The sequence below is a fragment of the Arachis hypogaea genome, chromosome 13 (assembly GCF_003086295.3).
Source record: "Arachis hypogaea cultivar Tifrunner chromosome 13, arahy.Tifrunner.gnm2.J5K5, whole genome shotgun sequence".
NCBI classification, from domain to species: Eukaryota; Viridiplantae; Streptophyta; class Magnoliopsida; order Fabales; family Fabaceae; genus Arachis; species Arachis hypogaea.
Window position 1 is genome coordinate 117,528,443 of NC_092048.1, and position 72,089 is coordinate 117,600,531.

The 72,089-nt window shown below is 33.5% G+C and overlaps 5 protein-coding genes and 2 long non-coding RNA genes across 10 annotated transcripts; 4 read left to right on the top strand and 3 right to left on the bottom strand.

Moving 5' to 3' along the window:
- Nucleotides 1-4,610: 4,610 nt before the first annotated feature.
- Nucleotides 4,611-11,449, top strand: LOC112732878 (uncharacterized). Of its 2 annotated transcripts, XR_003168140.3 has the most exons (10): nucleotides 4,611-5,140; nucleotides 5,274-5,499; nucleotides 5,597-5,637; nucleotides 5,961-6,105; nucleotides 6,271-6,327; nucleotides 6,516-6,601; nucleotides 8,147-8,374; nucleotides 9,381-9,476; nucleotides 9,889-9,985; nucleotides 11,171-11,449. It is a non-coding gene; the product is annotated as an uncharacterized lncRNA (long non-coding RNA). The 2 variants fall into 2 exon arrangements; XR_003168141.3 differs by lacking the exon at nucleotides 9,381-9,476.
- Nucleotides 11,450-16,627: 5,178 nt separating this feature from the next.
- Nucleotides 16,628-17,798, bottom strand: LOC112732879 (mitochondrial import inner membrane translocase subunit TIM8). The gene is made up of 2 exons (XM_025781688.3): nucleotides 17,614-17,798; nucleotides 16,628-17,076 (listed from the first exon to the last, which is right to left on the bottom strand). The coding sequence occupies exons 1-2, from the start codon at nucleotides 17,659-17,661 to the stop codon at nucleotides 16,888-16,890; spliced, it is 237 nt and encodes a 78-aa protein (XP_025637473.1). The 5' UTR covers nucleotides 17,662-17,798; the 3' UTR covers nucleotides 16,628-16,887.
- A 9,565-nt stretch (nucleotides 17,799-27,363) lies between these two features.
- Nucleotides 27,364-28,639, top strand: LOC112732881 (NAC domain-containing protein 41). The gene is made up of 2 exons (XM_025781690.3): nucleotides 27,364-27,713; nucleotides 27,802-28,639. The coding sequence occupies exons 1-2, from the start codon at nucleotides 27,530-27,532 to the stop codon at nucleotides 28,251-28,253; spliced, it is 636 nt and encodes a 211-aa protein (XP_025637475.1). The 5' UTR covers nucleotides 27,364-27,529; the 3' UTR covers nucleotides 28,254-28,639.
- On the bottom strand, nucleotides 27,430-31,090 carry LOC140177987 (uncharacterized). The gene is made up of 2 exons (XR_011869887.1): nucleotides 30,537-31,090; nucleotides 27,430-28,360 (listed from the first exon to the last, which is right to left on the bottom strand). It is a non-coding gene; the product is annotated as an uncharacterized lncRNA (long non-coding RNA).
- Nucleotides 31,091-32,041: 951 nt separating this feature from the next.
- On the top strand, nucleotides 32,042-34,349 carry LOC112735285 (uncharacterized). The gene is made up of 3 exons (XM_025784842.3): nucleotides 32,042-33,493; nucleotides 33,596-33,717; nucleotides 33,835-34,349. Exons 1-3 carry the CDS (start codon nucleotides 32,665-32,667, stop codon nucleotides 34,018-34,020), a joined length of 1,137 nt encoding a protein of 378 aa, XP_025640627.1. The 5' UTR covers nucleotides 32,042-32,664; the 3' UTR covers nucleotides 34,021-34,349.
- LOC112732883 (uncharacterized) lies at nucleotides 34,266-41,001 on the bottom strand. The gene is made up of 4 exons (XM_025781691.3): nucleotides 40,539-41,001; nucleotides 39,999-40,209; nucleotides 34,756-39,497; nucleotides 34,266-34,659 (listed from the first exon to the last, which is right to left on the bottom strand). Exons 1-3 carry the CDS (start codon nucleotides 40,695-40,697, stop codon nucleotides 34,756-34,758), a joined length of 5,112 nt encoding a protein of 1,703 aa, XP_025637476.1. The 5' UTR covers nucleotides 40,698-41,001; the 3' UTR covers nucleotides 34,266-34,659.
- Nucleotides 41,002-63,620: 22,619 nt separating this feature from the next.
- On the top strand, nucleotides 63,621-66,453 carry LOC112732884 (probable serine/threonine-protein kinase At1g54610). Of its 3 annotated transcripts, none has more exons than XM_025781697.2 (7): nucleotides 63,621-64,192; nucleotides 64,264-64,548; nucleotides 64,618-64,935; nucleotides 65,002-65,229; nucleotides 65,310-65,410; nucleotides 65,500-65,602; nucleotides 65,699-66,453. In XM_025781697.2, the coding sequence occupies exons 1-7, from the start codon at nucleotides 64,010-64,012 to the stop codon at nucleotides 65,726-65,728; spliced, it is 1,248 nt and encodes a 415-aa protein (XP_025637482.1). In that variant the 5' UTR covers nucleotides 63,621-64,009; the 3' UTR covers nucleotides 65,729-66,453. The 3 variants fall into 3 exon arrangements, with proteins under 3 accessions (XP_025637482.1, XP_025637481.1, XP_025637477.1); XM_025781696.3 differs by having other exon boundaries at nucleotides 65,729-66,453; XM_025781692.3 differs by having other exon boundaries at nucleotides 65,876-66,453.
- Nucleotides 66,454-72,089: the final 5,636 nt, after the last annotated feature.

Here is a 72,089-nt window from a genome sequence, read left to right on the forward strand (position 1 = left end):
ATCTTTTTGTAAATATGCACATCTAACTTTGTTTCTGTCATTTGAATGATAACTTAAAATCTTTAGTCGTTGTCCTGGATCTGCTATAAGAATCTCTACTATGAATTCTAAAAACTTTCTTTTGTTAGAATAGATCGATGAATTATTTTGGGATCCAATCTCCAACGAAGATGTTATTTTGAAATATTTTTTCATTACTAAACGGATAAATTTATAAACATAAGTTAATTGATTAATAAAAATAATTCACAATTTCATACAAATTCAAGAGTACAATATAAAATTATAAATACAAAACATAAATCAAACAATAAGAAAAAATACACAATAATATAATATCAAATTAAGAATGTGGATAGTAAAGAAAAAAATTCAAGAATGTAGATGCTGCACAACAGAGCTGCAATGACCGTGAGACACCAAGGTGGAAGCCACTAATTGATTATAGCAAATCTCAAAAATGACTACCCCACAATATTGTTCCTCATCTTATAATACCTTCCAATAAGAAGATCCACTATAAAAATCATTCAAATTAATTTTCAGCAGCAACAAAATGCATCATTCTAATTCAATTATACGTTAGTATGCACAAAGATAAATCATTCAATTATTCAAACATTAGCAACAAAGAACAATATCACAATTCACACAATCTTTGTCAAAATCAAATTCTTATTATTAAATAAGATAAAATCAAATTTTACTAAATAAAATACCAAATCAAAAAAATGAAAAAAGCATATTAGTGAATCTGTGAATGTACCAACTTATAACTACCAAGAGTCCAAGACTCCAATCTCTAGGAGGTAGCAGCCAGCAACGGTGCAGTGCCCAACAGGTAACATGGATAAAAATAATCGAGAAGCTGAAGACAGAAGAGGTTGGTGCGGCCAGTTCTTGGAGTGGCTAGAAACTGAGGAGGCAAGACTCAAGACTCGAGAGACGATGACGGAGTGGCAAGAGAGTCAGAGACGATGACAGAGTGGTGAGAGACGACGATGGAGTGGGTGAGTGGGCGAGTGGTGAAAGACAATGACGTAATGGCAAGAGAGTCAGAGGCTCACAGATGATGACGGAGTGGCAACTGGCGAGAGACAAAGAGGAACACAGAACAAACAATTCACTGCGAATAATGGAGTAGCCGAGCAGCGACGCAAGGAGAAAAGCTACATGACAGCGAGCCAGCAATGTCAGCAACATCATGATAGTAACGCGGGGCAGGTGGGCGGCAACAGTGACACGGCGATTCAGAGTAGAGAAAGAAAATTGAAAAGTGGGAGAAGAAGAAAGAGAAGCGTTAGAGATTTGAGGAGTTGGGTCAAAATTAATGCTGCAGTGAGGAAAAATAACCTTTCAAATTGAGAACTACTTAGTAATTTTTAAAATTTCACTGGGGGCACTTGCCCCCATTACCTACTGAATACATATGTTCCTGCCTGGGGTGATTATATGTGGTGGCATGATGTGCACCGTAACTGGTATGACTTGTGGAGGGCACCTGGCCAGTCATAGTACATGGTGATTATTGATGGGGTTCCTGATCCTTGACCCACACAAGAGTATTGGACATGGTGGCAACAAGCATGTTGAGTTAGGTTTCTATCTGAGAAGGACGTGCTGGCTAATCCAAGGGGCTATGACACCGCCTGAAAACATCCTCCCAGTTGCCCTGGGACAAAGGGATGTCTTAGACCTTCCAGCAGATGCTCTAGATCGTAGACGATGGACAAGGAGGTGTGTTAAAGATGTTGTTCGGAGACCAGCATGGAAGGTCCGGGATTAGCGAGTGAGGCATTCAAGTGCAGATGATCAGTTGTAGGATGAGGATGCTAAGTATGCACTCCTAGAGGACGTTGGTGAGGATCCCACTGGAGTGACACAGGGTGATATTCCATCGCGCAGATTCTTTGCTGGGCATGAGGTGGAAATTGCAAGGGAGTTCATGCTATGGTCCTTATTAGGGGCACAACAGCACGATGACACCTTTACTTGGGATCAGGCTGATTTCGACATCAAAATACGCCAGCTTATATAGTTCGGTGAGATGTACTAACTTATGACTACACCGAGGGATGTCATGGATTATCTGGAAGATTTTTATCGTGATAGAAGAGACCATGATGAGCAACAGGGAGATCAGCCAGCTACTTCTTGGGTCCCCATGTACACTTTGCCGATGGTACCATATAGACTTGGGCTATCTACAACTCCTGGTTTTCAGCAATAAACTCCTCCGATGGGGGACTATACACAAGCTTACCCCACATATGAGGCTGATGCAAATTGAGCGGATAACTCGATAGGAATTATGGCTCCACCCTTCTAGAGGCTCCACCTCCTCTACACTAAATACCGATGCTTGACGATCATAGTGGGTGACTCTCATCATCGGCAGACTCTCTCTGTTCTTCTCTATAGTTGCTAACAATCACTATCAGAATACCTTACCACCTTGTAGTTGAACATGCACTCCATGACCTTTGTACACAAATAGTTGTTGCAACCTCTCATAAGTTGCCCTAATAATGGCCACCACAGGAAGGTTTTCCATTCCCCTTAATATAATATTGGTATACTCTAAGAGATTCGTCGTCATGTGACCATACTGACGACCTTCATCACAATGCTAGAGCCATACATCCTTCTTATTAAACCTTAGAGCTAACTATAATATATCCCTTGATAACCCCCTAAGGTGTCCAAGTACCAGTCACAACCCTCTTTACTTGGGCTATACACTGCAGTAATAAGATATCTCTTGCCCCCAGTCGATTTAAACCGAAAATTGAAGTTGGAACTCATATGACGCATGCAATAAGTATGGTGTGCTGTTGGAGGATATCAACCATAGTTGGGTGTATTCAGGGCAGCACATATGGCTTACGATCTATTAGATATGAGAAGAAGTCCATATTGCGGAGTAAGGTGCTGCCTCAAATTTGTTAGAAAAAATAACCATCACTCAGTGCACTCAGACTCCACTACTACAAAAGCTATGGGTAGAATGTTTGTTATTACCATATTGGGCCACAAAAATTAACAGCACACCCTCATACTTGTGGTATAAATGTGTCCCGTCAACCAATACAAAAGGCTTGTAGTACTTAAACTCCTCAATACACTGAAGGAATGCTTAGAAGACCTTATCATGGCTATAACCATTGCTAACAATGTTGCTGTTGTAATAAGGAACAGCAACACAATCATGTATGGTACTAGGGAGGTATTCTTGCAAAGCTTGTAATATGATGGGAAACTTGTTATACGACTCTTCCTAATCACTATAAATCTGAGTAATCACCTTTTGCTTCGCCATTCACACCTTTCAATAGGATGGCTTGAAATGATAACTCTGTTGCGTTGCACTTTTTATTACTAGGATAGAAACAAATGGTTCAACATGTATTATTAGCAGGATGACAATGCAAATTAGACTATTATCCAACTGAGTATGGTCTTGAGACATGATTAGTTCCAAACAGGTATGTGGCCTTCCAAACTTACGTACCTCCCTACAAAATTACTCATAGATCTCAGCATCTAATATATAACACAATCAACATTACTTGTCAATTTCATAAAAGGCAAAAGACAACATTTACTAGTAGTTCAAATTCTATCAAAGTGCTACAGTAAACTCTATGGATACCCAGTAGAGAATTGCTTGTACCGACAATGGTATTTCAGGCTATCCGACCCCAAAATTCTATATTCAGTGTTCCTTCGAATGTTGTAGTTCTTTACTACCATCAGAACAACATCACTACTCTTGAACCTATGACCCACCTGAAATTTGACACTTTTCCATCGCCAAGGTTGAAAGGATCATCCAGCTACATTGCGTTCAAATTCAAAATGTGATAACGACTTGGAACTTTTGATAATTGTGAAATGATCAAAGCGGGAGGAAGAAGAGACCAAACACCCCCACTTGTTGGAGTCTCCGGCACATACTTCTTAGAGAAATCACTCTCGTTGGATGACTTAGTTTCGGCAACATAATTCGAATCAGAGTCACCCTCGTTCTCTTCGACACTATCTCGATGTTGGGTGAAGTGAATTGATCATGCCTCTAACGGGACTACCTGCGAGATCGAAGAGGACGGCCCATAACATGTTGCGGCATACCACTCCATCACATATTGTGGCATTAGCCTAGCATGTACGTCTAACATTACCCTCACATGCTGATCAGTTTCGAGCCAAAATATCTTGTTAATAAACCCTCCACTCAACAGCACTGATAAAAAGCTATATGCAACTCTCCCAACCTCTTTGAAACCTATTGTCCCATGTCGTTCAATATGACATTCTTTAATGTATCTAGAGAATCAACACATCAAGTTTGAATTATACTCAAATATCACATATTCTTCACCATTTCTTGTTATCCCGTTGGGATAAATTACTATAAAAAAGAACTGATTATAATAGAGAGTAGAGAGATGGATATAGTATGACTAATGGTTGAGTCAAAAAACTCTTTATATATAGTTTTCTTTTGGATGTAATTATACATTTAGATAATTAGACACATATCTTGAGTATTATAATTCCATTTCTTTTACACATGTATCTCGGGTATTGAATACTCATTTTTTGCTTTGTATTATATCTCATCCAAGATACATAAAGGTAAAGCTTATTCTCTCTGTCTCTGCACTGCTCCTTCTCTCTCGCTTCTAAGTTTCTCACTCTCTCTCTCTCTCTCTCTCTCTCTCTCTCTCCTCCTTCCTTCATCGTGTCAGTGTCTTAATCTCTCTATGGATCTCCTTCTTCCTAGTAAAAGCCAACAGAACCGTCTGATTCAAAACCATCACCAATCCCTACGAACCCCACCTAAAACACTAACCTTAGCAACTGGAATTCATTGTCTGAAAGCACAAAGGAGGAGGACGTGGTGGAGGCAGCAGACCTCTCTGAAATCCTCAACCCATGGAGACACAACAGGCGAGATGGACTATAATGGGGCGGAGGACGGCTCGAGACTTCTCCTTCTGAGGCAGTGACTCTCCCTCCGAAACGCAACAGCGTTGGATTGATCACACCAAGAGGGCGATGAGGAGTCAAAGAGGTGAGGTGGAGTATAACGGGGTGCAGGAGGGCTCGACGGGAACGGAGTTCTTCCTCTGATGCGGTGAGTGTGACCTCTGGCCGATGTGTTCTCTCTCTCCGTGGCCAACTTCCTCTTAAGGGTTTTTTGAATTAGTTCACCTCTCTTTCATCTCTGATTCTCCATTCCATTCCCCCTTTTCCATTCTCACTCTCAGGCACACAACACATCTAAAGCCCAAACCCAACCCGCAAAATTCTAGGGTTTGTGTTTGCGGTTCCATAATGTCTCAGAATGGGAAGCTCATGCCCAATCTCGACCAGCACAGCACCAAGCTCCTCAACCTCACTGTTCTTCAGCGCATCGACCCCTTCGTCGAGGAAATCCTCATCACCACTGCACACGTCACCTTCTACGAGTTCAACATCGACCTCTCCCAATAGGTTCATTCCGTTATCCACTCCTTTCTTTCATCGATTCCATTCTCTATCTCTCTCTCTAACGCTTTCTCTGTCTTCTTTCTGCGATTACCATTTGCAGAGCCGCAAGGACGTCGAGGGATCCCTCTTCGTTGTCAAAAGGTCTACTTTTTGTTCCTTTTCCTTCACCATTTTTTTCATATGCTTCCTGATCTGAGGTAGAGCACTATTTTAGTTATTAGTTGTGATCTTGCCCCTAATATTGTAGGATTTGGGCTTGGGTATTGGCTATTGAAATTCCACTGTAGTTGTTATGTTGCATTCAATATTGTGAGTACAGTGAAATTAGTAATTATGCAAGCTGTAAATATAAGCGTTGTAGACATTATCTTGTGGGTGAGGTATATACTTTGCTGCTACTGTACATGGTGGTTGAGAACTTCTAAATATCCCTATATTTAACCCTGGTCTGTCTGCATAAGCAGAAAATTTGGTGGAAAATCTTTTGGGGGATTTCGAGTATGAAGTTCAGGTTCCTTATCTATTGTATAGAAATGCTGCCTAAGAAGTGAATGGCATCTGGTTCTATAATGCACGTGAATATTGAGAGGTTGCAAATCTTTTTAACAGGTAATGAAACATGGAAATGCGGAGTTACACATAGATAGTTTACAATTTTTTTAATTATTATAATCGATATTGTGACTTATGCCTTAGTCTTACAGCAAAATTTTTTTTCAATTTGTATTATTTTCATGCAATTGTTTTATTCACCTAAAATTGGCTGGTTTTCAGGATCCTTAATGCATATGCTGAGGTGCCTCCAAAGTCAAAGGTGTCTTCTACAAAGAGGTAATAATACTATGTTTCTATCTGGCGCCATTACCTTATCCTGTTCCCATGGATTGTGGGGATCGTATGCCCCTAATTTTTAAGTCAATTTGAGTTGTTAATGCAAATAGTATGCCCCCAATTTTTAAGTCAATTTGAGTTGTTAATGGTTTTAAAATTATCCACTCATGTCTATCCGGTAAATGTAGGTTTTCTCATTTTTGGATCCTCCCAATCTATGCAAAGCTGCGCCAGTGTTTGTACGCAGTGGAACTCCCGATGAACATAATCACGGGTATTCCATTTAGATTTCTTGCATGATTTTATAAGTAAGGATATCTTGTGTGTAAAAATTTCTTTATGTATCCCTTACAATTATTATCCACATGGAAATTTTTAAAATTGGGTCTTATCTTCTGCCTGCTTATATTATGTCTTAGTTGATATAAAAAGCCATTTCTTCGGTAATAAAGGGGTTAGTTTCTTTCCCTACTATTCTAACTTTTAAGGCCTTAATTATTTTTCATCTGAATCTAGCTATTTGTGTCTCATATTCGAATCCAATGATTGGTAACTTGATTGGCATGGAAGATCAATATTATTTGAGTTTTGCAGAAAGAAAAAGTTTTGTCTTGCCAATCCATGAATATATCATGAAAGTAGGTATGTGAGGGTTTTGGGTTCATTTAATTTAAGTTTATTTTGGAATTTGTTATTGTTGTTTTTTCTTTTATTTCTGAGCATGATGTTCGATATGGTTCAATTTCAACTGTTGGCTTCCTCATTTGCTTCAGATTGGAGCTATTTATCTCTTATATTTCTAATCATTGAATGATACCTTTTTATGCATTCAATTTTAAAAAATTATTATGGTAAAAAAAGTGTAAAATTCTTTAAAAATCCATCTGGTGTAATTTCAGCCGCTGGGTTCTTTTATTTTATTCTTTGTTGTTTCTCTGATCCTTTGGTCTTTATTTTCTAGGGTACCTATTTTATGAATCCATATTTTGTTTTCCTCTTTTCTGACGAGTTATGAGTGATTGGCATGATGGATGACGATTTGCTTTTGTTGGTCCGCTTTAGTGTTTGCTTTTGTTGATTTGATTGATGATGGTAAATTAGATTAATCTTTGAATTATTGATTCCCGATTTTTTTTTGGGTATTTAACTAAATAAATAATTAGCATTGTTGTTCTGCCTTTTTTTTTCACCATTTGATTCGCACTGGAACTCTTAACTTTTATTTTTTTAACTCTTAAATGATTAATTTTTATGAATTTATATTTAAAAAACTTCTGTACTAAAAATTAGAAAATTCTATAAAAATCAATCCAATGCACTTTCTTTCTATTGAATCTGTAACACCAAATATCTTTTCTTTGCCTTTTCATATTCTCCTTTTATATTAGTTACTTTTTTATTATTTCATTCGTTATTATTATTACTAAATGCCGTTTAACAAGTTCGGATCTTCTTTTGCCACAGTCATTGACTAATCATTGGCATGTTTGTGCATTTACTAGATGTCATTTGTTTAGTGTTCTCTTTTTAGGGATAAAAAAAAAGAAAAATAAAAAATAAGCATCATCTTATGGCATATGTAAATTTTTATGTATACTGTGATCTGTTGATATATGAAAATATATAAGAGATTAATTGAGTTTTTTGGAAGAAAAAATAAAGAATAAGACTTGATTTCCTTGATGTTCCGTATAATCACATTCACACACACACACACACTCTCTCTCTCTCTCTCTCTCTCTCTCTCTCTCTCTCTCTCTCTCTCTCTCTCTCTGAAACCCTAATGTCTCAAAGTTCTTTCTATCCATCCCAAACACAGCAGCAACAAAATGAGCAGAGAAAGAGGGCGATGAAGACTCACAGCCGAGATGGGCTATAATGGGGCGGAGGACAGGTCGAGACTTCTCCTGAAGCTATGACTATCCCTCTCAAACACAGCAGCGGTGGAATGATCAGAAAGAGAGGGCGATGAGGAGTCAAAGAGGCAAGATGGACTATAACGGGGTCGAGGAGGGCTCGACGGAAAGGGAGTTCTCCCTCTGAGGCGGTGAGTGTGATCTCTTTGTAAGGGGATAAGTTATATTGGTTAGTGTAATTTGAACTTACTATTCTTATTAATTCATATGTTTCTTTGCTAATCTTTTTTTATCTAATTTTTTCATTCTGTTTGAATTTAATTTTTTATTCTTTTTTTTTTCTATTTTTCTCAGGTGTTTAAAGTATTTTTTGATATAAAATTTATTTGATTTCTTTGCTTAGAAGATTTTTCAGGCTATTTCTTGCATGTATGTTAGTAGTAATTATTTAATAACCCTTCTTGATGTCCAAAATCAAAGAATTTAGGTAATTTATACACTATCTTCTATAAATTTTGATTCTAACTGGTTTAATGTTCTTTGGCTATTAAATTTATAGTCTCTCACTTTTTTAATCTGAGATGAAATTTATTTTATTACTTTATTTTTTGGTCTCTCTAGCAAAAAGGAACAATAGGGGGAGTTAGATGAATTTTTGTAGTTTCAAAGCCTGAGATCAGGATTTTTCTTATTTACCTCTGAATTCTTTTTATCGTCTCTAATTTGGTTCAATAGTTAGTCTTATGCAATGTGGTCTTCGTTTCTTTTTTCTTGAATGAAAATGAAAAATTGGTTGGTGATTGAATATTATGGAACTCCCATTTGTATTGGTACAAAAATATTCATGATTTGTTTAATTAAATTTGACAATCAGTTACTATCTGATTAAAATTCGGCTAAATATTTGTGCAAGTGATATATATTAGATACACACGTGAAAGAAAAGAACAAAAAGCAAAATTGATACTGATATTATTGGGTATGTGCGATGGGCCTTTTGTATTGGAATAATTTAGCAATGACATTATTTCCTCTCGAAAACATGGAATATTATGGAAGAAATTATTTACTTTGTATTTTTAATGCATATTTGCTTTACAAATAGATGTCTTATCTATTTTTATTGAAACAATTATGCAGAAGAAGTTGGAAAGAAAATTTATTTTTTGTGGCTCTATTATCCAAATGCTTTTGCAGAATCTAATGAAAAAGAAATGCTTGATAGAGGATAAACATGGTTTCTGAGATTGCATAAGGATATTCCTTGCTTGCACCTTATAATTAACAAAAAAGGTATCTTGCATAATTTATGATTTGAAATCATGTCCTCATTTTATTACATGTAATTTTTGTAAATTAAATTACTACTAAAACTTGAAAGGTAGATACAATGATGAAAGTTATCCTTTTATGTCATTTCAAGACATGATCTAAACATATGGTGCTAACCTTTGCTCTTTTATTTATATATATATATATATATTTTGCAACGATGAAACAGTTATTTTCAGTAGCTGAAGAATTTGGTTACTCTAAATGGATTCAATTTGATACTCAAGTTGTTAAAATAAAAGTAACAAAGAACATCCTGTGTTTTGGCTTTCTTTTGATTTTAATGCATTTTCTTTTATTAAAATGCCTATTGCTACTCAAGAAAATGAGAATTTATGTTGAAAAATTTTTCAATCACCGGACAAATATACAGGTTTTAAAATTATGAAGTGTAGAGTATGGAGGAGGACAGCAACTTGAGGGTTATTTGTTTTACGGAGAAGGATTTTAGTGTGGATCACTTTCTATAGGTAAGTTTAAGTTTCGCCCGTTCTGTTTATTTTTTAAAGGTTAGCTTTTAGGATTTGCTTTCTGGCTTCGCTCATTTTGATTTTTTCTGGTGTTATTTTGTTCCAATATTAAAGGATTAGTTTGTGTGTATAGAATGTTCACTGTTTTTTATTCAAATTTCCTAAAAGAATTTAGTATGTTATTTTTCACAATTTAGGAATTAGGTTGAATAAGTTCTGTAGGTCTGGGATTCAGAGTTATGCATGTGTCGGATGTAGATTAGATGAAATGCTGTCGTGTTTCTTTTTTATTTCACCTTTTGTTTATGTATTTTTGCCATCTGAAACATGTATTGTGGAAGCATTTTTATGAGGTAACATTTTGCATGATATCGATTTTTATTGGTTTAAAGTTGATTAAGTTATTGTGGCATATTAAGCATTGGCAATTGATCTATAAATTTATTAATATTTGATGTCTATGACCAATTTGAGTTTAAGAAAATAATCTCACTTCATATTATAAGCATTAGAACTAATAAAAATGAGATAGATAATTGGGTATTAGGTAAGAGAGATATTATATTTTTGCTCCATTTACGTTTAATTTTGAGATTGGGTTACTATCTTTCATTGGTTGATGCAGAATTTTTTCACTTTTATCTGGCCCATTGTATTTTCTATTAGAGTTTTTTTTTCATCTTTTTCATCCCATTTCAAAATGAGAACTCCTATGGATATGATAAATAAGATTAATCTTGAGAAGGAACCATTGAGTCTTAAGGTTAGGGTGATTAGGCTTTGGATTATTTCCAATTTCAGTGGTCAGCTCTTTCCAAATTCTACGATGTTGATTTTAATTGATGAATCTGTGAGTTTTTGTGTTCCAAGCATGCCTCAATTAATACATTATGGTCTAATCTTTTGTTTTAAATGCATTATTCTTGGGTTGATTTGGGGTGTTTTCTTTGTTGTGTTTGTAACTCTTAAACATGTGAAATTTAGCATGTTGTGTCCTTATCTCATTCTCACTTTAATCTACTCCTGAATTTTTTTGTATTTAGTGTTTGGTTCTTTGTAGTTTGTCTTATATTTTGTCCTTTTTATTTTTCGAACTATTATTTTATTTAATATGTGCCAATTATACATTTTCTTTTCTTGGACATTGATGCTAAATTTGATATAAATTATCTTGTGTATTGACAGAGGTGCAAAATATAAGTTACTGTTCGGAAGCCTATGATTTTGTCGGAGAGTCAAGTCTATGTGATGAAGCACTTTTCTTATATTTTGATTTTGTGTCATTTTTGAAAATGATTCATTATGCCATAAGCTTATCCACTGGGATTGATGATTTAATTATGGTTGAAAATTGAGAAAGAGAAAAAAGAAGGAGTATGAGGCTATTAGAAATTTGCATTTCCTACACATGCATTTTTTATTTTTTGCAATTGTTGTTTGAGTTGACCTCTTTTTTATTGTTATTTTACAACTCTATACTTCTTCAATTTTATGTCTTTGTTGGTTGGATAGATATTTTTAGTAGTAGTATAAGTCACATGATTTGTTGAATTCGATAGGTTGAAAAAAATTTAGAGACACATTAAGAAGTATTTTTGGAATACTACTCAATTTTTCAAATGGTATATTAAAAGTAGATTATATTTTTGCTTTACCTTTCAAATAAAAGGTAAAGCAAAAAGCAACGTCCGAAAACAAAAAGTAACATCCTCTACGGTGCTTTCTTTAAACTAAGTTAGGATTCAAATTAAAAGGTAGTAGTTAAGAGATTTGAAGGATAGTTCAAATTGAAAAAAAGCTTTGTTTTTATTTCTGTATTTCTTTTTTTAATCTTGAAAAATAAGTTTGATGAGAGATTTTGGACATTTATTCTCTCTTTTTTTTCAATCAACAAATAAATAAAATCAAAAGTCAAAATAGTAATTTTTTCAAATCTTTAAGTTCATCTTTTTATGCATGGGATCTTTTAAATTTTATAGACTTTCATTAGCATTGAAAAATGATAATTTATATTTTTGTAAAATAATTTTTTTATCTAAGAAATAAATTATTTTAACACAATAAATCAAAGAATTTTTACATAAATGATATTGGTTATGATTTTTATTCATGTTTTATTTTTTAAACTGTGTTCTTTATATGTTTAAATTGTATTTGTTGTCGCATAATTTATGAAGTTGAATATGATATAATACACTGTGAGGCAGAATTTTTTTAGCCAATTCTAAGTGCTCATCAAATAGTAGGCAAGATTTTTTTAGTCAATTCTAAGTGCTCATCAAATAGTATGCTGACAGTCAAATGCATGTTTTGAAAAATAAAAATTGCATGTTTTAAAAAATAAAAATAGAAAGAATGAGTATAAATTTGATCTTAATTAAAAAAAATTTACAAATTATGATGGATTAAGAAATAATACTTATGTATTTTGAGTAATGATAAAATAAATAAATCTTTTATCTTTAAATAAAAAATTGAGCAACAAAAATACTTTTATTAATGTAAAAAATGACAATCTAAAAGAACTGAAAAAAGAAATAGAAATTTTCAATCTGTGCGATGCACGGGTGTTCTGCTAGTATTCTTCACCATTTCTTGTTATCCCGTTGGGATAAATTACTATAAAAAAGAACTGATTATAATAGAGAGTAGAGAGATGGATATAATATGACTAATGGTTGAATAAAAAAACTCTTTATATATAGTTTTCTTTTGGATGTAGTTATACATTTAGATAATTAGACACATATCTTAGGTATTATAATTCCATTTCTTTTACACATGTATCTCGGGTATTGAATATTCGTTTTTTGCTTTGTATTATATCTCATCCAAAATACATAAAGTTTTTGTTGTATCATATTCTAATGACCGAGTACTTAAAATATGTGTATAATGAAAATAGGGTCACAGTATTCAAGATGTATAAAATTATGTATATCAATAAATTTTTTTTATTATAAATTTTGATAAATAATATATTTAATTAATTTAAATAAAAAATCCCACGAATGGTAGGATAGCAAAAGAAATTACTCGATAATAAAAAAGGCTCTTTTTTGCACAAATTTATTATTAAATCAATTATCAATATATTGTACAGGAATATTGTATTACTTTGCAACTTTTTTATTTTTAATTTTGAATTAAAAAAAATTCACTCAAAAAATTCTAGGTGCAGCACATCAATATCGTCACTCCTTTAATGAATGGCAGCCAGCCGCATCCAAAACACCAAATGAGGCTTCTTATTTATATCTCTATAGAATTCGACGAGTTAATAACATTATATTTGCTTGCTTGAAACTTTAAGAGTGTTTTAACATGAGTAATTAAAAGAGAGAAAAATAGTTTTAAAGAAGAAAAATTTTTAAAGGCTAGTAATTTTTAGTATTTTTAATTATTATTTAACTAATATAAATATTAAATTATTTTTAATAAATAAATTTTATTAATTTATATATATAAATTTTAAAAAATTTAGGTATAATCTGTATTAGTTTATTTTATATGTGTAAATTTTATTAAATATAGGTGCAAAATTCTATATTTCTTGTGTGATTAAGTATAACATCCGAATTTTTAAAATTAAATTTTACACTTTAAATTTAAAAATAAAATTTAATTTAATTATGACTTATTCTATTATTTTAAATTATCTATCAGAAACTATATTGATAGTTATCGTCTAAATTGATTTTTATAAATATTATTATTATTATTATTTAGTTATATTTATTTGGCCGAAGCCTTTAAGAAATGAAGAAAAAAAATTTAAAGCTGATCTCATATGCATTATATATATAAAACGTGGATTCATTCACAATATGAAAGCAAAATAAAGATGTGAAACGTGGAGGCATGCAAACATATATATGTATGGTAATGACATATATATATATATATATATATATATATATATATATATATATATATATATATATATCCATCTTCTTATGACACCTAACCTACCTTATAAAAGCTAATCATCACCATCAGTCTTAATCTTTTTCATTTTCTCTTCCCTCATCACCGAATCATACAAGAAAAAGAAAAGAAAGGACCGAGATAGAGAGCAACCAAGAAACTTCCATGGAACCGTGACTTTCAACTTCAATTTTCTTATAATCTGTAACTCTAATAAAAAATCTAATTCGGTAAAAGTATTTTTATCTTCCTTCTCTACACGTTGGCATTATTTTTGTTCGATGGAGGCTGACAGTGACGTAGCTCCTCTTCCCCTTGAGTTCGGCCAACTGAATTTTTAGGAAGCACAGATGATTTCTGACGCTTTCCTCTCCAGCAGCTCGGTCAAAAAGTTTTTCCAGAACTTTCATTGATTTTAATTTCATACGGAGGTAGGGAGTTTGTTTTTAAAGTTAAGTTTTTAATTTAGAATGCCTACAAAGTTAATTGGATAATTACAAATATATATATATATATAATAGTAATGATATTGAATATGGATTATTGCTGTGAATGTGACTGATTTGGTTGTTATGAGAGTTTAATTGGTCAAATTAAGTTTGGATTGAGGTTGTGAAAATGTGATTGTTGAGGAATAGGGAACCCGTAAGGGTGGTTTAGTCCGAATTTTAGAGAAAATGTTGCCGAAATTTTATAAAATCTGAGGTTTTATTTGAAAAGTTATTTTAAAAGATTTGGTTTTGGAAAATTAAATTATTTAAAATATATTTAGTTAAGAAAAGATTTATTCTATTTTAAAGTTTAATTTATTAAGAAAAGTATAATGTTTTAAACTCAATCTTTTAAGGAGAGATTTTGTTTTAAGTAAAGATTTGAGCTCGGTTTATTAAGAAAAGGAATCTCTGCCACAGGAGAGTAGAGAACAAGGATTTAAAGAATATATTAATTAATGAAGTTTCTGCCACAGGAGAGCAGATGTGACATTGTTTGGGCCTTAGTACCAAATGTAAAGTGGGGACGCCCACACACTGAGAACTGTTTTTCAGATGTACGCTTATTGATTTGGAAAGTCACACTGATGCGGCCTAGCCGTACGACTTAAAGTCACACTGATGCGGCCTGGCCGTACGACTTATAAGCACACTGATGCATCTGGAAAACCATATCTGGGACTTGTGCCCGGGTAATGTCGGGAGCGGGTAGGCAACCGACACATGAGCTCATGGCCTGCGTTAGGGATAGACATGCATCATATTGATTGCGCATTTGCATTTGATTGCGCTTGCCTGTTTTATTACTTTGTGATTGTATTGTTTGTCTTGTTGTGACTTGTTTGTACATTGAATAGAATCTCTTGCTTGCACTATTTGTTTGTGAGTGTATTAAAGTGATTACGAGTTGACATTTGACTGAGGATTAACTATGTGGCTGAGAGACAGAAAATGTGACTAGTTTTATATTTAAAATTTGTTTTGAGTTTAGAAATTTAAAGAAAAGTAATTATTTATCTAAAGTAGAAATAAAAGTATTTCCAAAGGGTTAACAAAATAGTTTTATTGAGTAAAGTTAATTATTTGCATTAAATTCATTACTTTTACGGCATTCCCATTCCCTACTGAGAACGTGTGGTTTGTTCTCACCCCAAAATCTTCCACCCTTTCAGTGACACAGGTTCGGAGATTCAGTTAGAAGATGCAGACGACTAGTAGTTTTACTTGTGATTCCTGTTATTTTTATAGAGTTCCCTCGCCCTTGTTGCTTTAAGTTTTATTTTATCCAGAGGGATAGGTATTGTATTTGAGTTTTATATTAAATTCATTTGTATAGCATTTATTATTATTAATAATTGTGTGATTTTAATTACTACAAATAATTTTCTGGTATTTTCTTATAAACTGAAACGCGATATCGACCTAAAGCCTCAATATTAAATAGTAAATAAGGAGAACAGGTTAATAACTCCTTACTTTTAGTACGATCATGACGTGCTAAAGGTTAGGGTGTTACATTAAGTATGGACCAAAAATGATAATATTTGTTGATCATATATTCATATAACATTGCTCTTTAAAAAATACTTAAATTCTTTTAATGGAAAATAATGTATTTAAATTTTTTTAAATATAATTTCAAAATTCAAAAAATTTTAATTGAAGATTGAGTAATAAAAATGAAGAATTTTAATTTCTTCAAAAAAGAAAAAAGAAATTCAATTTTCTCTCTTTTTTCTAATCTCATTTTAAAATATATTTATTCGCATAAATTAACAGTCAAAGATAATCTAACCATCTATGTTAAACAAAACTTTTGAAAATATAACTAATATAATTATCTCAACCAAACAAAAAATTTAATTCTCTAACATTTAAAATGACTCTTATAAAAAAAGTTGAAATTACAACCATGGAAAAAAAATTAAAAATATAAAACCTTTAGCAATTTTTTAAGTATTTGTGTAAGAATATCCCTTCTCCCTATTACTAAACAAACACTTGTAATTTTTTTTTTTTTTTACCAAAGATAGGAGACTCGAACCCGCAACTTCTTAATTGAGTATGAGGAGACTATGCCATTTGAGCTATTACTCATTGGCCAAACACTTGTAAATTTAAATTAGGCTTATGATGGCATTTACATTTTTTTTATTTTTATTAACAAGAACAAATACTTAAAAAGTTTCACTCATTTCACTGCATATAAAGACGAATTTTATCGTTGGACTGCAAAGGCAACATGGATTATGAGCCATTGTAATGATCAAAGTTAAACTATTAAAATAGTAGTACAAAAACCGCACCGAAAGGTACTAAACTTCTTATAGATTCACATGGGAACCAACGCTATAGTACTTTCCAGTGTGTCACAAATTCGCAGAGATAAAAACTAACAATGCCCAAACAATTTGGATGTAATCTAAGACAGACATGAGTGACCAACCGAAAAACCAAATTGCAGATTAATTAAGTTGATGATCTTCACTGCAAGCTTTGAAACTTTTTCATGATAAGTAGGCTCATCTCAATATAGCGATGTGCACAGTTAGAAAGACAAGTAGATTCACTCGAACTGAACTTATTCCCAGGTGTACCCGTGATGCATTTGTCCCAGCATGCATCTGTCAGCTTTGACACCATTTCATTAACCATTGCTAGTTGCTGCTCTTGCTGCAATTACTTAACTAAGTTAAACTTTAAATCTTTTATTTCAATGTTAACTCATTTTTATCACATGAATTTAAAAAGAATGCTGCGAAAAACCCCAATGTTAGTAATAAATAAATAAATAAAACCAAACAAATGCCCTCAAAATCCTATCACATTTGATATGATTTTTGTTTGAATGAATTTTTTTTATCCCTGTAAAATACCTGTGTGCTAATTGAATCTTCTTACTCTATATTAATTCTCCTTTTTTTTATTTGACCAGATAAGATTAAGTGAAACAAAACAGATATTTACAAAATGAAGTAGTAAAAATTGAAAAAGCAACGGAAAATTCATTGCTTTCCACTCATTTTGAAGCGATAAACACGAAAGGGCAAAAAAAATTCACCAAAAGCACACTAAGAATAAAGAACAATAATAAGTAAATATAAAGAAACAGAACTCTTGCAAACTAGAAGTTCGTACGATTCTACGACAACAAATTCGAAACAAACCTCAATCGAATGGAAAAAAGAAAGAGCAACGTCTGAAACTTACAGAGTAGAATTGCTGCATGTCAGATGAATCAAGCTTTGAAAAATCCATGGATAATGGAGAGAGGATTAGGCTGTAGAAACTTCAATCAAAATTTCTCAGAAAAACCCTAATCGATAAGAACTAGGAAGACGACTATCAGAAAAACTGTAAAATTGTGTGTCCAATTTCAATGGACATAAGCCAACTCTGTATTGGGCTTTAGAGGATCATTTAGGCTTTATATTGTTTTTGGGCTTACGATTTTATTTGTCAGCGTGTAGAAAACAACCAAAAATCAGGCAAATTTACTCTTATCGGATAGATTTCTATTTTTTTATATATTTTTATTTTAAAAAATACAGATTAATATTTTTTTTATCAATATTAACTAATATTTTGGACTAATATTTCATTTTATACTATTATAATTTAGAATTTAAAATTTATAATTTAGTATAAAACTATTTTTATTAGCAAAAAATAACTAAGAATAATAAATTTTATTGGTCATATAACATTATTCTTGATATTAACAGTGATTGAAGATAAAAAATACACAAATAAAATATATATAAAAAATTATGAAATATAATTTTTAGTTAGTCAATATTTGCTAATTTTTTTAAATTCTAAATAATTTTCATTTTTTGAAGAATTTAAGATAGGTTTAGTATTTATAATTCAAACTAATATTTAAAATTAAGAATTTATCATGTAAAATATAAAATTAAAAAAATTAAAAACTGACTCCCTAATCTTACTCATATAAGAAATAGTGCAAGCATTATTTTTCCAAAATGTTGAAGAAATACTTTTCTATGAATGTATATGTAATTATTATGTGTCATCTCTAGTCACTTCACCACAAAGATAGATCTAGGTGAGAAGAAGGAAGGAGGCACTCCCCCCAACTCCACAACTAGAAATTTGGAAACAAATTAATAAGTATATATGGATTAATATATTTTGCTCTTATTATTATATTATCTTTGTCCTATTGAAATTCATGTTAAAAAAATTTTTAATATTATTAAACTTAACATGAAATAATATTTATCTTATTATAAGTATCAAAACTAAAAATAAATAAATAAATAAATTTAACATTGATAAATATTTATAATATATATTTTAAAACTAACCAAGTAATTAATTATTAAGCTAAAATTTAATTTTCTAAACATAAGTGAAATTATTAGTTTTTTGTTTTCAAAAGTTAGTTAAGATAAGAAAAAAAATTATTTATCTATTAATTAATATTCTTTAAATTGACAATATATCGAAATTAACATTTGATATGTACTTCAAATATTCGTGATATGTGTAAGACTTCAGATTTTGAAAATTAAATAATAAATTATTTATGATTTATTTTATTTATTTGAGAACATATTTTCAAAGATTTTTATATTAATTGAGTACTTTCTTATTATTGATTTAAAACTTTAATGATTGAAAAAAATGAATGAGAATTTTATCTGCTTTAATTTGATTAATTAAATTTTAAATTTTATTTTATAATTTAAAAAAAATTAATTTAATTATTTCTAGTTATGGAATTAGATTAATTATTTGAAAATAAATTTTGTAAATTAATAATTAAATAGTATTTTTATAGATATTATTATTGGATTAAAATTGATTTTCAATTACTCTATTACTCCTAATTTTATTAAAAATTATTTAAACTACCCAAATATTTTCAAATTGAAACACTAAAAACCAAACACTAACCCTAATCCCTTCTAACCTAACCCTAACTGCCAATGTTTCTCTTAGGGCTGGCAATAGATAGGGTAGGGTAGTGTTTAGACTCTACCCTAACTCTACCCGCGGGTTGAAAACTTTCTTAAAACTCTACCCTACCCTACCTGCGAGTTGAAAATCTCTCAACCTTAACCCTAGCCACACCCTAAAGTTCTAAACCCTATCCTACTCGCAGAAACAAAAAAAATCAAATAAATATAAAATTCAACCATTCCAAATTTCATACATATTAATAAAATAAAAAATAAAAAACTACGTTCAAATAAAAATGAAAAACAATAAAATCTTAAAGAAATCTAACATAAAATTACAAATAATATGATCATCAACTAGTTTAGTGATTATTTCAAGTTTTTATAAGAAGAAGATTGTGAGTACAAGACTCACTTTCTTCACTACATACATAACTTTTACATATATATTATATAATATATTAAGGGTGCGGGTAGGGTAGGGTAGGGTATACCCTAAACCCGTACCCTACCCTACCCGCAGACAAATTTGCACCTTACCCTACCCTACTCGCAGCGGGTAGGGTAGACAACCCTACATGAACGGGTTGATCTGAGTTGGGTACCTGCGGGTATGGTATATATTGCCAACCCTAGTTTCTCCCCTTCCTTACCAAACTCAACGGCAGCAGCAAGAAAAACCAAGAAGTTAAAGAAAGAAAGGGAAATGGGGAAAGAGAGGAACCAGCAGAAGAGAAGGGGGAAGGGTGAGCCGAGAGGAAAGAGAGCTGTCCACGCTGCTGTTGTCCAACTCGCGTTGCCGCCATTCAGCCTCATTCTACCACGCCTGCCAGGTTGCCGTCGCATAGTCGCCGCCTAGCGCCGTTGAGTAGAGCCGCGAAGAAAAGAGAGTTTTCGAGTGATGGAGAAGACGACGTGGAGAGAGGAGGTCGTGGGCTTAGAACCGCCGCGCCTTCGCCGTAGACTGTGCCACGGTTGTGGTTCGTCGCCACCATCAGCTGGGTCACCGGGAGAAGGAAAACTTAACGCGAAGAGGGTGAAGAGCCGCTGCCGTTCGTCGCTCCTAGCTTGCCCTCACCACTGCCTGTGAGTTGTTCATGCTATCGCCGATCTGGACTGAGGGAGAGGAAGATGCCGGGAAGAAAGAGAAGGTGACGGTAAGGATGGGTTTTGTCATGGTCTCTGTTGTTGTGGGTGAAGGTTGCCCCTAAGCTGCATGTGGTTGTTGGAGCTGCTCTGCTGCCGTTCTGGTCACTGGGTATGGCACGGGTGTCGCTGGAATCAACTGATGGAGCTACCGCTACCCAGTTCTTGGTTCTTGCTCGGTACAGTAAGCTGTTCTTGCCTTAAAACCCTTGCCGTTAGCATTTTGTTATAATCTGTTGAAGTTTTTGCGACGTTAATGTCTCAGGGTCGAAGTTACTGTGACTGCATGTGGTGTTTGATGGCTGCCACTGCGGCGGGCCAGAAGGAAAAAGAGATTTTTTTTCGCGTTTCATAGCTTTCGGGTTTCGACAATCAAGGTAGGGGATTTTATTTTGAAATTAACTATTGCCATGGAAGTCTAGTGGGTATTTATAAATAATTTATAATTATTTGGAATGGCTGAGTTTAAGTTATATTTGTGACTGAATTTGATGAATATGTGTTTGATTTCTTGATTGTTTAGGAATACTGAAATTCTTATTATTGGATGGTTATAATGAATATTTGTTGAGTTGTGGTTGTGAATAGTGATAGATTTGGTATTGCTTGTTGAATTGGAAATATGAATTGAGTTTGAATTGAGGCTGTGATTGATGCTGGAAACTCTGATTATGTCAATGTCTTGGTTGGGTTGTTGATTTGAGAAATTATAAAAGTAAGGGAGCCTATAAGGGTGGTGAAGACGAATTTTAAGAGGAGGTTCTGTCCAAATTTTTATAAAAACATATGAAAAAAAAAGTGATTTTTGTTTTGAAAACCTCTTTTAAATATGTATTTACATTAAGAAGCAAACTTTGTATTAAAAATCAGATTTATAGGCTTATTTTGAGAAATAATTTTGAAATTGAACCTAGTTAGCTTTTAGATTTGTAAAATAATTTGGCATTGAATTTGGAATGTCTGATTTATCAAGGATGATCTTTCAGAATCGAAAATGATTTGGTTGGGACCCTAAAAGGGTGGCATAGTCCGAATTTTAGAGGAAATGCTGGCGAAATTTTTATAAACTCTAAGAGTTTATTTAAAGTGTTATTTAAAAGTAAATATGATTTAAGAATATTATTTGATTTCGATTTATTACGAAAAGAATTTTGTTTTCAATTCGATTTATTAAGAAAAGTTTAATGTTTTAAACTCAATATTTTGAGAAGGAATTTCGCTTTAAAGTTATATTTTGAGTTCTGTTTGATAAGAAAGAAAAGAAGAAGAACGAAAAGTAAAGGAAAGAGAGATAATTAAAGGAATCTCTGTCACAGGAGAGCAGAGAACAAAGATTAAAGGAATATATTAATTAAAGGAATGTCTGCCACAGGAGAGCAGATGCGACTTTGTTTGGACCTTAGTGCCAAATGTATAGTGGGGACGCCCACACACTGAGAACTATTTTTCAGATGTAAGCTCATTGATTTGAAAGTCACACTGTATGCGGCTTAGCCGTAAGACTTATAAGCACACTGTATGCATCTGGAAAGCCATATCTGGGACTCGTGCCCGGTAATGTTGGGAGCGGGTAGGCAACCGACACATGAGCTCATGGCTTGCGTTAGGAATAGACATGCATCATGTTGTTTGCACATTAGCATTTGATTGTGTTTGCTTATCTAGTTTCTCTGTGATTATGCTGTTTGTCTTATTGCAATTTGTTTGTGTGTTGATCTGTTTCTTATGCTATTAGTTGGTGTATTGAGGTGACTGAGAATTGAGGTTGCGATTGAGATTTGTTTTAAGTTCTGAAATTTAAAGAAGGTAATTAATTATTTAAAGTAAAAGTAAAAGTAAAAAGTATTTCCAAAGGTTTAACAAAATAGTTTTACTGAGTAAGTTAAATTATTTGCATTAAAGTCATTACTTTTACGGCATTTGCATTTCCTACTAAGAACGTGTGGTTTGTTCTCACTCCAAAATCTTCCACCCTTTTAGTGACAGGTTCGAAGATTCAGTATGAAGTTGCAGACGATTAGTAGATTTACTTGTGATGCCCGTTGTTTTTATAGAGTCCCCTCACCCTTGTTGCTTTAGCTTTTATTTTATCCAGAGGAATATGTATTGTATTCAAGTTTCATATTGAATTCATTTGTATAGCATTTATTATTATTAATAATTATGTGATTATTATTATTTGAATATCTTTTATATGTGATTTTAATTACTAAAGATAATTTTATGAAATTTTCTATAAAACTGAAATGCGAACTAAAGACTCAATATTAAATAGCTAATAAAAAAAGTAGAGTAGTAACACTTTATTTTTAGTACGATCATGACGTGCTAAAGATTAGGGTGTTACAATATGGAGTTCAAGTGTTATTTAGAAGATATTAGTTTACATTTTTAGAATGTTTTAATTTAATTTGATGTATTTTGATTTTGTTTATTTAATTATTAGATTGGCCTTATATTTGTGGGCTTAGGGTTTTCTACATTTTAACCTAATAAGAGGTTATAAATATCTTATAAAATAGGGTAGTCATAGTATAGAATGATTTAGAGGTATAAAAACTCCTTTTTGGTTTCGTGATGAAACCATGATATGGACAATTGAGGTTGAGGATTTCCTCTCTTGTTGCATCGAAAAATTGAGTAAAAGGTTGATGACTCCCTTTGATTTAATTTCCAAATTATGGCGTTGACAAGTTAGGTTGAGGAGTTCATTTTTTGTTGCGTCAAGAAATTGGGTAGAAAGTAGAGTGATTCTCTTTGTACTCAATTTCAATATATCATTTTTGCTTCTATTTCAATTTCAATGTATCTATTTTTATTCAGTTTGAATCCTTATCTTCTTATTTATCCTTTTATTTCTTTCTATTTTTGCTTCTACATCCGACAGTTAACAACAATTTTTAACCGCTGCAGAACGGATAGCAACGGTTGTCAACCCGCTCAAAGATAGGATTCTACAAATAAAACCCGCTTTTTTTTTTTTTGCATAAATTTATATATATATATATAAAATACAATATTTAATTATTTTAAAATAAAAAAGAATCTATTTCAATTAATTTTTATTATTTTAAATTAATATACTTTTTTGTTTTTGTATATCGGTGTAGTTTTTTGGGTACTTATATATATGATTTTAATTTTAAAATATAAATATATCAATGCTTAGTAAAATTTATTTTAATATATTTTTATGCTGATAACTAAAATTTTTTGAATCTGTCACTGTGTCACCATAGTACTATTTAACTTGCTAGTTAATATCTTTCTATTTTGAATACTAGATTAGTTTTTAGTTTTTACTAAAGTTTTCCAGAAGATTGACATTTATCATACTGTTTTTATTTGAATAGTTTGATAAACAATGTGTTGTATGTCGTTTCTAATACTTATTCTGCGTAATTGAATAAGATACCATATTAGCTAGTAAAAATTAATTAAAAGAAGAACTAAGGAAAAACTAAGACCTCAATCATAATTAAACACTACTACCTTACTCTATAGTCTATTCTTAAAGCTATATGCTTTTGAATGCTACTAATTAATTGCCTATGATCCAGATAAAAACTAGTAGTGAGGCATGACAAAGTTTCTTATGCGTTAAGCATAGTTTGCCTTTTCTACTGTTTTTCTTCGCTTTGGCATAGAATTAGTGAAATTAGTGCATGAAAGAAAGAACAGAAAAGAGAGTGAGAGAGAGATTGCAACACATGATTATTAGGGGAGGCTCCACAAACAGAAACGCAGTTAAATTTTATTGGAAAAGGACACCTTAGTGCATCATAAATCATAAACTATAAAAAAAGAGCCTTAACCAAAAAAAAAAAAAAAAAAAAAAAAAGAAAGGAAAAAAAAGACAGAAATTAAAGCTAAGAGAAGTGACTAAGTGAGTCCCATGTGTAATAGAACTAAGCAAGACACTTATTTAAATAATAGTATTGTATTTTACTTACACCTACAGGAACCAACTACTTCTTTTGCCGCGGTCTTAAGCAAGGATTCAAACATGCAAATACGTAATATTGACTTCTTATTTTCTTTTTAATTTTTTTAGTAAGCGCTAGTGAATCTTTCAAAATCTGATTGTAGTGGGAAAAATAAAGCTCTTTAAATCAACATCTTCCTAGTGAAGAAAAGTACCAATACTTTCTTTTAAATCCTTTTCTGATCTTAATCTAGATTTAACAATGGTCATAATATATTTTAGTAAGTAGTGATAACTGATAAGATAACGTATCTTTTTATATGTTTATTTAGAACCGCAATTTTTAACTTAAAATATGATTTACATTATATGTATATAGTTTACAATAATAAAATAATATGATTTAGTGATTTACATTATATAATGTAATAATTACTCTGTTCTAATTAGTTGACTCTATGTGCATGTTTAATAATGTGATGGTGGTTTTGCTTTTTATCGAAAGTATATATGGGCCTGTTCATTTTTTCCCCTTTATATATTTTTCGTACATCCATTTTTTTAATTGAATTCTTTGGAAACTTTAATTTTACAAACAAACAAACTAAAATTAAACAGAGCCGAAGCAAATCGTTGTAAAGAAAACTACTAAAGGAAAAAGAAGCTTCGTCTTTAGAAACACTTGCAGGCAACATAAAGTGAGTCTGAGTCATCTATCCATCAATAATAATTATTCAAATTCATTTTTTTTTTCTTTGAAAAGAGTAGGCAAATAGACAATAATTATATCATGATCAATTTACATGGCAAATATAGGAGAACTTTAAGCACGAAAATTGAATAGAAAAATTATATTAGAAAAGGTCAATAAATATGTAAAACGATAATGCGGCAGACATGAATCACATGCAAGACTTTGGTATATGAAAGTAATAACAAGGTCAGGGTCTTTGATCAGAAGTAGAATTTAATATGAAATTTCTTACGTGACAGGCTCTGATTGATGTGTGTGAGTATACTACTCTTAATAGGGGGATCGGAGAGAAGTTTAATTTTCTGATTTGAAATAATATCTAGTGTAATTTTCATGTTATACATATATATATAGCAAAAGTTAAAAAAAAAATGATGAATAATAGATTATTATTATCTATTATATATTTTTTAATTTATTTTATTTGATTCATTTAAATGTGTTAATTAATTATTTATTTATTTGATTTGATTTTATTGAGATAAATATCAAATAATTTGATATTTTATTTAATTATATTAATTATAACTAATTAATTATATTTTAATTTTATTAATTTTTTGTCTTATATATTTTAATTAATAATTTTTAAGAATGTTGTAATTAATTATTTATTTAATTTAATTAAAATAAATATTAAATTATTTAATATTTTGTTTGGATACATTAACTATGACTAATTAATTACATAAATTATTTAATTTGATTGAAATAAATAAATTAATTTTATTTTAATTTATATTAATTTTTTATTTTATATATTTTGATTAATAATTTTTAAGAATGTCATAATTATTTATTTGATTTGATTGAGATGAATATTAAATTATTTAATATTTTATTTGATCACACTAGCAATAACTAACCAATTGCTCTTTTATTCGTTAATACTTTTTTTTTTTTACTTTTTATGATGCATTATTTTTACTTTTTATTTTTTTAATAAACTATGAAACATTATTATTCGTTATATTATCCTCTATCTCTTTTATATTTTTTATTTTGTTCCTATTTATTTATTAAGTTTTTGTATTTTTATTAAAAATTTTATTTATTCTATACAAGTTAATTTATCATAACTTTTCACATGTTAAATTTTTTTAATGTTTAAATTATATTTTTCACGTGCTTAATTTCATTTTTAATTTAGAAGATTGAGTGATAAAATAACATCTATAAAAACTATTGTGCGTTGTCTTTTTTTTCTTCTTCGTCTTTTTTGCTTTTCTCTCTTTTTGTGGGGATTATGATTAAATGTAATGGTGCTTATACATAAATGATAAGTATAAATTGTATTATATCTTTTTTCAGTAATTTTTTTTATTTATCTTGAAATAAGAAAAAAAATATTGTAAATTACTTTGTACTAATAAACCCATCATCGTTATAATAAGATATTGTGCATTTATCTTATCTTTAGCAGTTTTAGTAGGTGTTTACGTTAACAAAAAATATGAAACTATTTTTAAGTACATATACAGCTAATTCAACTCAAGAATAGATAAAATATGTTAGTAAATTTTAACAAGTAGTAATATTGGTCATATTACTTTGATTTCAAGAGTAATTAGGATATATAGTAGAATATAAAATATTTCTAAGTAGATTTTAACGAAAATAGTTCTCCCTAATAGATTTTTTTACTATGACAATAAAAAAGTAATTCAAAAAAATTTTTATGTCATGTTAAATTATATTTAATCAAATCGATTTTAACGTAAGAGTGAAAGAATTTAAAAATTTTATTCATAAATCATGAAAAATATTTATAAATTTAACTACTAATATTATTTAAAAAAATTCTTGAAAAAAGATAAGATTCTAACATAAATATTTTAATTTAATAACAAATTATATATTACTATTAATGAGTAATTATTATACTTTAAAAATAAGTAAATTTATTATTCATTGATTTTATTATTTTTAATATTAAAAATAATAAAATTTTAAATTTAATTAACTTTATAAATTTTTTATAATAAAATTGAATATACGTGTTTCTATTTAAAAAATAATTATTTTTTATATATTTTTATATATTATGACGGACACAACTACATATATATAACACATAATAGTAATATATAATAATATTCTTTCCAACAACGACTATGACGACTTTATTACGATATAAAGGTTAGGCATCATGTCAAAAGGGAAAGAAAAAGATCTTTAAGAGCACGATAAGAGAAGAAGATTTGTTTAATTAATTTGTCAATAGAACAAATTAAAGTGGATGCATGCTATCATATATACTATATATGTGTCGCTTTTCTCTTGTATAAATATAGTTCCATGTTAGCTTAACTGAATTTCATCGATGTGCATGTATAGTATCAGAGAGTAGAGAGAATATAATACAATCAAATAATGGAAAAGTTAAATTTTGTGAAGAAGAATGGGGTAAGTAGAATGCCTCCTGGATTCAGATTCCAGCCAACGGATGAAGAGCTTGTGTTTCAGTATTTGAAATGTAAGGTCTTCTCATTCCCCTTGCCCGCTTCCATGATTCCTGACATCAATCTCTCCAACTATGATCCTTGGGATTTGCCAGGTACCTACATATGTACCCGTATACGTATGTATATTAAATAGTCACATACATAACATGATGGTTAATATATTGTTATTTTGATACATAGGAAATTGTGATGAACATCAAGAGATGTATTTCTTCAGCAGCAAGGAACCCAAGTATAGAAATGGAAGCCGCATGAACCGAACAACCACCTCTGGCTATTGGAAGGCAACAGGATCCGACAAAAGAATCATTTCATCTTCTAATAATAGTGACGATAATAGCATTCTTGGCATTAGAAAAACCCTAGTGTTTTACCAAGGGAAATCTCCCAATGGCACTAGAACTCACTGGGTCTTGCATGAATATCGCCTGGTTAGTACTACTCTACATGCTAATAACAATGCTTGCGATATAGGAGATTGGGTTCTGTGTCGCTTATCGGTGAAGAAAAGGAGTGTTGGGAGTGGTAGTATCATCATAAGCAAGAAAGCACGTTCTTCACCATCTTCATCCTCATCTTCTTCCACTTCAAGTAATAACGTCATGGAAGTATCTTCTTCATATGCTTCTTAATATCAACAATGCACTTCCTCCTCATGGTCTTGCTGACTATTGATTAAAACCACCATACATATTCTCACTCACAACCCGTCGTTTCTGCAACTAAATGGGTTCAGACCCTTTAAAATTAACAAGAGAAATATTAGTGCGCTATTAAAATTTATTATTTTTGGTCATCACTTTTAGCCATTAACTCAATTTCTTTAGTTTAATAATTCAATGACATGTTTTTAGACCACACTTTTAAATATTGATGGCTAACGAATGATCAATAATAATAAATTTTAATGGTCTTCTAGTATTTTTCGATTAACAACACTAAATATGCTAATTAAGACTTTTTTATGTATCTTATATATTGTTGTTTCTTATTATAATATTGTAATGTACTTATCTCATCTTTCTTTCTGTTTTTAGGAGTAATTTAAATGAGTTTGATGATATTATTAATATAAGAATATGTTAGGTCCACATTAAAATTAACTAATAAAATTAATTATTAATATAAAATATATATTAAATATAAAATATATATTAAAAATAAATTAAATTATATATATATATATATATATTTATTTATTTATATGTACATAAATACATGATAATTAAATTTGATAATTAATTTTAATATATAAATAGTATTTTTTTTATTGATATATATCTAGCAGAGTAATTCTTTTAAATATTTTCATATTTTATTCATTTATTATTTTATAGTTTTCAAAAAAAAAAAAAAAAAACTCAAACCACACTGTAAAGTTAATCAAGTCGCTAGTAAATTAGAAATGACAACAGCAAAAGTAACTTTATAATTGTATAATAACTAAATATACAAAATTTCCAAAATTAAAATGCAAGTTCTATCTCCTTCAAATATTCTGTTCTCTGTTACTACATTAACATCATTCTATTTTTTAAAAATTTTATTGGTGTGAAATACTCTTTTTAATAGGTATTTCTCTTCCTATCAAGGTTCAGAAAACCGGACCGATCATCAAACCGCTCTAACTACTGGTTCACTGGTTCACTGGTCTAACCGGTCTAACCGGTGGTTCAACCGAAAAAATCGTTTTAAAATAAAATAATAAAATTATAAATAAGCATCCTAAAATATAATTATAGTATAACATAAAGATTAAAATAGTTTTCAAATTTAAAAAACTACATTAAATGTCATCAATTAGGAGCCCTCAGCAAAACTAGCAATTAGAAAACAAAGCCAGCAATTACAAAACACTAAACCTTCACCCAGCAATTACAAACAAAGCTAACAAAACCAACACAACCAGCAACTACAAATCAAAGCAAAACCAACAACTACAACACAATGAAAACAGAGTAGCATTCAGCAACAACCATTACAAAACAGCAGCATAGTGCCATAGCAAAACAGCACCTTAACAACAACATCACCTTAACAAGTCATAATCAGAAATTCCAAATTTAATTAGCAATCCTATTCTTGTTTTGTGCATTTAATTACTCATAAACAAAACTCAACTCCACCTGAATTGTTAATTTAACCTTGGTCTTATGGAATCATAAATAGGAATACATTACATTGCTCTTTCTCCTAAAATTCAAGCAACAACACATGATTTCACAGTTTAAAACCTTATTCACAGCAGCATAGTGCCATAGCAAAACAGCACCTTAACAACAACAGCACCTTAACAAGTCACTAATAAGAAATTCCAAGTTTAATTAGCAATCCTATTCTTGTTTTGTGCATTTAATTACTCATAAACAAAACTCTCCACCTGAATTGTTAATTTAACCTTGGTCTTATGGAATCATAAATAGGAATACATTACATTGCTCTTTCTCCTAAAATTCAAGCAACAACACATGATTTCACAGTTTAAAACCTTATTCACCAACTTCTCTTCTGATGCTGTGACTGGGAAGCAACAAATTCAGCAACAAGCAACAAATTTAACAGATCCTAGTAAAGTCTAGTAAAGTCCTGATTTACAGTAAAAAGGCAAATTTATTGATTACCAATTCAGCAACATACAGAAATACAGGAGAAGGGAAATCTGGAAAAGAGAGAACACCAAACCAAAACATTAACCAATAATCACAATAACACTAAACTTTCATCAATTACAAACAAAGCCATCAATTACAAACATTAGCACATTATAAAACATTCCAAAACACTAAACCTTCACCCAGCAAAACCAGCAACTACAAACAAAGCCATCAGTAAATTTGAACAAAACCATAATCAGAATTCAGAAAAATCAATGTCTAATCTTATTATTTATAAACATATTCAAAAAGGACGGATACCCATAAATTTAGCATGATTTTGAAGCAACAGAGGCAGATGAAATCAGTGGTAACATGATGGCAAGGCACGACAGAGGCAGCAACAGAGGTAGCAGCACTGGCGGCTGTCTTCGAGCTCAAACACGGCGGAAGCAGCAAAGGCTTCACCCTTCACGCGCCTCCTCCCGCGACCTCCACCCCTTCTTTTCCCTTTGCAGCACGACGCGACGGCAGAGGAGAGTGGAGCAAATGCAACGCGACGGCAGAGACGAGCTGCGACAACGCTGAAACAGTAGGGACGACAGTTGGACCAGATTCGACGGCGGAGGTAACACAGCTTGAAGAGGAGAGTGATCGAGGCTAGGGTTTGAGCAGACAAAGACCAGCGAGGCAGGGAATGATGGCGAGCTCGAGGAAGACGCACCAATTTCTGAATGAGGGAGAAGCGCGGACGATCGGACGAAAACACGGTGGTGCTTGAGAGCAACGAACGGCGGCGCTGAGCCCTGTGGCGGTGGGGAACATGTACTCTAGGGTTGTGTTTTGGGGAGAAAGATTGAAGAATGGCTCGAGGGGTTGAGGCTATGGAGACCTGGCCATTTCATTTTATAATAGAACGGAAAACGACGCCGTTTTTCAAAACCGGCCGGGTCCCGGTTCGGTCCGACCGACCGATTCTCGGCCGGTTCAGCGGTTTGAGAACGGTTTTGATTTTAGCGGTTTTTTATGTTGAACCAAACCGTTTATGTCATCGGTTTGCGGTTAAACCGGTCGGACCGGCCGGTCCGGTCCGGTTTTCAGAACCTTGCTTCCTATATATAAAGGAGAAATAACCATAAATATCCATAAAACAAGAAAGCTAGGAGTACAAGGTATGAGTAGTTATGAATATAATAAAAATAGTAAATAAAAAATAAAATAGAAGTATTCATTTTAATTTTAAATATATAATTTTTTTACTTAATTCTAAATCTTTGGAGCAGGAAAAAAGAAACATAAATGATTTGTGCAAAAAGCGCCTCATACTCTCATAGTGTGGGAATTTGATGCTGGAATTGTAAAAGTGACCCAATGCGCCAATGCGAGAGTCGTGTTACAAATATCATAGTAGAATTTAGGGCATCAATTCAATTTGTACCTTTGTAGTACGATCAACATTTGAACCCGTCTCTAGAATTTTATTTTGTAATGTATGAAATAATATTTAATTTGTCTTAAAATAACAAAATAATAAGAACAAAATCATATAAAAAAATAGGATCGAAGTAAAAAAAAAAAGAAATATTCTAAGCAGTAATTAAAGTTAATTTTTTTAAACTCTTTTTATTTAGATTTTTCATTGATATTATCTTGAACACTTTTAAAACATTTGATAACAAGAAGGAAAAAAGTCCTACATGTAGGGATATTTTTCAACGTCGTTTTCTTACGTCCTACAGTTTTTCACTTTACAGCTTCATATCCAAAAGAAACACAATCAATTATTTTTTCATTACAATGTCAGTTCAATTTCATTCCACATAGGCATAGACATTTTCTTTTTCTCTGAATTAGAGGCAACATGTTGTTAAGTTTGTTAGGAACAAGAATAAGAAAATGAATAGCGTGAAATTCAGCCTCTACCCTGAATAATAGGATACTCGAGAGTTGACCTATTTACCTGTCAAAGGCGCCCAGACCATTTTGTTATACTGCTCTACCACCAATCACACATGGTACCCTATTTTTGTGTTGAGGAGTGAATACAATGCCAGATTTAGATAATTTGGTTAGCTGGTACATTGCAATTTTAGGCTCTGCATTGTTGAAAGTTACCAACCTTGAATATTCTACTCTGTCAAGTAACACCTCAATATACTTATGCAGTTATCCTAAGTTGTAACAACACTTCTTAGTTTTGATGGATCCTAAATTTGCAATTTCAGCACTGCATTTTTTTTCTATTAATGAGAGAAAATAACTGCAAACACAGAGTGTACAAGACCCTTTTGGTTAATTTAGTTGCTACACCAAATTTAGTTGCCCTTTAAAATCAAACCTCAGAATTCTCGACGTTTCCATCTTTAATTTCTTGATCTCAACAACAACAATCCCATCTCTGCACTTGGACTCTTCATTGCAAATACACTTTTTTCTTTCTCTCTCTGCAATGGGGGGTGCCAATTCAAAAATAAAGCTTAATTCAGGTACAGTTCGCAGGTTCGAAGAGTTTAAAAAACGTAGAAACGCAACCAAGCTTCAAGCTGAGAAGGAGCTGTTGAAGGATGGTGGGAATAGGGATAACAATTCTCAATCTTCTAACGGAACCAAACCACCGGCCGAGGAGGTTTCCACCAAAGAGGAATTGCCGGTGCGGGAGCTAACCGCAGAGAAGCCATCGAGAGTGGTTCCATTGCCCACTTCTACAGCTAAACATGAATCTGTAGAGGGGAGAGACGTAGAGAAGGATAGCAAGCACAATCATCACCATAACCAAGAGAAAGTGGACGATAGCAATGAGAGCAAGGTAGAACAGGATAACAAGCACAAGGATCATTATGGCCAAGAAAAAGTGGAAGAATTTCAAGAGAACGTAAAGCAGGATGAGAAACATAACAATCATGATGGACAAGAGAAAGTGAAAGCTTCTCAAGAAAGCAACTTGAAGAAGGATGACAAACACAATGATCATGATGATGGCAAAGAAAAAGTGAGTCATGTTATTGAAAAGGCTTTGGAAGATATTGAAATACAGAAAGGACAGACTGAAGAAACAAAGGAAGACGATGAGGTATTTGTAGATGCAAAGGGAAGTATTGATGTAAATGAACAGCGTGAAGAATTTGGCATATTTCTACCAGGATCTCCAAGCTTCAGAATATATTGCATTGAGGCCAATAAGGCAAAAGTAGAACAAGAAGAATTATTATCATTAGAAGAAGAAGAAGATCATGATGAGGACGATGAAGAGGAAGAAGAAGAAGAGGAAGAAGAAGGAGGTGAGTGAATAAAGATTGAATAACATAGGACAGAAAAAGCACCTTCATTGTTTTTTTTCTGCAAATTTAGATATATATAAACAGTGTGTGTGGCAATTACAGGTGAGAAGCATAGCATTGCTGCCATGCACCAGAAGGCGCACAGCACTGACAGTGTAATAAGGCCGCCATCGGAGTCAGGCTCGGATAAATCTGCAAGCTTAACCTCTGACAGCTTAAATTCTGTAAGCACTTTCCCTTGTTATTTGTTATCTTCTTGAGTTCTAATCATTCAAAAACAAGAAAGAGATAATGAAGACAATAAATAATAAAAACAATTTTCCTGATTCCGTTGTCATTAGGAAACTCCGATTGCTAAACCTGGAAAAGAACCAAGGACAAAGAGAAAAGGGAAAAAGGCAAAGAAGTTTGGGGCTGGGAATGTGAAGAGATTGTTCAAGGTTAAGTCATGTTACTATCCAACGTGTTCATGTGCTGGTATCGATGACAGGAGGCGTATGGTTGCTCCTCCAAGACCACACAACTGATTACGATACTAGGTACATGTTAGAAAGAATGAAGACACCATCACCTGACCCTAAATTATGTTAGAACTTGTCAATTCCCACCTTCTAATACCATCAACCAGGTCTAGTCAACTGCTACTACTTCTAGACTTTATGTAACTACATCTAAGTTTTCTCTGCTACCAATTTATTCTGTTATCTGGTGGAATAGAGAATTTGAAGAAATAGATGAAAACTTCACCTATGTATATGGCATCGCCTATAGCTTATGTCATCATGATGTATTAATATGTATTAATACCAAATAAAACGAGTCCAGAAAAGTACACAAACTATAATGTTCGCTGCTACGCATTTATCCCTTTTACAGTTCTTAACTACTTATATAAAGAGCAATTATCATGTTGCTGAGTTCCATACTTCCATGAAGGGAACCCCAAAGGTTCAAAATGCAAAAGGACACCAAATCAGGAACATACAGCACCTCGAATTACAAGTGTGCGACAACAAAGTAAAAACCAAACCCAATATAAACAAACACACACACCATGATAAACGATAACATCCACAAATCAACAGCAATATTTTAACAATACAATACCATTATTTGATCCGTGAATCAGCAGCATATTTTAAGAGTGCCCCAATACTCCATAAAACCTGCAACAACAAAACAAACACAATAAAAATCACATCATTATCATTTTTTTTTTTTTGCAGAAAATGGCAACAGAAATTGAGGTCACAGAAGCAAACCTAGTCAACTGGGAAGGCAGAACTGAGGAACTCCTCATCCTCCCAAAAAATCTGCAGATCCTTGGACTCCATCAAGAAATCAACAGCTTCTTCATCAAACTTGAGCACGAAAGCCAATTTAATCAACTCGGATAAAGCAGGTACATGATCAACATTCTCAGACAGTACACCGACAGAGATTGCTTCGCAGAAATATGTAGCATATTTTAGCATGCTTGCTTTTCCGCTGCTCCAGTCCATCTTTTGAGTGAAGAGCTTTGAGCTTTCACTTTCCCTTTCCCAACGTATCATCCTGTTTGCCTCCTTAGTAATGACATCCCCTGATGATAATGGCAAACTATAGCTTACAGTGACTTGCTCCATTGTCTCACAGACAGTGAGGTTAAGAATATCTTGAACAGCTTCATGCCTTTTCTCTGCTTCCATTCTGAGGCTAGAACATGCAAGAAATCCAAGAATAAGTTTAACCAACCCTTTCCCGTTGAAAACATTTCTTGGGTCCACTTGTGTGAATTTTCCATCATCTACTAAGGATGATTCTTCCTTGAGAACAGACTCAGATATGGTGCGCACACCAATTTTCTTGTACAAGTCTAACAATTCTGACCTGGGCAATGATGCCAAGCTTTGCTTAGGATACCAGACAAATACACCATCTTGCTGAAAAAGATTCTTCAAGTGAAGGTTATCAGCAACAAATACATCACATTTCTCTAGCAAAACTACTTTATCAGAGTCTGATGTAGCAGGTAGCTTCATCAAATTCTCAGCAATCATCGTCTCTGACTTCTTGGTTCTGTGTTGCAAAAGGTAAGTCCAGAACTTGCAGCATTCATCCTGTGAAATTTTTTCCCTGGAACTCTCCCATTCCTTCCATAACTCAATATAATCAACAAGTGATGGCTCGCCCCTGACACCCATATCCGAGAAGAGAGGAAACAAGTCTTTATCATAATACTTTTGAAGAACATATAACCTCGAACTAAATAATTCATTCTTGTCACATTTGACACATTCTTTGGGATTGACCCACTCTCCATTATCATCTCCCTTGGGAACCCAAATCCTGTTGCCTCCATTCTCTGGTATCCAATGGTGTTCTTTCAAGTACCTGTATATTCGTACAATGGTGGGATAGTCAGAATGTAAATCTATGTTGCTGGCAATTAACGAGCATCCTTTCTTAACATCAGTAATAACTCCAATTTCACAGAGTTCTTTCTCGTACTCTGCAATTTTAGCTCCATAGAAGTTCTCATTGATGAAAGGTCCATCCATTGGTTTAAGAAACGAATTCCACTGAGAACCAAACAGCAAACATTTATCTGGGGTCCTATGACCAGCATTGGTGTTCAACCATTGTTTAGATAATCTTTTCTTGAAGTCCTCATTAAGAGAATGACTGCGCTGAAGTAATAGCCGAATGCATTCCAACAATGATAGGACACTCTCAGGAGTTATGCTGGAAGGATCTGATGGAAACCTGAGACAGCTGGAAACAAAGTCTACACCAAGTTTCAGTTCGGTAATAACCCCCATATTCTTCAGCTCCTCCTTATACTCATGTACCCCCATGCCATAACAACTGTCACTGTCATCAATGAAAGGGAGACGAGTAATCGCAGAGAGAGATTTCCAATCTGGACCAAATAAAATACAGCCCCCTGGAGACTTATAATCACCAACCCGAGTTCGCAACCATTTGGAAGTACTTAAGATTTCTAAAAACTCAGAAGGAAACTTGTACTCAGCTTCTTTCACTTGTCTGCAGCACGATAGAAATGACTCAACATGACATTTGTTTATGTCAGTCTGTGATGCTTTTTTCTTGAAAACATCACCAAATGTTTTCATTGCCTCTTCAAAATCAACCACAACTCCAGTTTTTTTCAGCTCTTTCTTATATATGAAAATCTTTTCTCCATAGAAACCAAGATCAATGACATGGAAACCAGTGAACACATCAAGAATGCATCGCCATGCAGGCTCAGGCAAGAAACATTCTCCAGGAGTTTTAAAGCCATTATTAGTCTTCAAACAATTGGTTGCTTTTAGTGCATTAACCAGTTTGTCAGAGCTATCAGAAGCAGCATGAATACATTCCAGAATCAAGAGAACAGCATTAGCCGTCAAAGATTTCAAGCACGACGGTGATTTCAAGTTGTCTACTACAAGCTGGTAACTATTACGGAAGCCAACTATGACATCAAGCAACTCAAGCTCGTCTTTGAAACGGTATATTTCTTCACCGTAGTGAGCCTTGTCAATGAAAGGTATATCACTAATTTGTGATGCAGTTTGCCACTCTGAATCATGCAAAACAGAACCAACGGGAGACCTATAACCATGTGATGTCTTTAGCCAACTTCCTCGTCTAATGCTGTTTACAAATTGATCCACGGGAAGCATTTTTACCCTTAGATACCGAATAAACTCAAGTATCAAAAGCACATGGCCTTTACTCAAAGTGAAAGATGCTGCGCGAGACATAAGTCGTTTACCAATAAAGTTACACGCTTCTTCATAGCTAAACATGACTCCCACTGTTCCCAGTTCTGCCTTGTACTCCAATATTTTCTGCCCATAGAACTCCTCATCAACTAGAGGAATGTCGACAAGAGCAGACCCATTCTGCAAAATGATTCCGAGGGAAGAACCAACTAGAAATGACTGTGAAGGTGGCCTGTATCCATTGACAGTGACTTTAAGCCAACTACCTCGCTTTATGCAATTTACGAACCTCTCAGGTAGATTCATACCCTTAGATTTCAGGTTACGAATCCAGTCCAAAAGCAAGAAAACATTTTCCTTAGTAAGTGGCGTATCTACACCAGAAATCCCATAAAATGGAGCAGATATGTAAGGTACATCAGAAGCTCCAGCAAATTTGCGAAGGAAGTCCAGCAGTTCATTTTTACGTGAAGATTGACCTGCACAACGACAAGGATGCATGTACTCTTCCCCTAATTCAACAAAACCATCATTTGTCCATGGATTGGAAACAACCAAGTCTGCCCATTTGCTCCCATTGGCAGGAACGGCCACTCCGTCTCTGCTTGTTTTCACGTTCCCATAATTGTCCACAAGTGGCATAGAACTGCACAGGTCACCTACCTCACGAGGTGTCAAATAACCCGTTGAAAAAGAGTGATACAAGAAGTGAGCATATGTGATGACAAGCTTGTGATTCTTGAGAGATTTGCTCAGACAAACTGCGAACTTGTATAAACCCAAGGTAGATACATTGACTTCATGCTCTAGCCATTCCATCAATGTTTGTCTCTTGGGGAATGCCCACATTGCTTGTTGTATGTTCTCAGGCATAAAGTAACGATGGGATACACACTGAAATTCCTTATTCCAATCAATTAGCCATGAGATAACACGAGAATGATTTTGATCGGCTAACAAAATTGCCTTGGGGTTCTGATGATATCTGCACTCATTTACACTGAACTGGGAAATATTCCCATTAGAACCAACATATTTTATCAGTGGTAAGTTCCCCATATCAGAACAAGCAAATCTGGACGCCCAGTTAGTAGCAACAAAAAGTAGAAGCTTTAGATAGACATCTTCTGACACTCCCTCCACAAGATTCGAACTCTGGATGCACTTGGCATACCATTCATTGCTCACTAGTTTGACTCCTAAGAAACTGTGTATCTGGTCATATTTAGCTTTGTCAAATGAAGAACAAAGAATATATCTTCCATGGCTAGATAGATTATGAAAAGTTATTCCGTTCTCACGAGCACTGGTCAAAATATCCCAAAAAGCAGGCAATAACCTACCAACATCACAAGGCCTGTAAAAGTGCTTCTGCTGGGTGTATGTCTCAATGGGAATAATATTTTCTTGGGCCATCATTGCTTTTATTTCATCCCTCACAACATTTAATTCCGCATAGGAAGAGGCATTGACTGGAAGAAACTGAAACATCCGTGGCAAACTAGACAATGGAGCATCATTTGTTGTAATAATAAGCGATTTGAATGCCTCCATGAAAGCAGTAGGGACACAGCTGAGTATCCCTTGATTCCATTTATTATCCAGCAGGATTGTCTCCCTCGATGAAGCCAGCACAAAATCAGCTTGAATTATGAAAGGAAAGCTGGTCACCATCTCTGTGGGAAGAAATGCATAGACCCCAGGTGAGGTATTTCCCCTTTGAAGCCTCTCATGATTCGGAAAAGCCAATGTTATAACCCACTCATCAACATCCATTCTCCTTTCCACTCTATTCTCTGATCTGACAGGAAATTTCTGCTTCCACATGTAGTAGCTGCATTCCTTTTCAGAGTCACCATTCTCCTCCTCCGAAAGATGGAGTGTGTAGGACTCGGCATTGATGTTTTTGCTTGTCTTGAAATTAACTTCGCTTGAAATAGAAACAGCACTTATTGTGTTGAGCTTAGGATCATCATTGTCTTCCTTGACTGTAAGGCGCTTGATCTTGGAAAGGAATAACAGAACTTCAGGATGAATGGTGGAGAGCTGCAGTTTCACTGGTGCAACTTTGTCTGGCTTAAGAGGTAACACAATTGTTGTGGTTGGGAGTGTGTCACCGGCACCATATATCTGTTTGATGTCAAGAAGCGTTGGTTTCTCCTCAACCCATTCAGGAACTATGTAGCCGAGACCACAATGTGGACACGGCTCTTCATTGAACCGTATCTGATACCCATTGCTAAAAATATATGGCTGAGAAGTGATCAGAAATACACTCTTGAACCCAATCCCTGTAGTTTAATCACAAAAGAAATTCTGTCACAGGTTAACCAGATTTATTGAAACCATGCGGTTTCAATATGGATAATAACTTAATATCACCCAGAATAAACAATGTTCTATCTGATCCCTTTCACAAATAATCCAAAAGAAAGAAGGAATAGCATTTGAGGTGGAGTGAGGAGAACAAAGAAGGGAGTAGTGTGGCTGCAAGAGGAGGATATACATGCAAGAAAGCTACATTTTTTAACAAGATCTTTTACAATTGATAAAGCACAGACAAATTTCTTTATTATAAATAGTTAAACAAAAATGGTATTTTGCACAGCAACTTTTGCTGTCTAATAATAACAGAATTAATGTTTAAAAAATAGACCGATTCATAGACACATATCCTAATAAAAACTCATACTTTAGACATAATTAAATATTGTCAATAATTGATTCAGGGTGGATAAATACTAAGAATTAGCATCTTAATTGAAGTCAAAATAATAAGTGGGGGAATTTACCTTTCTCCCCTATATAACCCTTAATTCTGTTGCCTTTCTTAGTAGAGCGTCCAACACTACATATAGAGTCAATGTTTCGAGTAGAAAAGCCAATTTCATTGTTGAAGATGAGCAAAGTGGCTGTAGCACCAGTGCCTGTTATGTCCTTCGAAGTTATAATGAAATCAAGGGTGGGATCCACTCCTCCATCATACTGGTTATCTTCTGCGTTCTGTTGTAGCAAATAAGTGAGTCAGAAACTAACCAATCTAATAATAGAGTAATATTATTCAATACATAGATTACATTATTATCATCTCACCAGGTTCTGCGTGCTATTGTAGTTTGCATGTAAACAACATGGGTAAATTGTTCTTAATTGATCAACTGAGTCGAATTTTGATTGTTAAAACACTACACGTTTAGTTTAATTCTAATGATGTTATTTAAGACTACAAATATTGATGAGCAAGGGGTTAACCGAGAAGGAACATATTAAGGAGGGACCACACCAGAGTACACATTATTTATTGTCATAACAAAAATCAATGAGAGTGAGACCTGGATGAGTTCCATAAGGAAGTGAACGTCCTTAGCGTAGAGCTCGGCAGAGAGGTTCCTAACGGCTTGGTGGAGGTCCTCCGTCAGAGGGTTGGGTGCTCCTCCGATCGAGAATTTGCTCCTCCGTATTTGCTCCACGTGTTCCTTCGCTCTCTCCATTGATCGATCACAGTACAATGCAGTATGAGAATTGTGAGGGAGGTGTAACTACCAAGTCAAACTGAAACTTAGCAACGAAGCACACACAACACAACACAACACAACACAATAGCACTCATTAAGGTCAACAATAAGTCTCTCAGTCTTCCTTTAATAAAGTCTTAAAATGCGCAACGCGATTCTTTCCTTCTCTGCCTTTTTTCAGGGAAGCTCAATCGTTCCTACTGAATACAGTGGTATATCTATTTACGGTTATTATTAGTACAAATTTTTAAATTTTTTTAATGAATAAATAATAAATGAATTTGAATCTTCCAAATTTTAAATTTTTATTTAGAAAATAAAGTGAAATCTTTTATCATTAAATATTTTTTTATCATATTTTTTTATTTTTATTTATAAAATAAATAATAATAGATCATACTTTATTTTTTAAAAAATTTAAATTCATAATAAATATATTAAAAATTAAATTATATATTTTTTGTATAAATTTTTTAATTAATAATTTTAATTTATGTCCGCACATATTAACTAAACTTAATAAAGAAAGGAAATGTTTAACGTATAATACATAATATATAATAATTTTGTATTCAATACTATATGTTTCCTTAATGCAAAATAGCATTTAGTATTTATTTTTAACAAAAGTTCTATAAACACCTTGTTGAAGAGATTAATTTTAATGTATTAATAGTGTAAAATATTTTATTTAATTATATAATTATATTTATTTTTTTATGATTATTTATAAAATTAATATAAAAAATAATTATTTTTACTGATATAATATTATATAATTAAATACATATATAAAATTATTTTATATTAATAATATATTAAAATAGTTAATAAATTATAGTTTAAATAACATTTAAAAAGTTGTTAGTTTGAGTCTCCTTATTTTTAATAAAATAAATAAATAAATAATACATCAAAATAAAAAATTAAAATAAAAAAATAAAATTACCAATCATCAAGAATATGTATTCAAAATATTAGGTTTATTTTTTATTTTTTATTTTTTTATATTTGTTTTCATGATATTCTAAAAATAAATAACATTCAAACTAAAATACTAAATAGTCCCTAAATTTTTTTAATGAGAAAACATCTCATTTTGGAGAGAACTTGCAGGAGAAGGAATCGGAATGGAAGAGTAACATTAGATTTGTGTGGTGGGGTCATCTTTCGTATCATGAAATTGAAATGATTGTACGGGGATACACCGATACACTACCCTTCTTCCTTTTTTCCAACGGAATGGGATGGCCCGAGTGTATTTAATTACGGTGCACCGTTTCCAATTCCGCATCTTAACGGAAGACTATATATTCTTTGGAAATTGGAATTGCCACTTTGGCTTTTCCGTGGATAAGAAGAGGGTTCAAAACTCGAAATCCAAACAAGATAAATAGTCATTAATTTAATATTTTTTTAATTTAATAATTTAATAATATTACGTAGGTAATTTGAGATGGATGAATTGTACTTGAAGGATTGATCCAAACGTTAGTGAAAAGTAGTTTCTGACTTGTTTTTGTTCGGGAGTAGCTGTCTGAGTTGTGTGTTTTGAAGAATGGGGAGTGGTATCTACAAAGACACTTCGATGTCTAAGTTAGCAAGGGGATAAGCAAGTTTTGAGAGTATTGGAATTTAGTTTTACCTGAGTGTGTCAGTGTATTTATAGTGGTGATCCAATAATCATCGTTGGAGTAGTTCCACTTCTGAAGGTGGATAATCGTCCCTTTATCTTAGAGTTGTTGAGATATTGCTTCTAGAAGTGGATGAGAGATTTTAGGGGGTAGTTACTTATTTGAATAAGTGTTGTTTGCCATCTCATGTCGAGCCCAACCTCTTTGGGGAGGGGCCTATGTCGAGCCCGACCTCTTTCGATGAGATCGGGTAAGTGGTGAAGGCCAATCTTTGGATTGAGCATTTTTGACTTACTTGGGCTTGGACCATAGTAATCAAAACAGAGTAAAGAGACACAGAGAAAAGAGTAACCAGAGCAAAGTAAAGAAACAAAGAGAAGAGAATAATCAGAGCAGAGTAAAGAGACAAAGAGAAAAGAATAATATGATAAAGAGATTAGAGAACAAGCAGAGGGGCTGTTGAAAGGTCATTAGTTGCATGAAGGCAACTCCAGAGACATTTGTGTGTTCATCTGCTACATTGAAGTAGTCAGATAGATAGTGGTCGACCACAGAATGTTTTCCAGTGCTATACAGCTATTGAGGGCTACACCTGCAACTGATAACCTAGGATCACTTGCAGAGGACATTATTTCATACACGGCTGGATTGCCGCCACCTAAAGCAGAGTCTGCTTATAGAGGATATAATGGCTTATGTCGGTTAATGAGAACCGTACTTATGCTTACTGGAATAACCATACCTGTTTCAGCTGCTTCGGGTTACGTCGGGAGCGGGTAGAAACTGACAAATGAGCTCATTACCTGCACTAGGGCTGGACATGCATCATACTTGGTTGTGCATTTCCTCTGTTGTGATTCTTGTATGAATATATGCTTTCTTTGTTTGTATTCTATTCTCTGTGTTTGTATTTTATTTTCTTGTATTCTTCTGTTTGTGTTCTGTTTTCTCTATTTTCTCTATCTATCTGTATTTTCTATTTACTATTTCTCTATATTATGCTATTTGTCTGCTAAACAACACAGAATTAATGAACGTAACTAATAACCCCGGCCCTTCTAAGAACTTCCCAGTTTTTACACTTCTCTCTCTCTCTTCTCCCCTTCAGATGGAAGCAAGAGTACCCTTCGGTACTCTACTGACGATCATTTTGCAAAGAGGATTCCGCTCTAGGTGGTCTTCTGAGTCTAGAGTGAACTCCGTTATCTGTTTATATGTATATACCATGAGACCAGCCGATATCTACATCCCGTTTATCTACGAACTTTAACCTAAGTCCTCAGTACGATGTTGCTGTTATGAGGCCAATCAATAAAGTATCAGTAGTATACTCTAAGACGATGTGTGATCGTGCAGAGGAGTAGAACAAGATGTTCCACCTTTTGATGACATTTGATCGGGTTTTGGTTTTGAAGACCTAAAAATATTTTCCCTCGCTTTAGTAGTTTAGAGGGACTAGGTGAGTATAGAGTCTAGGCTAGCCTGGGTGCCAGCTTAGGGACTTCTTGAACAGGTCAGGGCTTGGGATGTTATATGTATATAATTATTATCTAGCTATATCTAGGGGTGTTCTAACTAAAGATTTATACTCTAATAAAGGCTGGATAATTGAACGTTGTTAACTGCTTGAGATGTTAATAAGTGTGGTTGATTATAACTGCTTTATTTGTTATTATTTGTGAACTGGTAGTGAATGATTCTGTTTATCAATTTCGAACGTTAAACAAAACGTTTTTTTTAAAAAAAAGTAACTCGCAAAATAACTATGCTTTTAACAACGAATCAGGCTCATATAATAAATAATAGATAATAATTAGGAAGACAAGTTAGTAGCACTCAGTTTCTAGTATGATCATGATGTACCAGAAATTGGATCGTTATAGCCCAAGCCCAGAGACCCGACCCAGACCACCTGCTCTACGTGACACATCTTGAACCAAGCTCTATCGTCGCCGATGGATCGGGCAGAGGTTGTTTTCACCGGCAAGAGTGGTGCTGGATTCCACCCCTATCGAGTTGTTCGAGATCCCTGAGTTTGATTTTTTGGAACTCGGCTCTATCTTCCTCGTACCGTGATTTAGCAATGTCGTAGCCGAACCAAACGGCATTGGAAGCCCAGGCTATGGTTTGCACTAGACCCACACAAAGTCGCCCACTCGACGAGGAACAAGCTTTCATGGTTTTTGATACAATTCTGAGATCAGGTTCTTCTTCAATTCCTTTCATTCAATATGTTACAGTTGTTTGTAATCATAGCGGAATTTCAATTCGTACATGTTACTAATTTAGGCTCTAAATTTGACAAATCAAAAGCTTAATTCATTCCTAGTATGGATTAACTTATTTTGCTATTCATCTAATCAAATTCGAAAACCTTGATCAAAGAAGGAGCAACTGGCAGAGTGGTAGAGAAAGTAGGACTCATCCCAAACTGAGTTACCATCATAAGCATTACATTGATCGCCCTCTTTGGAGAGAAACTGAGCCACGTGAGGAAGAGCTGAAGAAGAAGGAGACAAAGAAGAAGGGAGGGGAACGCTAAGAAGGGTGGTTTCTCAAGAGCGTAAGCTTATGTAATCGAGATAGAAGAAGCAGGAGAGGAAGACAAGGAGGGTGAAGGTTCTAAAGGGTTGAAGCGCTTGAACTTGATGCTTCTTCAAACGACGTTGTTTTGAAGCAGGGGGTCCGTTACGTTTTTTAAGCCCAACTCCACAGATGGATATAATTGTCATGTGTTTTGATTTCTCATCGTAACGGAAGATTATACATTCTTTGGAAATTGGAATTGCCCTTTTGGCTTTTCCGTGGATGAGAAGAGGTGTTCAAATCCAAACAAGATAAAAATGCTAGAAATCTATGAATTTATTATTTGTAGTTATTATTTTTAGTCATTAATTTAATTTTTTTAATTTAGTAATTTAACAATATATTTTAATTCATATTTTAAATATTAATTAATGATAACTAAAAACAATAGAATCTTTTTATGATGAGCGCTGAAAATCTCTCTACTGACATTGAGAAAAGGTCATGGAGGAGAAGGATCTCGTGGCAAGGAGCACAAAGAAAAAAATGGATTGCACATTAATTCTGAATCAACTAGAGGAGGAAATAAAAGACGTTTCAGGGGTCTTAGCCAAGGGTGGAGTGAGTGCAACTCACCAAAAGAAAGATATCCATGCCGCTAAAGGAGCTAACAATACCTCAAGCAATAAAGTTTCCTACCGAGATATAGTGGTTGATAATGGATTCGAGAATCTTAACCCAAAAGAAATAGCAGATATGGTTGCTGAGGAATACATGTAGAAACAAGAATTCATGGAAGCAAAAGAAGATCTGGAGACTCCCTTCAATCCTAAACCAAGCATTGAAATGACCCTTGAGGAATATGAGGATTGGTGTAGGCCATGAAAATGATCTCTGATCGTCAAGCCCCTTGGAAAGAACCTCAATCTCCAAGCCATGGAGAAATGGGTCCTCAAAAAGTGGGTTAGAAAAGATGTAGTTAGTGTAATGGATTTGGACGAAAACTTTTTCTTAGTTCATTTTCTTAATCAAGAAGATTATTCTTATGTGTTGTTTGTGGGGCCATGGACGATTGAGGATCATTACCTATTGGTATAGCATTAGAGACCTCTATTCATTCTGTAAGAACCTGATATAAGAAAAGTGACTGTTTGGATTAGGATCCCTAATCTTCTGACGGAACTATATAACAAATAAATCCTTTGGAAGGTTGGTAAAACTCTAGGAACGATGCTTAGGTTGATGAATTAACCTCTATACACTCTAGATGAAAATTTTCCTGCATATGTGTGGAATTAGATTTAAAAAGACAATTTGGTCCTTCTTTCACTACTTTAGGTAAAGAATTCAAACTTGAGTATGAAGGGCTTTATCAAATATGTTTCAAACATAGGCAATATGGACATAAGAAGGAAATCTGTCTGGATTTTATAGGTAAAATGCTGACACAAGTAGCTCAGGCAGCAATGGATGGTGGTCGAAATCCACAAAAGGGTGGGGAGGAAAGAGGAGCTGGTCACATGAGAAAGCTGTTGGATAAGAATTCCCTAAATGAGAAAGATTCTATGATAGCGTAAATTCAAGAAGTTAATGTCAACAACAATAATTCAGGAGAAAATCAGGAGATTAGGGTCATGCAAGATGCGGTCCAAAGAGGAAATGAATCAAGCATTAATGAAGGTAATCCATTTGGGCCTTGGATGCTTGTCAAGAGAAATCCTAGGAGAAATAAAGGCAGATTGGAGGAGAATGTGAGAGAAAAAGGGGAAAGCTTTTATTTTATAAGATTCCAAGTATTAACTAAAGAAAGCTCTGAAGATGAGAATGACAGTAATCAAAGAAGTGCTACTAATGGAGATGCAAATAAACTGAATCCATATAAGGCAAGGTCACATGGTCAATGAAAAAATTATAATAATTTTCATAAACCTAGCAATAAACCATATCCTCAGAAATCCAGCCTAAATCAAGAATTTCACGATACATGTGAAGAAGACAGCATCAGAAATGGGTAGGAAAAAAATAGCAAACACAAGCCAAAGTAAAGCAAGCAACAACAACAAATCTAATAAGACATCCTAATATAACTAGGTGCAATATGTGGAGAATAATAGTAATAAAGAACGACAAAAAAATGAAGCATGAAGACTATTGGAGAAGTTTCAGTATGTTATAAAAGGAGTTAGATAAGGAACACTACAACGGATGGTACATTTCAGTTGCAGACACTACGAACCATACCACAATGACTCTCATTTCGAAGTATATGGGAGGGAATGACATGGACCAAGAAAACAACAACACAAAAAATGAACCTATTGACCCAAAGGAAGTTAACAAGGATGTGAGAACAACTGATATCGTCATCATTGATCAGAACACAAAGAGGGATACATATCCCTCCATCCCAAGGTCTAAAGAGGCATGATTGCCTGTTTTATCAGAAGATTTTTAAATTATTTCTCTTTATATTATCCATGAATTTTATAATTTGAAATTACAGAAGAACTGCAGCTAAAGGATTTTCTATTATTATTAAGGACATGACTTATAGATATAATGCTAATTTTTGTGCTTATTGAAAACTCATGTGTCAGGTAAAAAGGTAGAAAATATTATTAAAAATATGGGTTTTGATTCTTGGTTCATTAGCGAAGCAGCAGGCTTCGATGGAGGCATTTGGTGCTTATGAAATAAGGACAATTGAAATGTGGAACCCATGGTTATCCAGGACCAATTCATAGACATGAAAATTAGCCTACTAATAACTTCTAGTGATTCACAGCTGTTTGTGGAAGTCCACATCTTGCCAACAAAAGAAGACTATGGAGCCATTTGGAGGAGCTGGTAGCAAACCTTCATGAACCATGGTGCATAGGAGGAGACTTCAATTTGATTTTATATCTCAATGACATGGGAGGGAGCTCTCATCTATCTCAAGACCATGGTAACTTCAACATGTGCATTAATATGTGTGGAGTTCATGACTTCGGATTTACGGGACCACCTTTTACTTGGCAAAGAAGGAATATTAAACGGAGACTTGATTGTTGTCTATGCAATATGGAGTTCACAAATTGCTTTCCTAATGTTGGTGTTGAATATTTGCCTAAGTTGAAGTCGGATCTTCTTCCTATCCTTTTGAATATTTAGCTGGCAAGATCAGCCAAAGAAGAAAGACCGTTTCAACTCCTTGCTCCATGGTTGTAGCACAAAGATTATAATAACCTTGTGAAGAATAGTTAGGATAAGGATGGTGATTTGCTGCTGAACGTCACAACCTTCATTGACAAAGCTAAAGTTTAGAATAAGAAAGTATTTGGTCATATCTAAAAACAAAAAGAATTGTATCATGTTGTGCATGGAAGGAATTAATCGCAGGATATCTTTTGTCTTTAACCCATTCTTTGAGAAACTATAAAAGGACCTTTGGAAAGAATATGAAGAGGTTATTATTCAAGTGGAAGCCTACTGACAGCAAATATCAAGATGCAACATGATTAAGTTTGGTGATAAAAACACTAGTTACTTTCACCAAAAGACAAATAGTCAGAGAAGATCAGAAGGAATAAAGTCATAACTCTCAAAGACAATAAAGAGAACTGGATTGACGATGTTTCTATCATCCTCAAAGGAATGAGAGTATCTTTTTTTAAAAATTTATATGGTGCTGATGACGATTACTCACCCTTTTCGATTATAGGTTCTTTCCCGAAAATCTCAGATCACGAAAGGGAGAGGATTAAAAAAAGAATTACAATCGAAGAAATCAAAACTGTGGTTTTCAGTATAAAAGGATGGAAAGCTCTAGGGAAAGATGGACTTCCAGCTAAGTTCTTCCAATTTTCTCAGGACACTTTAAAGAATTTTATTTGTTTGGGTTCAAAATATTTTTAGAAATTCAGAACATATTGGGGATGTTAATCAAACTTTAGTCTCTATCATTCTTAAAGTTCAGGCTCCTAAAAATTTTGCTAACTTTAGATCTATTAGTCGTTGCAATATGTGCTATAAAATCATTACAAAGATTATTGTGAAAAGATTAAAGCCTCATATGTCCTCTCTTATTGTTAACAATCAAGTTAGTTTTATTCCAGGAAGAGTTAGTGCAGATATCATTCTTATTGCTCAAGAGGTTATACATACTATGAGAACTAAGCATACAGGCAGTGACGGATCCAGAAAATTTTAGGAGTGGGGGCAAAAATATATACACTAAAATAAAATTTGTTAAACATTATTAATTATATATGGAGATATAAAAATTTAAAAAAGTTAGTGAACATTTTATTCTTAAAATACTATTCATTATATATAATTTATAAAAAAAATATTTTTTTATTTCTAAAACTTGAACTTAAAATATTTTAATTAAATTATAGAAAATTTGTTATCCTAACTAATTTTTTATACACATTTAATAATAAAAAACAGAATCAATTAGCACATTAACGACTAATGGTACATTAGTATTTATAATTTGAAACTAGAATTATATATAAACACTAGAAAAATTAAATTTGTATATAAAAAGTATGTTTATATAAAATAATAAAAACATAATTTACAATTTTTTTCTTTCTTTTCTTTTAAAATAATTAAATTTATTATATATTTTTTAATTTAATTTTAATATAATGTTAGATAAAAAATTTTATGCATCTATTTAATTATGTATTGTAATTTAAATATTTTTTATTATTATATTTAAAAATAAAAAATATATTCTAAATTAGTAAATTAATCAATTCATTTTAAAATTTTATATGCAACATAGGTACATATAATAGAACAAAAGATATAAAACAATTAATTAGGATGAATAAATTGAAAATAAAATAAAATATATAAATTCATGAAGAGAATAAAAAATAGATTAATACCTAAACTATAATTGTTTGAATTAAAATTTGTAATTGAAAATATCAAAAAGAGAAACAATGAAATTGAAAGATACATAGAGTCATAGAGAGTTATATAAAACAAAATAGAGAATTTAAAATTTACCTTTTGATGAAGAGAAGATGACCACTAGACAAAGAATAGAAAAAGAAGGTTGAAAATATGAAACTAAGAAAAGGGTTTAAGAGAATAAATGAGTGACGGCTGGAATTTAAAAACAGAAGAAGACTAAATTTAATTAGGTTAACTAATAATCAAAATCATAAAAAGATAAAAATGGACTTAGACTTTTAATAATTGGGCTTAATTTATTTGTAGTGGGGTCATTTAAAATTTAAAATGGGATATATATATATATATATATATATATATATATATATATATATATATATATTTGGTTTAAAAAAATCAAATGACACTGGGGCAAGTGCCCCCTCATTCATAAGCATGGGTCCGTGCCTGCATACAGGAACATGCCGGACATGCCTCATGGACATCAAAATAGATTTGGAAAAAGCCTATGACAGGATTAACTGGGCGTTTGTGATAGATACACTCAGGGATTATAGTATTTCAAATAATGTAATCAAAGTCATCTCCTACTATATGACTACTCTTTTTATGAATCTTCTCTGGAATGGTTCACCTTCAGAGGAGTTTACCTCCATGAGAGGAATTAGACAGGGAGGTTTCTTTTCTCCTTACCTATTTGTTTTATGTATTGAATGGCTATCACATCTTATTTTTTCTTTGGTTGATAATAATAAATAGAAACCTATTACTTTATCCTGAGGAGGTCCCAATTATGCCAGCTTTGTTTTGCATATGATTTGGTTTTGTTCGCCAAAAATAGTAAAGAGCAAGTGCAAGTTATCAAGGAAGCGATAAGGACCTTCTGTGAGAGTTCGGGTCAAAAAGTGAATTTTCATAAATCATGCATGTTCTTTTCGAAGAATTTCAACTACTCAGTCAAGCAGGACCTCAACTATAACCTAGGTATTAATCTCACTAATAATTTGGGAAAATACCTGGGCATTCTGCTTAGATGTAACAAGCAGTATTTTCACTTTATTATTGACAAAATGCACAACAAGCTTAATTCTTAAGATATGAAGACTCTTTATTTTTCCGGAAGGTTTACTCTAGTGTAATCCTACTAGTTACTATCCCGAGTTATGTTATGCAAACCATGAAAATTTTCAAAAAAGTCTGCAACCAAAACATAGAGGAGGACTTGGTTTAAGGAAAGCACAAGAGTCTAACACTTTATTCCTTGTGAAGATTGTAAGATCCTGGATTTTTAGAAATTAAGTTATAAGATTTTGAGTTTTAAATCGATTATCACCCATGTATTTTTCATAGTAATTGAGTATTTTTCTTATTTATAATTTAAAATTTTAATAGTTGAAAAACTATGAGAATTTTATATGCTTTAATTTGAATATTTAGACTTTGGACCTTATTTTATGAATAAAGGATAATTAATCAAATTATCTCCAATTTTTATTGAATTAGTATTTATTTAAAAATAATCGACAAGTTGATAATTAAATGGTATTTCAAAAAATAATTATTTTGTATTTAATTTGATTTTAAATTATTACTCCATCCTTTTATTTTTATTAAAATTCTTACTCTACACAAACCCTAATTTCTATCACATCACTAACCCTAACGCAACACAACACCTAATCACCCTCACAAAAAATCCTAGCTGCCACACCCCCATCCCCAACAGTCAAAAAGAAAAACAAAAGAAGAAAGGAAAGAGAGGGAAAGAGAGAAGAGGGGAGACCATGGGGGAAGAAGAGAGGGAGGAGGGAGAAGGACGGCACCGGAGGGGCTGGGTGCCGTTGTTGCCGTCGTCATCACCAGTTGTGGAGAGAGAAAGAGACAAAGACAAAACACAAGGAGGGAGGGAGAGAGAGAGAGAGAGAGAGAGAGAGAGAGAGAGAGAGAGAGAGAGAGAGAGAGAGAGAGAGAGAGAGAGAGAGAGAGAGCTCGTGGATGAGAGGGAGGCGTCACGCACAACCACCATCGTCACCGTTTGTGCCTGTTGCATTCCGAGAAGCCGTGCCATCGTGTCGTCGTCGTTACTGCCGAGGAGGAAGAAGACACTGAGAGGGAGGGGCGCGAGCCAGTAACGCGAAGTAAAGAGGAAGGAGGATTGCCGTCGTTCTGCCTAGCCAGCATCAAGCTGCTGCATCCCGTTACTGGTGTCGTGTTTGTCATCGCCGCCACGTCTGTCGTCGCCGATGGATGAGTCCGCCGCTAGAGCTTGTCACCAAAAAGAGAGAAGGTGATGGTGGGAGGTGTTGTCGCTGCGGTTACCGTTGTTGTGGATGGAGGTTGCCGCTAAGCTTCATGCGGCTGTTGGAGCTACTCCTGCCGCCGTTGAGCTACACTGCCGCTGTCGCTGCTATCTGGGTTGTAACTAGCTCAAGCCGCCACTGCTGGAGCTCGCCAAAGTTAGCCGTTAGAGCTACGATTGCTCTGTTCTTGATTCCTTTTTGGTACAGTAAGTATCTCTACTCTGAAAATTCTTTTAGTTGTTGTTCTGTTATATGTTACTGAGGCTTTTGTGGCGTTATTACCATAGGGTTGAGTTTCGGTTCTTGCATGCCGCGTTTGGAGTTGCTATTGTTGCGAAAGTAGAATGGAGCTGTGGTTGCAGCTGCCGTTGTGGTGGATCGGGAGAAAAAACGTTTTTATGAGTTTTATAGCTTTCGAGTCTTGACTATTCGAGGTAAGTTTTTGTTAAAACTTATTTTATGTTACGGAATTATATATTATAAATTGATATTGATACAAAAATATGTATTTGGTGATTATGTGAGTCATATGGATTGAACTAAGTTACTTTGGATGGATGTAATTGTTTGCCTGATTGATTTATTAACTGTTTGAAAAGGCTGGGCATTTTGGTTTGTTGGATGACTTTGTTGAATTGTTTTTTTTTATATTTAAAATGATTTGATATCGGAATTGGTTTGATGTTAGAAATAATTTGACATTGAAAAATAATTTGATATTGGAAAATAATTTGATATTAGAAATGATTTGATATCAGAATTAGCTTGATGTTAGAAATAATTTGATATTGGAAGTAACTTGATATTTGAAAATGATTTGGTTTTGAAACTGTTGAAAAGAGTTGAAAATTTTGGTTTGGAAGGAACCCTTTAAGGGTGGTAAAGTTCAGATTTTAGGGAGGTGCTATCAAAATTTTTATAAATATTTTAGTAAAATTGAATTAATGATTTTTGAGTCTTTTTGAGAAAACTTATTTTTGGTTTAGTTAATTATGAAAAGAATTATATTTTGTAGCACTTTAAGTGAAAAATAAAGTAATAAAAATAGATATTTAAGTATAATTGATTTTTGAGTCCTTGAGAAAAGGTTCTGGGGTTTGAAAAGGAGTTGAGGTTGATTTTAAAAATTTTAGTGAAATTAAAGCATTTGAGTTGACTAGTAAAAGAAAATAATTTTTGAGTCTCTTTTAGAAAGTTCTTAAACTTGAGAATGAATTTGAAAGTGAGTTTTATTTAACCAAATCTGATTTAAGAGTTATGCTCTTGAAAATTTCAAATGGATTTGAAAGAATGAATTAATGAAGCTAGTTTAATAACTTGGTTAAGGAAAACCAGACTCTTTATGGTTTTGTTAATATATTGAAAGTAAATGTGGTCTAAGTAAGATTTTGAATCTTGATAAATATGAGTATGAAGGCTTATAATTTTTATTATGATTATGAATTAAGTTTGATTAGGATTTTGGGCCTTATTGATTGTGAATATTATTGAGATTTGTTCCAGACATGGACGGTTGGTTAATCCTTCTTGTTTGAGGTACCCGATAAGGACAATGGTGAATCCCGCTTACTTGTGGACTAATATAATAGGCAAGGACGGTGGTTAATCTTGCTTGCATGTTTTGGACAAAGACAGATAGTGAATCCCGCTTGCTTGTAGAACCTACGGGTAAGGACGGTTGGTCAATCTCGCTTACTCATGTCGGGTTCTGACAATAAAACCGATGCATGAGCTCATGGCCAGTAGGACAGGATCTATATGACAATTTTTGGTGTGCATATTGTATTTGATTTGCCTATGTGAATATTTCTGTTTAACTACTAATTGTCATACTTGTTGTAATTGCTCTTAATTGTGTTTGAACTTTATTACTTGTGATTGTGACTCATTAGTTCGGACTCTGGTGGTTTGAGTGGTAATTTAGTTTTGTGTTGGGCCGGAGGCCGTGATTTGGTTTTGTGTTAGGCCGGAGGTTGTGATTTGGTTATGTTGGGCCGGAGGCCGTGATTTGATGAATCAATGGTAAGTTTGGTTAATATGGTCCTTTGGTATGTAGTGAAACCTTTTGGATATTATGTTTGATTGGATTTTATAAACTTTAAATATGAATTTGGATTTTTGGATAATTAACCATTGGTTTTCAAAAAGATTCACAAGACGAGCGATGATCACTGCAGTTGAAAACAGTTTTCTTTATACGTTTCTTCTTATGACAATTCTGAAACTCCTCTGGTGAGATCGTGTGGTTAGGTTCTCACCCCTTACAGCTTTATCTTTTAGGAAACGGGAGAATAAGCTTATGAAGAGACCTTTGCGATTTTGCTTATGCAATGTTATTGTATTAGTTTAGTTATTATTTTTTCCCTCACTATTATTATTAATTTTTGTAAAGAGGAATAGGAGTCGTAATTGTAATGATACGTCATGTTTATAAGTTATTTGTGTGTGTGTGTGTGTGTAAAATAAAAAGTTTATCCGATTTTGAGTTAAAGGGTCCTATCTTATTATTAAGTATATAGAAGTTGTCATAATATCTTTACTATCGGAGTGGCGCAATCGAAAATGTGACATTCTGATAGTAAGGATGTTATATTATGGTATTAGAACAGTCTTTCTTGTAGAGGCTGAGGAATAGACTAACTATGCTTCAATTGCATACTCTGAGTGTCTGTTATATTGTAAGTCTTGTCCAGATGACGAGAGCTAGAGTTTTATGTACATGACGGTCTATTGATTAATATCGTTAGTCTATCATTGCATGCATCACGGTATTAAGTTTGGCCAATTTAACACTAATGGTTTATGTATATGGGAATACTAATAAATTATCATGGACGATATAGGAGTTATAGGTAATACATATCGTGAGTTTTGGAAATGTTAGAAGTTGTTTCTCGAGGTTACTCAGTTATGTGTCTTGAATTCTACTGGTGTCATATGACTTGTTTTTTTTATGGTTTGTCTTGAAGCTCTTGTTTGGGATTTATTTCTTGGAAAATAATTTGATTATCTTCTAGCCTTATTCTTTAGTTCATATGCATTCTCGTTTGATCTTAATTGCATATGTTTGTTTAAAATTTTTGGAATGTATACCTTTATTTGTCTAAACTCTTCTTCTTAACGTATGTACTCTTTGATGTAACTTTGAACTTGTTTAATGCATTAAAGTTATCATTGAAATTTTTAAAGATTTGCTATTGATTGAGTTGTCTTTTCTTACGAGCTTTGTATTTCTTCGGATCAGCTGAAAACTTGTTTGATTTGATGTGCTTTGTGAATCCTATCCGAATTCCTTTAGTTTAAGCTTCTTACTTGAAATGTGAACTTATTTCCTTCTAAAGTTCTTGTATCAAATTTTCTTGGAAGAAATTTCTACTCAATTCTTATCTTGCCTAATTATGTCCACAACTATTTGAAATTTTGATAAAATTGTCTTTAGCTTTTGCATGCACTTTTTTATATGAATTTTGAAATTTTATGTACTTTAAAAATCTTACTTTAGATTTCTCTTTCTGAAAAAAAACTTGATTTCCTTCCAACTTTGCCGCAATTTCACTGTATACCTCTATTTGATTAAGTGCCTAAGTATCTTTTGAGATTTTCGAGAAATTATTTTTAGTCCTTAACTCAATTAATTTTCATCTTTCCAACCTCACCTATTCTATCTTTAACTTGGAAATTGTTTTGGCGTAATGCAACTTAATCTTCCAATCATATTGTAGTTTTAATACATGTTTTTATTTGATTATACACCTAAACATCTTTCGAGATATTTGAAGAAATATTTTTGCTTTTAGCCAGACTAATTTTCATTTTTCAAACTTTTCCTAATATATTTCAACTTGAATTTGTATTAAAGTAATGCCACATTTATGCTTTTGTCACTCTTTTACAAAATGTCTGTGGCATACCTTTTCTTTCAAAACGTGAAATAATTTTTCTTTAAGTTTTTCATTCTTTATATACAATGTATTAAAAGTTTTTTTTTAATCATGCTTTTAAACTTTCTAAGCATCACTATTGACTTTAGATATTCTTCTTCTATAAGTCTCATACTTCTCTAATTCAGTTGGAATTCGTTTCAAACTATTGCATTGTTTTTCATCTTATTGTTCCTATCGAATTTTTTTAATTCAAGAGTTATTCTTAAAGTTGACAATTGATTTTCTTTCCAGAACTCTTCATTACTTATACATCCTAGACTACTTGTGATTTCAACAATTCTTTCAAACTCTTGTGAACACTATCCTTGTTGCTTGTCCATCTTTTCTAAGGTATTGTATCCTTCTGAGTAAATTTGATATTTGTTTTGGTGTCACGTACGACCTTTAGGCATAGCAAGCAATATGTTAGTTCTTTAGGACATGGTTGGTGGACGCGGATGGTGAAGTTTGTAAGTGCGCGATATCACAAGAAGTTGTGGAGCTTTGATTCTCGCGAAATAACTTGTGGATGTTAGGGTTATGACCAGTAGTAGGTTTGCGAAGTAACATATGAGGTTGAGAACTCTCAGATGAGTTGTTCAATAAAGCAAGGTTGGGAATGGTGAAGATACATCAGGTTGAAGTTCTAAAGTTGGTACGAGATCAGTGTGCGAACGTTGTACCCGTCGTTGTGATCCCAACCTGTTTTGTAACCTTTCGCCATATTACACTACCATCGCATGTTTGAACCATATAATCTTTTGCATCAAGCCTATCTTATAGCTTCTGCTTCACATCACACTTTTATCCTTGTATCTTTATGCCATATGAATATCCTGGTATTTAGAACTATATATATATATATATATATATATATATATATATATATATATATATATATATATATATATGCATGCTGAGACTTCTTGATTTTTTCCTAATGCATTCAAAAGTGAAGTTAATGTAAATCTTTTTCATTTTGTATTAATTTTCGATGACAAAATTTTTATAAGTGGAATAGGATGTAAGACCCCAGATTTTTAGAATTTAAGTTATGAGGTTTTGAATTTTAAATGAATTAGCACTCATATAATTTTCATAGTAATTGAGTATTTTCTTATTTATAATTTAAAGCTTTAGTAACTGAAAAATTATGAGAATTTTATATGTTTTATTTTAAATATTTAGACTTCGAACCTTATTTTATGAATAAAAGATAATTAATCTGAATATCTCCAATTTCCATTGAATTAGTATTTATTTAAAAATAAATTACAAGTTGATAATTAAATGGTATTTCAAAAGATAATTATTTTATATTTAATTTAGTATTAAATTATTACTCTACCCTTTTATTTTTATTAAAATTCTTACTGTACACAAACCCTAATTTCTATCACATCACTCTAACCCAAACGCAACACAACATACACTCAGCTTCACCAAAAACCCTAGACGCCACACCTCCATCCCCAACTGTCAAAAAGAAAAATAAAAGAAGAAAGAAAAGAGAGGGAAAGAGAGAAGAGGGGGACCGTGGGGGAAGAAGAGAGGGAGGACGGAGAAGGACGACACCGGTAGGGCTGGGTGCCACCATCGCCGTCGTCATTGCCGGCTGTAGAGAGAGACAGAGACAGAGACAGAGACAGAGATGAAATGCGAGGAGAGAGAGAGAGAGAGAGAGAGAGAGAGCTCGCAGGTGAGAGGGAGGCATCGCGTACAGCCACTATTGCCACCATTTGTGCCTGTCGCAGTCCGAGGAGCCGCGTCGTTGTGTCGCCATCGTTATCACCCAAGAGGAAGAAGATGCTAAAAGGGAGGGGTGCGAGCCAGTGACGCAAAGTGAGGAGGAGGGAGGATTACCGTTGAGCTGCTGCATTCCGTCGCCCCTGTCGCGACTGTTGTAGTCACCACGTCTGTCGCCGCCATGGGTGAGTCTGCTGTTGAGCTTGTTGTCGGGAAGAGAGAAGTGACGATGAGGGAGTTGTCACTGCGGTTGCCGTTGTTGTGGATGGAGGTTGCCGCTGAGCTACATGCAGCTGTTGGAGCTGCTCCTGCCGCCGTTAAGCTGCATTGCCACCGCCGCCGATGTTTGGGTTGTCACCGGCTCAAGCTGTCACCGGCTCAAACCGCCACTGTGTGATCTCCTTAATCTCCTCGCTTGATACCTCTTTAGCCATATCCTGATACTTTATATCCTGTAACTTAGGAAACTAATTAGAAACAACAAAGTCATTATAACAAGATTTTGAACAATAGAGATTCTTAAAAAAATTAACACCCCAAAATTTAAAAGTGTCCACATTGTCCATCCATTCGCCTTCCTCACTCTTTAAGGCTGTGATTTTGTTTCTCTTACGTCTTCTATTCATCTTTGAGTGGAAATATTTTGAATTTTTATCACCAAATTTAATAGTATTACATCTAGATATCTGTTGCCAATAAGTCTCTTCTTGAATTGCTATTATCTCATATTCTTTCCACAAATCTTTTTGGAGTTCATCCAAGAAGAAATTATTGTTGAAAGAGTTCTTTTTGTTGATCCTTTCAAGCCTTAGGAGAATGCACTGTTTTTTCTTGAAAATATGTCCAAAAACTTCTTTGTTCCAAGCCTTAGCTGTGTTGACAAAGTTGCTAATATTCTATAACAAACTACTTTGCTCCAGCCAGCTACTTTTAACCATATTATTATAATTCTCATGCAAAACCCAAAGAGCAATGAATTTAAAAGGCTTAATTCCTTCTTCCCTTTAAGTTAATTGAAAATCAAGAAAAATGAAAAAATAATTGGACTTTAATTTGGATAAATGTTTGAGACCAACATCTGAAAAAATATCAAAAAAGTTAAAATTAGTAATAAAACGATATAGTCTTCTCTTTGTAGTCCCATTTGCCAAGTAAAAGGAGGTCTAGAAAATCCTAAATCCTTAAGCTCACAATTAAGTAAAACATCATTAAAGGTAATTGTGTAAAGAGAAAGATTAGAAGAACCCCTGTGTCATTTAGAGAAAGAATGGAGTTGAAATCTCCTCCTAAACACCAAAGTCCATTAATATTCTTAGCTAAATCCTTTATCTTGATCGAAAGCTCTCTTCTGTTTCCAACCCTAGGACTGGTGTAAACAGCAATAAAAACCAAAGATCATTATCTTTCCACTGCACTTCCATACGAACAAATTGTTTGTGAATGATGAGTGGCTTTATGTTTCATGAATTTGACCTCCAGAGGCACTAGATGCCACCTCAAAAACATTCATCATCACTAATACGCCACAAGTCAAACTCCAATTTTCTAATAATAGCCTCATCCTTAGTACTCGAGACATGAGTTTCCAACAAGATACAAAAGTTAGTTTTATATCTAAACATAAGATCATTTAAAATAGATTTGAAGTCTTTAGAAAAGGTTCCTCTACAATTCCAAGATAAGATATTCATAGATACTAATATAAAAGAAAAAGTCTACTCGGAGATAAGAAACTCCTTGGTGCACAAGAGGCCCCTCTAGGCTTCCATAGCCTTAGGCTCCTCTTTGATATCTCCTACATTCCCATTTGGAGCAGTTTCTTCTATACTATCAAGGTCAATAGCCATCTTATGTTCTTCTCTACCATAGTTACTCGTTTCTAGAGGGTTCTCTTTATAATACTCATTGTTTTGCTCTACATTTTTCCCTCCCCTAATCCTTGCTATGTGAGCATCTAAGATAGGGTCATTAGTACCATTAGTAGGGATATAATATCCTTCTTTGTGGCTTAAATAAACTGCTTTTGAAAGTCTGCTAAATTGCCTCCAATATTCCTGGTGCATTTGATCCTTCTCTTTGTTTTGTTCTCCTTAAGAAGGTTGACTCGGTTCAACAATAACAATTGTCTTTTGTTTGTTCTGAGATGTACTTATCGATTTCAGTTGTGCTTCATTAGGTTTTTTTTTTATCTCTGGGCTTTTTTCTTGTGTGTTTCGGTTAGAAAGGTTGACATTTTGGCCTCCTTTATGATTTCGATTCTGTTTAATCAGCTTGTCAATTTGTTGACTTGCTTTGGCATTTATCTCTCTTTTCTGCATTTGCTTGGACTAACTTTCCTGGTACTTTTCTTTTTCTTTTTTTTATCTTCTCTCTCTAGAGCTTCTTTATCATTTTGAAGAGCATCAAACCTATTATTAGAACTTCCTTTTTTTTTATATCTCCATAATTACTCCCTGATTCTTGCCTATTTTTTCTTTGGGACTTTTTGATAACCATCGAGGGACCATATAAACTTTCCTCATTTACAACAGTTAAATATGATATTTTCTCCCCAGATTGATACTTGTGACTTTTCTTAACTGTACCAACGGCTACTTCCATTACCGCTGGATTTTCCGTTGCAATAAGATCTTTTCTAACATGATTCCCTGTATTCACTGATGCTGGCTGGCCTTGGACCACAGCGGCATTTTCCCCTTCTGGAGGTTCTGTTCTTCAGTAACTACTTGAGATTATTGTCTGTTCTTTGTTTTTTTCATCTTCTCCGGACATCCATCATATTTATGTCCGTATCTACCACAATTGAAACATATTAGATGAAGACATTCGTATTCTAGCCTGAATTCTTTCCCCAAAGCTGAGGAAAATGGCACCAACTTTTTGCTTAAGTCAATTTCCATGCAAATATGTGCAAATTTACCTCTTGAGTAAATAGACGTGTGTTCATCCACTTTGTGCATGGTTCCAATAGATTTTCCAACCTTCCATAAGAAATATCTATTATATAATTCGGCTGGGAGATTGGAAATCTTGATCCAAACAGTAACTTTTTTAACCTCACTCTCTTGGGGTATGAACAAAGGCCGTCACCCTTGAACCAAGAGGAAATGATAAGCGATCATTCAGAGACTGATGAGCGGATATTTTATACGCTTTTTGCCATCATTTTCATATAGTTTTTAGTGTGTTTTATTTAAGTTTTCATAGATTTTAGTGCAAAATTTACATTTTTGGATTCTACTTTGAGTTTGTGTGTTTTTATGCAATTTCAGGTATTTTCTGGCTGAAATTGAAGAGCTGAAGCAAAAGTCTGATTCAAAGGCAGAGAAAGCACTGCAGATGCTGTCAGGATTTGACCTCCTTGCACTCGAAGAGCTTTTCTAGAGCTACAGAATTCCAAATAGAGCTTTCTCAATGGATATGGAAAGCTAACATCCAGAGATTTATAGCAATGTATAATAGTCCATATTTTGCTTCAGAATTGAAGGCCGAAAACTAGCGTTCAATGCCAGCCTCCTGCCCTATTTTGGCGTCTAGCGCCCACAAGGAGGAGACCAGCATCCAATGCACATAAAGGACCCCCTAGCCAGCGTTCAATGCCCTAGAGGTCTCCTAGCACGTGGATCTCAATCAAGCTCAACCCAAACACTCACCAAGTGAGCCCCGGAAGTGGATTTTAGCACTAAAAGACTATTTTACCCTTCTTATATAATCCTTAGTCATTAGTCTAGTATTTATTTGAGAACTTTTATTCTTTAATGGATTCAAACACAGACCTAAGACTTTACACGTTTTTACATTGTATTTTCTATCAGTATGAGTTTCTAAACCTCTTAGGTTGAGAGGAGGAGCTCTGCTGAGTTTTATAGATTAATAAATTCGTGTTGATTCTCTATTCTAAGATGTATCTTCATTCTTCATCAATATGAATGTGTTGAACTGGCATAAGTTTATCTCATTCTACATGGGTTCAGAGTGAGTCTTTCATCGGGCAATGATGAACTACTAGCTTGATTATACATTTCTTAGACGGTTAATTCACGACTTCGTTGGAGAGTTCTCGAGACACCAGTTTAGCTGAGATATGGGGAGATTAGAGTCTTTGTGGTAAAGGCTAGAACCAAAGGCGCAGCATTCGATCCGAAAGATTCGACCTTGTCTGTGGTGTTTTGAGTAGGATCACTAAGGAGAATGGACTGCAGGAGCTTCACCCTCAATCAGACTGGATCCGCACTAACCCTGGGGTTCAGATCTAGAGGAGCATTAGCGACCTCTCAAGAAAGGCGTTGATCATATACAGCCTGCCATAGAAGAAATCATTCACAGTTGAAGAAGACAGTAAGACCGGATTAATCCAGAAGAACAAAGCATCTCCAAGCCTTAACCATCTTCTTATCATTGCTTTCACCATCAACTGAGTAACGTTTTATTTATTTTCCTTTTATGCGCTTTAAACAATCAACCAACTTTTCTATCCGCCTGACTAAGATCTACAAGATAAACTTAGCTTGCTTCAAATCACAATCCTCGTGGGATCGACCCTGACTCACTCAAGTATTACTTAGATGACCCAGTGCACTTATTGGTTCAGTTGTGCGAAGTCTAATTTCGCGCACCAGAGACCCTCAAACAGAACATGTGAATAATCCTCTTGGCTAGAAAATCTCACTAGGAAGTACCCTCCGACAAGATCCATCATTCGAACTTCTTCCTTCTTTGTCCATCTCCTGTTTATCCACCGTTCCATAGTCTATAAATTCAGACTCTTCCCTAAGGGCTTAACAATGAGTGCTTGCTTCAACGGCCTGCACTATTCATCATATTCCTCCAAAGACACCTCTATAACAGGATTTGGATTGAAAGGAGCCTGTGGCTCCTCCATATGTTCCATCAGATCCTCATCAGAGATGTAGTCTTCTGTGACCATCTCGGTAATAATTTCATAAGGATGCAGCTTTCTAAGCCCATCGTTCATCAGCCTATCCTTGTAAGAAAGCTTGGTACCTTCGGATGCACCATTGACAAGGGTAACAACATTCTCCAGCAAGTTTTTAGACTCTTTAACAGACTCTGACTTTTCTCCTTCTTGTGTGATCTCCATATGTTCTTCTTCTTGATCTTCTCCATTCTTCTTGACTTTTTTTGTGCTCCTCGTCACTAGATCTTCCTCTTCTGGTGATCATTTATCAGTTTCAACGATAATGGTTAATGGATTTATTCAGAGAAAAAATTTACTTTCGTCATTTGTACTATTTGAAGCACAAACATTTTTCTATGTTACTATACTATTTGGTCTATTTATAAAGCATGTTGCATTGATACTTACTACTATTACTTTATTTTTTAATCTCTCATAAAAATTATTGAAAGCTCTTTTAAACAAGTTTAAATTTGACACAATATCTTTTTATCAGTCGTATTAAAATATATCATTATTATAAAATTAATTTATAATTTTATGTTACTTTTTTGTATTTTTATTCTAATTTATTATTTTCTAACTTTTTTAATTACTTGCAAATAATAAAAATAACAAATAAATATATACATTTGTATAATTCTAATATAAAAATTCTATGTTTCTTACTTTTTTTAGTAAATGAATTTAAATTTCTAAAATAATAAATTATACAAAATTATTAGATATACAAATATTTTTAGCAATTAAATCCAACTAATTTGTATTACATTTTAGTTAAATAATTATATAAAATTATAAAATAAATATTTTACAAAATATTTTTAGTATAAAATATTTAAATTTAACAAATTAGTTTATATATTATCTAATAAATTTTTATACAATAATAAAATATATTATATAATATAATTAATTTACCTCTATCTGCCTATTATGCGATTCTCACTCTAGTTATTTTAGATTTGAGAATTGGACCGTATCAATATACAAAATTATAGAAGTAGTTAACTTAGTGAAGCTAGAATTTAATTATCATTGATAGAGCTTAAATCATTTCAACAATCAGTATAAAATAATGATAGGCAATTAGGCAGACACAGAGCTGCATTTCACTGACAGCAGTTTGAGAATTGAGATTTCAGAGACATAGATCAGTGGCAATTCCGTCATTTGAACGAAAACCCATGCCTGATTTATGACGAGCTATGAGTGCTTTCCTTATCTGCTTAGTCAGTTAGTTAGTTATTTGCTTCTACAACTATAGTTTTCTAACTCCGTGTTTTTCGGATACTCTGCTTCCGCCATCCACTCCCGCCTCTGACGGATGGGCTGCGCGCTCCCAAAGCCGGCGCGATCCCTACCAAATCCCGCTGCGCCTCCGGCCAGCAATGTTCGCGGCCACATTCCGACCCAACAGGGTTGGCCGCCGTGGTTGATGGAGGTTGTCGGCGACGCCATCCGAGACTGGACTCCTCGCCGCGCCAACACCTTCGAAAAGCTTGCTAAGGTTCTGTTAACTTGGAACCTTCACTTTTTATTTTTAGTGAATGTTTATTTTATGGTGTTCTCCACTTGTAGATTGGGCAAGGGACTTATAGCAATGTGTACAAAGCGAGAGACCTAGTGAGTGGAAAGATAGTGGCTTTGAAGAAGGTGAGATTTGATGACTTAGAAGGAGAGAGTGTGAAGTTCATGGCCAGAGAGATTCTTGTCCTGAAGAAGCTTGATCACCCGAATGTTGTGAAACTTGAAGGCTTGGTTACTTCAAGGATCTGTTCCAGTATCTACTTGGTGTTTGAGTACATGGACCATGATCTTGCTGGCCTTGTTGCTGGCCATGGTCTCAACTTCACTCAGCCTCAGGTCAGGTACCTCAAATTCAGTGCTTCTGACAGATTAAATATAGAAAGGCTGACTTGTGTATTATGACAGATTAAATGCTATATGAAGCAATTACTATGTGGGCTTGAGCATTGCCACAGCAGAGGTGTATTACACCGTGATATAAAGGGTTCCAATCTGCTTATTGACAATCAAGGAATCCTTAAAATTGCTGATTTTGGACTCGCCGCTTTCTATGATTCCAAACAAACCCGTCCCATGACCAACCGAGTCGTCACTCTTTGGTATCGTCCGCCGGAGCTTCTTCTTGGAGCTACCTTCTATGGTGTTGGTATCGACCTCTGGAGTGCCGGATGCATCTTTGCGGAGCTACTTGCCGGAAAGCCTATCATGCCTGCCCGAACAGAGGTGTGTATTCATATTTATTGCTCCTTTCACTCACTCGCCTAAATAGTTTTAACTTGATCTATCTAGGTTGAGCAACTGCACAAAATATTCAAGTTATGCGGCTCTCCATCAGAGGATTACTGGAAGAAATATAGATTGCAAAATGCTACACTCTATAAGCCACACCACCAATATAAAAGATGCATCCTGCAAACTTTCAAGGATTTCCCATCTTCTTCATTACCTCTAATTGATACTCTTCTTGCAATAGATCCCGATCATCGCGGCACTACCTCTGCAGCTCTAAATAGTCAAGTTAATTAAATTAGCCTTCACTTTCACTCTATTTAGACATGTGATGATTATTTACTTAAAATCAACATCTTTGTCTACAGTTCTTTAACACTGAGCCCTATGCTTGTGAACCATCAAGTTTACCAATGTATCCTCCCTGCAAAGAACTCGATGTAAAGCTAAGAGTCAAAGAAGCAACAAGGTTCTCTTATTCTGTTGTTATTTTTGATAACTTATACAGCGATAATCTCTTGTTGATCTTGTTTTTGTTTATTTGATTTTGGTTCTTAGGCAGAAAGCTCTAAGCGGAAAAGCTGTTGCAGTTGATGCTGCGACAAGAGTTAGAGCGCGTGAGTGCGCTTTGGCCATTCCAGAGAGCCAAACAAATTTAGATGTATGTCAGATATTTTCTTTATGTTTATCTGTTTCTCCTAACTCTGTTATACCTAATTGAGTTTGATTTCCTTGCAATATCTTCAACAAACTGAAGTTCATGCACTCAATTCTATCACTATCATAGATTCTTGGACTAACCCTTCACCATACCAAGTCATTTTCACAATTCGGAGACAAATATGTTGTGAATGAATTATATTGATATCTACAACTTGAGAGCTAGATTCTTCATCATCACCACAATTGTTTTAAATTTCTAACCGAATGTCAGAGGTGGAGAGTTGTGACAAATGCAAATGCCAAAAGCAAGAGTGAGAAATTCCCACCTCCTCATCAGGATGAAGCTGTTGGATATCCATTGAATGCATCAAACAGAGGAACTGTTTTATTTGGTGCCAGTGACACTTCCTTTGGCTCAAAAACTTCAAGAACTCATGGAACTAGTATTGCTGCTGCTGCTAGGCCTAGGCCTAATTCCAAAGGAAGGACGTCAAACAAAGCAGATTCGAAGATGGTGTCATCTTGGAAATTTATGCGTGCATTCAAGCCAACAATTGTTGGCCTTTCATCTGATTTATTATTTAGAAGGAATTAATCAATTACTATGGATTTTACCATTGCTTAGTGGTATTTGTTCTTGTTCTTTTTCCTGTTGGTCCAATTTTTGGTACTTCATTTGACATAAAAGTGTTTGTTGTATATATCTGTAAATCTATAGGGCCAAATCCCACTTCTGTACAGTGTTCTCGAGCACATTCCCAAATGGTTACATTATCTTCATGTTCATGACCTTAGAAGTGTACATGTTTGAAAAATTTAAAAATAAAAGAAAATAATATTGCTTTCGTATTTTATGTTTACCATCTTTTCATATACCTATAAATTAGACTATAACTTAATCTCAAATTTGTCTTCATGTTTCTGGTCTATGGAGTACTACTACCAGCATCAATTTTCTAATACGAGATGGTCCACTTCCAAGTACACGACATTATATGAAAGTAGGTAAAGTTGGCTGCTAGTTGAAAAGATGTTGCGCCAGCTGGTAGTTGATGATCATAACACCGCTGTTCTCTCTCTCTCTCTGACTCTTTCTTCAGGGGTGTGGCTATTTTTTGAATGAATTTCAGTATGAAAAAGTCTAGGAGACCAATAATTTTTCTAAATTTTGGCCAGCATGTAACTAGCAAGGAAAAGTGAATCATTGGATGAAATCTCACACCAATCTCACACCATTAAAATCATCATTGATAACTATTTGATGGCTACAAATACCAAAAGTTGCTGATCCCTAGCACTCCTATTTGAGTATTATTGTTGACACGTCTTTTATAGTACATAAGTCATTGTATGGTATGGCGAATCATGTAGAATTTGCTTCTTTAAATTGAAATTTAGACTTGATGGGGTTTCCTTTTTCTGATGATGATGATAATGTTTTCCTAATGTTTTATAGTCCTTTCAAGGTTCCTACTAAGTTTCGTTAGTTTTCTTTACTTTATGGAATCTTCTTGAAATAAATTGCATCCCTTGATAAAACAGCCTACCTTTATGTGGGGAATATCCCAAATAGTCCTTCAAACCCTACTACAAAGTGATTGCAGTAAGGACCTAATTTCTCGTTACGGTATGATCGTATTAAAAATAAAGTGTTATTGACTTGTTTTTTTTATCATTTATTTAATATTGAGTCTTTATAATGTTAATACATTTTCAGTTTTAGAAAAAAATTAGTAAAATTTTTTTTATTTATTAAAAATCGTTCAACAAATACTTTCAATAAAAAATAATCACATAATTACTAGTACTACATTATAATTATTCAAATAAACAACAAATACAAACCTATGCCTCTAAATAAAATTTCAACTAACCAGACGAGAGAAAATAAGTAAATTATAACAAATATTCAACTTGAAAACAAATTCCTCCACGCATCTGTAGTTTTACAATAAGTCTTTGTACCTGTAACTGAAAGGGTGAGAAAGAAGGGATAAAAATTGGAGAGTCCTTAGTAAGGTTGAGATAGTTAATTAGGTTTATTTTATGTTATACTTAGGTAACAGCAACAATCATAGGATACATACAAACTTTAACAATGAAAGGTACATGAAAACAATTAATCAAAAAACACATACACACGAATCACAGAAACATATAACAAAGGAATATGTGCAAACAAGTATGATGCATGTTTATCCTATGTAGACCATAAGCTCATATGTCAGTTTACACCCTACAACCCGACATTACCTAAGAACTAGTCTCAGATATGATTTATCATTATGTCATTCGTGCATACGTATCTGTGGTTAAGAGTACCATCAGTTCGGGACCACCGGCAATCGACGCAAAACTCGACGCCATAATATACGCACAAGGAAAACTGCGATCCTTAATTAGTGGGCGTCCTCAAGATCAACACACAACAATTCGTAAATTTTTTATACATTATAGTTACTAGTAATACATTATAGTTATTCAAATGAACAATACATACAAACTAATGTATTTGCATCATTAGTTGTTTTTCTTTAGAATTTCATTTAAATAGTTAATTGTTTTTGTTTTTATGAGCAATAAATTCTTAGATTAGTACAAAGTATGTTAATGCTTTGAATAATATGTTTCAGGAGATTTTAAAGATAAACCAAGCAAAACAAGACCCAAAATAAAGCAAAAAAAGAGCCAAGAACACACTTTCAAGTTAAGGATACACTTTAAAATTAAGGCAACATTTTGAAGGACACTCTTTTAGGCTCAAAGTTACCAAATTTGAAGCGTGAATCAATTACCGTTCAACGTGAAAGAAGTGGCGTCCAACAACAATTATGCGTACCCATTTAGCATGCGTACGTGCAAATATAACAAAAAGGGAGAAACATGTGTACGCATTCTTCAAGCATACGCATGTTGGTAGCATGTTTCCAATGTTGTGCATACACATCCCTCATGCATACGCGTAAATCCTGTTTTGCGCTCGCTGGCGTACAACGGCTGGTACTATCATTTTGATTTTTTGGACCATTTAGGAACAAAAATACTTTGGCGTCCTAGGGCTATTGCTTGGCGTACCACGGCAAAGCATGCAAAGAATATTTTTGGGCCAAAAGAATGAAAGAAAGCTTGGCATTTCACGACTCTATTTTGGCGTGCCACGACAAAGTAGACAGAGAGTGTTTTGGATCAAAATAGAGTAGCAATTAACTTGGTGTCCCACGGCTATATTGAGGGTTCTCAACGGAAAATTTCACAGGATCAACCCCAACTCTTAAAGGCTTAAGTAATCAACTAATTTGGTGAAGTTAGGAGATGAATTAACCTTGCTAAAATTCATGGGTTGAATTTAGTTTGAATTGGACTTGAATCCAACTTGAATTGGACCTGAATTTGATGGGAATTGGAATTTGAATATGAAGGCAACTTGGGAAGGAAGTATAAAAGGGAGAAGAGAGAACTGAGAAGGTTTTTTACTTTTACATTACTTTTCATTCTTATAATTCCTCTAAGACATGAGTTACTAATTCTTTTTCATTGGGGGAAAGAGCTCTATTAATTTCTAATGGAATGAATTTTTTGATTCACTATCTTTGATCTATGCATTATTGTTTCTAAGAAAGAATCTTCGTTCTTCATTTGAATAATTCAAATTCATTGGAAGATTGTTTGATTTTGGGTTGAATTTCATGATCAATTAGAAAATTGAATCATAGGAATTAAGCTTGAAAATCCTCTTTCTTAATTATTCTGATTTTGAATTTAGATTTGATACGTGACATTGAATCAACTAAATTCAGATCTTAAGAGTTGTGTGGTTTAAGAATAAGAAAATGAGCTTCATCTCTTCTCATGAGCAATTGATCAAAGAATTAACAATTAATTAATTTAAGAGAGGTTGAATTACCAAAGAATTGGAGTTCAATCACTTAAGATTTGTCAGAGATCACAAGCCTACCCCTTTGAATAAAACTTCAACTAACCAGGCGAGGGAAAATAAGTGAATTCTAATAAATACTCAACTTGCAAACAAATTCCTCCACGCATCTGCAGCTTCACAATAAGTCTTCGTACCTATAACCGAAAGGGTGAGAAAGAAGGTGTGAGAACTGGAGAATCCTTAGTAAGGTTGGGGTAGTTAGTTAGGTTCATTTTATGTTATACTTAGCCAACAGCAACAACCACGGGATACATACAAACTTTAACAACTAAAGGTACATGAAAATAATTAATCAAGAAACACATACACACGATTCACAGAAACATATAACAAAGGAATATACGCAAACAAGTATGATGCATGTCTGTTCTATACAGGCCATGAGCTCATGTGTCGGTTTACACCCTGTAACCCGACATTACCTAAGAACTAGTCTCAGATATGGTTTTTCATTGTGTCCTTCGTGCATACGTGTCTATGGTTAAGAGTAGTATCAGTCGAAACCACCGACAATCAATGCAAAACTTGACGCCATAATATACGCACAAGGAAAATTACGATCCTCAATTAGTGGGCGTCCCCAAGATGAACACACAACAGCTCGTGGGTTTTACCCGCATTTAATGATTCAACAGTTTGTGGATTATCCCTGTAATCAATGATTATCAATTCATAGATTTTCTCTGCCTTTAAACATTTAATACTTTGTGCACTGAGCAAGTGGGATAGAACCCTAGTCCTTGACAGACCAACCTTTAATCTTCTAATTCTCTTTTACCTTCTATGTCTTTCTCTTTATCTAACCATCAATTTTCTGTTTTTACAAGACAATTATTCTTTTTTTGATCATGTTTAATATCTTAATCAATCATAGTACTCTCATCATACTTTTCTTAGGTGTTTTATGAAGAAGATTATGAGATTTTAGGATTAAAATTGTCTTCCTAAGTCTTTTAGAAAAAAAATTATCTCCTCACCACTTTTAGTTATATTATATATTTTATTATTAATATAATTATTTAAATAAAAATAATAATAATATATTATAATATTTCAAAGTTAAAAATTCAATTAGTAATATTTAGTTACTCGAAACTTTTAAAAATTCATTTTGACCCATAAATTTTCTTTTAATTAACTTTTATCCCCAAAACTCTTTTTTAATTATAATTTAGCCACAAAATAATTAAAACATGAGGGTTTAATACTCTTCAAGAAACCAAAGTAAACTCATAAAAAATTCATTAAATTTTACTTGATTTTTAACTAGTTTTTCAATCTTTTCTGTAACTGATTTATCTCAATATTTAAAACCAATTTTCAGCTACCAAATCATATCATTTCCACCATGATTCCATCTTACATTCATCATTAAACATGGTTGTTCAGTTCGGTTATCCAGCAGTCCATGGAACTGAATATTTTATCAACTTTTAACATAATTAAAACATAATAACACTCAAATTTAAGCACAAATTCACAGCCCAACAATTACACAATATTAATATATTTATTAATCACAAAAATTATCAAACCCTACTTTTGTATGACAATCACCAAACCGAAACACCAAGGAAGCTTTTTGAACGAAAAATTGAAGAAAAAAATGTTAAAAAAATCAGCTACTCCACCTCTGAGCTTACCTTGACCGAACCATGCATGAGAGGACAACCACTCCACGCCTAACTTTCCTCCAAGAAAATCGATACCATTGTGAAGAGGAAGAAAAGATGAACACTTTAATCGATTTAGATTTTTTACGGGAGTTACAGAATTCAAGAAATTAAGCTCCGAAGTTTCATGGCTTCCATGGAATTCTTTCTTTTTCTTTCCTCAAGGTTCGGTGAAGGAGAAGAGAAATGAGATTAGATGTTGATGATGGTGATGATGTGGTTAATTACAAGGGCAAGTGTCATTAGAGGGGCCACGTGTCAAGGTTCTAGGTTGCTGAATTAGTGGGTCAAGTTATAAATAGCTTAAACGGATAATTATGAAAGTTAGATGTATTAAAACACAAGTAATATTACATATAAAGGTAAATATATATGAGTTACTAATATAAATGACATTAGTAACTTGGTGATCGCAAGAATATAAAATCCATGGTAAAGTATTAGCGAAGCTAAGTCTACCGAAAAGTACTAATATTTACTTAAATCGGCAGATATCGAACTCGATAATGATATTATTATCTAAAATCTATTTTGATTATAGCATATAAAATAAAATAAAAATGTAGTAATAATATCATATTATTATTTATTTTATCTCGAGATTCGGAACCGGCTCGTCAAACTAAAACTAGTCACTGAAAAACAAGATTTCGAAAAACGCCGTTTTAATATAAAAATTTAGGGTGTTACAATTACGAAATTTTGCATATGTTGGTCTTAAACTACCTCTTCATCCATCATTTTCCAAAGGTTTATATACACTACTGAGATTGCCCTTGCCATCATTTGTCGTGACAGCGCATCTGTCGCCTTATTCTCAAGGCATGGCCAGTACTGGATCTCAAAATTCAAGCCCAACAATTTAGTAGTCCATT

Bases quoted from the DNA above. Each gene is read 5' to 3' on its own strand.
- LOC112732879 (XM_025781688.3), bottom strand. From the start codon at position 17,661: ATGGATTTTTCAAAGCTTGATTCATCTGACATGCAGCAATTCTACTCT. The intron at 17,077-17,613 runs GTAAGTTTCAGA...AAGTAATTGCAG, and splicing joins ACATGCAGCAATTCTACTCT to CAAGAGCAGCAACTAGCAAT.
- LOC112732881 (XM_025781690.3), top strand. From the start codon at position 27,530: ATGGAAAAGTTAAATTTTGTGAAGAAGAATGGGGTAAGTAGAATGCCT. The intron at 27,714-27,801 runs GTACCTACATAT...TTTGATACATAG, and splicing joins TGATCCTTGGGATTTGCCAG to GAAATTGTGATGAACATCAA.
- LOC112735285 (XM_025784842.3), top strand. From the start codon at position 32,665: ATGGGGGGTGCCAATTCAAAAATAAAGCTTAATTCAGGTACAGTTCGC. The intron at 33,494-33,595 runs GTGAGTGAATAA...TGGCAATTACAG, and splicing joins AGAAGAGGAAGAAGAAGGAG to GTGAGAAGCATAGCATTGCT. The intron at 33,718-33,834 runs GTAAGCACTTTC...CGTTGTCATTAG, and splicing joins CCTCTGACAGCTTAAATTCT to GAAACTCCGATTGCTAAACC.
- LOC112732883 (XM_025781691.3), bottom strand. From the start codon at position 40,697: ATGGAGAGAGCGAAGGAACACGTGGAGCAAATACGGAGGAGCAAATTC. The intron at 40,210-40,538 runs GTCTCACTCTCA...TTGCTACAACAG, and splicing joins TCCTTATGGAACTCATCCAG to AACGCAGAAGATAACCAGTA. The intron at 39,498-39,998 runs GTAAATTCCCCC...ATTAAACTACAG, and splicing joins GGGTTATATAGGGGAGAAAG to GGATTGGGTTCAAGAGTGTA.
- LOC112732884 (XM_025781692.3), top strand. From the start codon at position 64,010: ATGGGCTGCGCGCTCCCAAAGCCGGCGCGATCCCTACCAAATCCCGCT. The intron at 64,193-64,263 runs GTTCTGTTAACT...CTCCACTTGTAG, and splicing joins CCTTCGAAAAGCTTGCTAAG to ATTGGGCAAGGGACTTATAG. The intron at 65,603-65,875 runs GTATGTCAGATA...ACCGAATGTCAG, and splicing joins AGAGCCAAACAAATTTAGAT to AGGTGGAGAGTTGTGACAAA.